General features: G+C 39.9%; 3 protein-coding genes and 1 pseudogene across 4 annotated transcripts; 2 read left to right on the top strand and 2 right to left on the bottom strand.

Moving 5' to 3' along the window:
* Nucleotides 1–659: 659 nt before the first annotated feature.
* LOC135700471 (2',5'-phosphodiesterase 12) lies at nucleotides 660–2,708 on the top strand. The gene is made up of 2 exons (XM_065220989.1): nucleotides 660–1,873; nucleotides 1,944–2,708. The coding sequence occupies exons 1-2, from the start codon at nucleotides 660–662 to the stop codon at nucleotides 2,626–2,628; spliced, it is 1,899 nt and encodes a 632-aa protein (XP_065077061.1). The 3' UTR covers nucleotides 2,629–2,708.
* Nucleotides 2,709–13,813: 11,105 nt separating this feature from the next.
* Prim2 (DNA primase subunit 2) lies at nucleotides 13,814–15,758 on the bottom strand. Its single transcript, XM_065220988.1, has 2 exons — nucleotides 15,254–15,758; nucleotides 13,814–15,191 (listed from the first exon to the last, which is right to left on the bottom strand). The coding sequence occupies exons 1-2, from the start codon at nucleotides 15,637–15,639 to the stop codon at nucleotides 13,883–13,885; spliced, it is 1,695 nt and encodes a 564-aa protein (XP_065077060.1). The 5' UTR covers nucleotides 15,640–15,758; the 3' UTR covers nucleotides 13,814–13,882.
* An 8,230-nt stretch (nucleotides 15,759–23,988) lies between these two features.
* On the top strand, nucleotides 23,989–61,064 carry eff (ubiquitin-conjugating enzyme E2 eff). Of its 2 annotated transcripts, none has more exons than XM_065221053.1 (6): nucleotides 23,989–24,090; nucleotides 27,155–27,440; nucleotides 38,234–38,297; nucleotides 42,485–42,516; nucleotides 52,894–53,077; nucleotides 60,322–61,064. In XM_065221053.1, the coding sequence occupies exons 2-6, from the start codon at nucleotides 27,417–27,419 to the stop codon at nucleotides 60,459–60,461; spliced, it is 444 nt and encodes a 147-aa protein (XP_065077125.1). In that variant the 5' UTR covers nucleotides 23,989–24,090; nucleotides 27,155–27,416; the 3' UTR covers nucleotides 60,462–61,064. The 2 variants fall into 2 exon arrangements, with proteins under 2 accessions (XP_065077125.1, XP_065077126.1); XM_065221054.1 differs by lacking the exon at nucleotides 23,989–24,090 and adding an exon at nucleotides 26,831–26,949.
* Nucleotides 38,482–39,955, bottom strand: LOC135700469 (uncharacterized; annotated as a pseudogene).
* Nucleotides 61,065–61,585: the final 521 nt, after the last annotated feature.

The raw sequence follows: 61,585 nt of genomic DNA, 5'->3' as shown, positions 1-61,585 counted from the left end.
AGGGCCGATGATTTGTTTTGAATTTATTTAACGTTGCGAAAAGCTTTAGCAAAGGACATATCATTTGTGATGACAAGCAAAACGCCGTTCCGGTTGAATATGGCGTAACAAGACAACCCGCTCTGGTTTATCTATATCGAAAATAGAAAATTTCCATTTAATGGTCTATAAATTGCACAGTTGTAAAATCGCGAGTTGCATCCAGAAATTTAACGAAAAGCTTAAAGCAGGGCTTAAAACTACTCACCTTAACTTCTTTGGATTGATTCAGAAGGTCTAAAAGACATTTTCCTATTTCCAATGGTCCAGAACATTTTCTTCCTTGTTTGGAATGCTGATGGTCTCCGGCAGTAAATATTCAGCCAAGCACAGAAAAGATTCCTCTGCTAGTATCAAGGCTAGTATTAACATTTAGAATAAAATGAAAATATACATTAGATTACTTTTTGTACGATGGGTAAAAAGCCTCTAATCGAAATAAATTTTATACATTCTGTGTTTATAATATTTTTGAGTGTAGAATTACGAAGCACGTCAAGCGTCCATTATTTTTTCTGTGGTCAGCACACGCGCACGCACTTTTATTTTGACAGTCCTTATCCCTGACCCGACGCTGTTGTCAAACGTCAACTGAGACGTCAGAAGAAGCAGAAAAAAAAATGCTTCTTCCACTAGTGCCAAGTTTAGGCATCAGGAAAGGTTTGGTTATCAGCTCGTTTTTCCGAAGCAAAAAGGTTCTGCCGATTGCCGAATTAGTCACACGATCCAGTTCCAACTTTGTGTTACGCCATCGGTTCAAGATGAACGTTGCCTATTTCCGTCAGCTGCCCAACGAAGCTCAATGTGCAATCTGCTTCCATTTGGCCAGTGAACGATACAGAATCGATAAGGTGTTCAATTTTTCCAGGAATGTTACGGAGAACATCGATGCCAGCTTGGAAAGGATGCGAACCAACATTGAAAAGGAAGTCAAGAAAAAGTCCAATAAAAAAAAGAAAAACAAACCTGGAACAGGTGAGCAGTTACCGGAAACAGAAAACTCGCAAGCGATGCAAGAACTGCCAGATGTTAAGGTACGATTTTTCGACGTAAGAAAGGAACAAGACCTCCAGGATATTACTATATCGGAACTTTTGAATAAAGTCCGCAATGAGGAGCAGATACTGCTGAAAATATTGGATGATGACTTCCGGATAGATTTTAATTCACCTTCAGTCCAGAGCATCAATCTACCTCAGTCGATCTTGGCCGGATTTTATGTGTACCCATCGAAACTTGAATTAATATTCGCCGAAAGAGAGCAATCCGAATTTCAATGGTACCGAGGAAAAATGCCAAAATCAAACAATGCTCAACAGATCGAATGGACCCCGGTTGGAAGTGGATTTTCGTATAGGGCTAAACCTGATGATGTTGGATGCCATCTCAAGATCGTTTGTGTTCCTAAAAATGCACACAAAGCGGGACCACCTACGGAGGTTGTTTCCTCTTGTGAGATACAGGCTGGTCCTGGTCAATGCCCTTTCGACATTCGTCACCTGTTTACACAGAGCAAGCTGGTGAGCGAATTTCAATTTCGAGTCGTTACTTACAATATTTTGGCTGATTTGTATGCTGATAGCGATTACAGTAGGACCGAACTGTTTAAATATTGTCCAAATTATGCATTACATATCGATTATCGGAAGCAGCTCTTCATCAAGGAAATCCTGGGATATAATTCAGACATAATCTGCCTGCAGGAAGTTGATGCCAAGATTTTTGAACTGGACTTGGTACCAGTGCTACGAATGAAAAACCTCGAAGGACATTTTAAAGCAAAAGGAAAAACTGCTGAAGGATTGGCCACCTTTTACGATGTGAAACGATTCGAGTGAGTTTCATTGATATCAACAAAGCTATCTCCCAAATAGGTATTAATATACAATTTATTTGTTTAACAGGGAACTGGACAGGCAAGGTATCACGTTTGGAGAAAATTTGGAAACGAACGTGGCCTTCCAAGGGCTTTGGAATCAGATTAAATTGAACGAAAAGCTGTCAGCCCGAATCAAAGATCGCTCAACTGCAATACAAGTTACACTACTGCGATCCCGTTCCGCTCCGAAGAAGCACTTGTTGGTAGCCAATACTCACTTTTATTTTCATCCGGACGCTGATCATATTCGGTTACTGCAAGGTGGATTCTCCATGCTCTATGTCCGTGATCTTTACGAAAAGTTCGAACGAGAACTTGGTTTGGATAGAAAAGATTTTGCCATTGTATTCTGCGGAGACTTCAATAGTGTTCCCGAGTGTGGAATGTACCGTTTGATGACGGAAAGGTTCGTCGGTGACGAAATGGCCGATTGGCAGAGCAACGAGGAAGAAGCCGTACGAGGAGTGACTCTGTCGCAGCCATTCTTGTTCAAATCGGCCTGCGGATGTCCGAAATATACCAACTACACCGTTGGCTTCCAGGCTTGCATCGACTTCATCTACTATCAGTGCGAAGCTCTTCGGGTTAACGACGTGGTGCCACTGCCCAGCGAGGAGGAGCTGATGGCGTACGATGCCATTCCATCGCCGGTATTGCCATCTGACCACATTGCTCTCGTGGCCAGTCTTGAGTGGAACTGTAAATCCTGATAAACGATTGTGGTTTTATTATTTGCAATGTCAAATAATTGTTTATATTGTAGTAATAATAAATGTAAGTGGAAAAGCAGATTTACATATGTATATGAAAACCAAAAAAAAAACATAGATTTTTTTTCAAATTGAACCTCGTTGTCTAAGTTTAAATTCTGAAAAAAGTTGAAACATAAAAGTGGACGCATTCTACATTTCTCAATATGGGAACGACAGAATATTGTGTGGCACACTGCATACAAATTAGCCCCATATAAGTTTTGTTTAGACATGTGTTATATGTATGCCTCCCTTAGCTCAGTCGGTAAAGGTGCAGCTACAAAGCAAGACCATGCTGAAGGTGGATGGGTTCGATTTCCGGTCCGGCCTAGGAATTATTCGGGTTGGAAAATTGATGAGTATGATCAATGCCAACATTTCAAAGGGGCGTAATTGCTTTAGTAAACAATGACTTTAGCCGTCAATTTCTCGCGAATGAAATCTTACCTCTCCAAAATTACAATGCTAGCTGCTAGAGGAAACATTCCTCTTCCTGCTGGTGTCATTATTTTTCATGAGTTAGCTTTTATTCGAAAGCCATAGTTTACAAATGCAATTACGCCCCTTTGAAATGTTGGCACTTTATATTAATATTTTATATTAATGCATAAATGGTACAGGCATCAAAAGCTCTCAATTAATAACTGTGGAAGTACATGATAAGCAATAATCTTGAGAAGTGAAGAAGAAGAAGTATATGAATACCACGTTTGTTTGATAAAATCCCCCTCCCCACCATATGCAATGGTGTGTGCTGGAGTTCAGTATCGAAATAGGTCTGTTGATTTCCAATGGTGCATCGTCCTCCGGCTATCCGACAGAAGTTGTCGTCGGAACCGTTGAGAGTCAAAATAGACCCTGGCAGATCCATCAACTCGAGTGGCCATTCCACGAAATTTTCGCTTACAGCTCAACGCGTTGACCTTACCTTTCAGCTACGTGCTTTTATAAAAACCCTAATACTGGCTCAAATGCGGCAGCTTTGCGGAGCCAAAATTAATTATACTTTTCTACAACGTTTCTACACACTTAGATTTTTTCGCCGAGATGGGCACCACCGAGCATGAATTTCCAGCAAAATAAAATGCCGAGCTGCTCGGTGGTGCCCATCTCGGCAAAAAAATCTAAGTGTGTACACACTTAATCTAGCTCGGTAAAATCTCCAACAGCCGATTACCTCGGCATTTACTTTTGCAGATATCTCTGAAAAATATCTGTTTGTTAGCTGATATCTCAGCAAAATGTTATTTGTAAGCTGAGTCTCGGTAATTGTTTTACAACTTCCTCTGTCATTTCGTTCGGGCATATTTGATTTCGACGATTATCTTGCTACGGTTTCTTATGACTTCCATAAAGCTGACCACCGTAGCATCATAGATGTATTGTCTAGCATGGTATGGGAGAACATCCTTGATCCAGATGACGTTGAGGCTGCAGCACAAACTTTTTCACATGTCTTGGCATATGTCATTGACAGACACGTCCCGAAAAGAACTCACCACCCCTGGAAGACGAGAGACCTACGTAGGTTGAAGTCAATCAAGAGAGCAGCATTGAGAAGATTTACGGAGTATCGCACGGTTCCTCTGAAACTACATTATGTGGGGCTGAATCACATGTACCAGCGAGTCAGTCGTGAATGCCTTTCAAGTTTCCAACGAGGCATCCAGCGCAAACTTAAGCTACACCCGAAATCCTTTTGGATCTACGTGAACGAGCAACGCAGGGAATCCGGCCTCCCATCGTCTATGGAATTCAACGGAGAAGTTGCTGCCACCGTTCATATGCCACCGTTTTTCCGACAAGTTTGTCAGTGTATTCCATAATGAGACACTAACTGACGACCATATTAATTTGGCTGCCAGAAACGTTCCAGTAAATGATCAAACGCTGGGTGCAATTGATGTTAATGCTGAGATGATTTCTGAGGCCGCGACTCTGCTCAAGTCATCCTTTAATCCTGGACCTGATGGAGTTCCATCTGTATTTTTGAAGAGACATATTGCTAGCTTGTTAATTCCGCTTTTTCGCCTGTTTTTTTTATTTTTTCCGTAAAAGTATTGTTTATTTCTTTGTTAAAACATTAATTTACACGTATTATTGTTCACAATCGATGTAAAAATTTAGGGCACTAACATCTATTCTATCGTTAACAGAATTAACATAGTCGATGTACAATACAAAGATTTTCAAAATTTCGTTTCGTTTTCTTATCCCTATGTTCAGAAGTTCTGGTCGAAGCAGATCCTCGATGGACAGCCTTTGCCAGCCGCCGAGTATCGTCGTAGTCCTCTGCTGTATGGAAGCCCATGCGTGCGCCACGCGGGGGCAGGCGCTGAACTTGTGCTGCAATGTTTCAACCGTAGCGTTGCAGTGCAAGCAGCTCTCGCCGTCTGCCCGTTGGATGATCTTCATCAACCTTCTATGCTCCGTCTTCTCGTTGATCAGCATATACAAGCTGCTCCGCTGGCTTGATGACAGTTGTTTCGACCCGATATTCGTCCATATATGTCTCCAGTTTGATCCAGGATATTTTCTCTCGACCCGTGGTATATCTGTCCGCTCCAGAAGAACACGATGAATTTGGTCGCTGGAGGGGTGTTCTCGGATAAGTGGGGGGAGAAGTGGAATTTGTTGGGCTAATAGTTTAAGGCAAGGAAGATCTGCGGGAAGAGGAATTGCTTGGTTCAGAAGGGACTGATAGTAGGGAAGGGAGCCACTATCCTGTAAGTGACGGTTCACCAGAAGCGCTTTGCATTTGAGTGCCGGTAGCTGCAACTTTAGTCCGCCAGATGCTTTGTCTCGTGCCAATTGTTCCATAGGAACCCGCGCCGGTTGGCCGCGCCACAAGAAGGAACCCATGGTTGCTGTGATTTTCGCTGTGTGGACATAATATGGTGGAAGGATTGATGCCACGTACCAAATCCTTGCCGTGATATAGGTATTTAGCAAAATAACCTTCTGTTGAAGGTTAAGTCCCCTCATCGAGTGCAGCCACAAATGTTGAGCAAATTTGGTAACTTGAGCATCCCAATTAATCTTAGTCATTGCGCGGATTGAGTTAGTGAAATAAATGCCAAGAATCTTCACCGTTTCTACTGTTTGCAACCATGGCACATTCAGTGGATCTCCATCAATGAGCCCGACGTTGATTGCAACAGTTTTCAATCTATTGAGCTTTGCGCCGGCGGCACGTTCAAAACGTCCGAACAGGTCATTGATGCGCTCAATCACGCGTGTATTGGTAACTATAACAGACACATCATCTGCGTAAGCCACCACGAGATCGGGGCCGACGAGTGGCTCCAGTTGTTGCAGAAACGGATGGAGGTAGATGACGAACAGTATCATAGACAAAGGGTCCCCCTGGCGAACCGAACGTTCGATGGCGAAGCTCTGCGAGAGATGCCCGTTGACCAGCAGGTGAGACGAAGATTGTCCGGCAATACGAGCCAGTAAACCGACGAAGGCTGGGTTTATCCCCAAATGCCACATCGTTCCATAGAGAAATGAGTGGGACACTCGATCGAAAGCGTGATCGAGATCGTAGCTTATTAGTTTCCCTCTCCGCTTCCTCGCTATCAGCTCTGCAATGCGATCCTTCAGAGAAAGAGTTGCTGTTGAGTGCCCTTCGTTAGAGCACTTCTGCGCATCGCTCAAAACCGGGTACGACCTCAACACAATCTCCAAACGAGATTTGAGTATACGGCTGAGGATTTTGTAGTCTGCGTTTAGAAGGCTGATCGGTCGGTATCCTCGTGCCGTGTTTACAGTTCCTCTCTTTCGTACAAGCGCGATTACTCCGTTGACGAACTCAGCGGGGAGCTCCGTGGTCATAGCTTCGTTTAAAACGAGATTTAACTCTCGGTGGATGACATCGAACGTACGTTGGTAAAATTCGACGGGAAGCCCGTCGCTGCCAGCAGCCTTCCTTTTAGCCGATGTGCGAATAGATGACATTATTTCTGCTGTTGTTATTTCAGCCATACACGCCTCGTTTCGCTCGTCGCTTTCTGGAATCACTCGTTCGCAGTGGAAAGAAGATTGTGCCTCCTCGCTCTCGTCAGACGCTGTGTAAAGCTCCCTGAAGTAGTTTAGCAGGTGGTTTTCAATTGTTTCGGAGCTGTTTAGAGTCTCGCCGTTCTCGATACCCAGCTCTGTTATGACGGTTTTTTTTCCTTCGCCTCTCGCCAAGCTGGAACGTGCTGATATTTTCCCCCGCGATGAATGTATCGTTGATACGCATAAAGTGCTGGGAAAACATTCGCTGGTGAGTAAGCATCTGCGCTTTCACACGGTTGATCGTAGCCAACATCGTTGGATTTTGATAATAGTTGTCATATGCTTGCCGAAGCTGCGAATACAAACGTTGGTGTTCAGCATGAAATTCCCTGTACACGTCGCGAGATTTCCACCGAAAAAAAGAAAGAATTTTCGGTTTAGCGCATGATATCCACCACGTTATCCAGTTTGGAAAGTTCCGTCGCTGTTGGGTTACATATTGCCATCTAATCTGGAACTCTTCGATGTTCTCTGCAGTGAGAATATGGGGACGAAGGGACCAGTAACCGCGGCCAGGTTCGCGTCCGAGGTAGGGAGGCATATTCTTGCGGTAAGCGCTTTGTGGTTCGTAAAAGAGCATACATGCGTGGCTGCACTCCGGAGATACGTGCATAGACCATTGCTGACGTATATGCGGTCGAGCCTGGAGACCGAGTTGTGCGTTACGTATGTGGAGGAGGGGGTCGTGGGGTACAACTTAACCCAAACATCGTTGAGTTGTAGCTGCTGTACCGTGGCCTGGAGAGCGGGGCTGCTGTTGAAGCCCGACGAGTCACATGATCGTAGCACACAGTTAAAATCTCCGGCAAGTATTAGATGTTCGGTGTTGTGCCGAAGATAAAAGGCGACGGTATTATTGAAGAAGCGTTCTCGCTCGGCACGCATTGCTGTTCCCGACGGTGCATATACGTTTGCAAATGTGGTGTTTTCAACCCGCAGAGCAACGAGCCTGCCATCCAAGCTCTTTTCTACATGGGAAAACCGAATGTATTCTTTTAGCGCTATTGCAGTCCCCCTTCTCGAATGATCGACATTTGCGACAACGTTATAGCCAGGAATCGAGAGCTGCTCGTTCTCCACTTCTTGCAGAAACACGATGTCAAGCTCCATCGTTCTGATAAAATTTCGGAAGGCATTGAGTTTTGTTTCGTTGGTGATCGTGTTTATATTGATAGTAGTGATGTTGTAGCTGGCGATTGGATTCACGATTGGTTTTCCAGATCCCGCTCGTCATCGATACCATCTCGTCGCTTTCTGGCTCTAGGGCGTCCTCTAGAGTTTGTGCTGTGCGTTGACATTGCCGAGTCGTCTGTCTCGTTGCCATCGACTTTCCACCATGAGGGGGCTGTTGACCGGGCGTGTTGGACAGCGACCTTTTCTCCGGCGGCGGTTTTGGACCCGATACGGGTATGATGGAGAGAGTGAGTGGAGGAAATTGTGTCTCCGACTGCGTGTTAATTGGTTTTTGTGTAACCGACAACAACTGCTGTTTCGGCTTCTTAGAAGGTGGGGGTTTTGTCTGCAACGTTGGCTTTTGGCTCCGTGGCTTCGCATTTGGTTTGGTTGGTGTTGGTGCAGGCTGCTTTGTCGCATCGGCATACGACTTCTGCACTAGCAGCTTTTTGTTCTGCACGCAGATGGCGCCGATGTGGATGAAGTCCCGGCAGTGTCGGCAAGTTTGACGTTGACCAAAATAGGATAGCAACGTCGTTTCCCCATCGATAGTGACCCACGACTCGATGTTGTGTTTCACGATCATCTTGGCAATTCGAACACCAGTGGAAATGCCCGGAAAGTACAAATCACCTCCGCACATGTGTTCGCGAACTGAGATGACGTCACCGTACGCGGACAGGAATTTGATGATGGCTTCGTCTGATACGTCCTCAGACAGATCGTACAGCTTCACCTCCACTGCCCCGTATTCCATGGTTATTCGCAGGGGAACCGTCTTCCCCTCACCCACTTGCACTTCGTGTTTTCCGTCGTGTTCTTCGCACACTTTTTGTGCCAGCTCCAGGTCGACGACCTTCACGAACTTCCCGCACCCGAGACTTCTGCTACACTGTATTCTCAGCACTTCACCGGGCTTTAAACCCAACATGGTTCCAACAAAGCTATGCACTTTTGCATAGTCCGGTTTTTTCGGTAACATCGCATAATCTATGCGGAATGTGTTCGCGCGACGCGCCATCGTGGAGTCGTAGTACGTGGGAAAACGCTACGGCTCGGCGATGGAAAAACGCAGCGCGACAAACGATATATAGCTTGAGATCGACTTCCAGAAATAGCGATAGCGTAAGTACGTCTGCTTGGCTCGGAAGTTGAGCGCGAACTATCTGTTCCGAATGTCTATTTCCAGTGGCATATTTCCATCTTGCTGGAAATTTGCGCACATGTTTCCCGTCCACAAAAAAGGAAGGAAACGAGCTGTGGATAACTATCGAGGAATTACATCGTTAAGTGCCGTTTCGAAGCTATCCGAGCTAGTGATTATGGAACCGTTGCTGTCCCATTGCAAGCAGTATTTGAGTGCTGATCAACATGGGTTTACTGTCGGCCGCTCTACAACCACCAATCTGCTGTATCTCACATCGTATATAACCGAAAGCATGTCGGATCGGGTTCAAACGGACGTTATTTATTCAGTCCTATCCGCAGCATTCGACAAGTTGAACCATGCTATTGCGATTGCTAAACTCGGCAGGCTCGGTGTATGCGGTAATCTTCTGAGTTGGTTTCGATCATATCTTACCAGTCGCCAACTGAAGGTTGCCATAGGAGATTACAGATCAGCTAGCTTCTTCACCACAGGGAAGCCACATGGGACCGTTGATTTTTATACTGTACTTCAACGACGTGCATCTGGTCATCGAAGCTCGTCGGTTATCATATGCAGATGACTTCAAAATCTTCCTACGAATCTGCTCCATTGCTGAGTGTCACTTTCTTCAACGTCAGCTGAATGTATTCGCTAGTTGGTGCATTTTTTTTTTTTTTTTTTTTTTTTCTTTATTATAGAGATTTTTAGCCTGAGGCTAGTTCATCTCTTAAACTAGTTGGTGCAGTTTAAACAGAATGGTATTAAACCCAGCCAAATGCTCCGCTATTACGTTCTCACGAAAACAACAACCGATAATATTTAGCTATGACCTGCTTGGCTCAACAATCGAACGCGTGAATCACATGAAAGACTTGGGTGTGATCTTGGATTGGCAGCTTTCATTCCAGCAACACATTGCATATGTTGTCGATAAGGCGTCAAGAACTTTAGGGTTCATTTTTAGGATAGCTAAAAACTTCACTGATATCTACTGTCTAAAATCTCTCTATTGTTCGCTTGTTCGATCGACGCTTGAGTATTGTTCAGCGGTTTGGAACCCAAACTACAACAACGGTGCCGAGAGAATTGAATCTGTTCAACGTCGTTTTCTTCGTTTTGCGTTGCGTAGATTGCCTTGGAATGACCCGTTTCGATTACCCAGCTACGAATGCCGTTGTCAACTTATCAACCTAGAACTTCTCCGGACTAGAAGAGACACAAGCAGAGCCCTAACCGTGGCCGATATCCTGCAAGGAAGGACAGATTGCGAGGCTATCGTGAGGCAAACTGACTTGAATCTTCAACCCCGACCGCTTCGTAATAACCTTGTGCTAAGGGCCGGCGCACAATGCATACGTTTTCGGGTTTTTTGACAGATAATTATTATTATTATTATTATCTCTATTTAGGAGATTTTCAGCCGCAGGCTGGTTCATCTCCGGGAGCCCCAGAAGGGGGCTTCCCTAATAACATAGTTGAGATTTTGGAGAACCCAGAAGGGGTTCTCCTATAGGTTGGTGGAGCTCCAGAAGGGAGTCCCCTTAGTACAGAGTATTTTTAAACAGAGTTCATTATAGTTCCTGTCTTGGTTCTTAGCGTGGTTGGCGGATCATGGTGTGAATGGCGGTGGTCGTTGTCGAAGGCAGTCAGGTAATCGTCATGTGATATCCAGGCTTACTCCAGTGGTGTCCATGTTCGAAGTGTAGTCATTTTGTATATATTGATTATATTTTATAGAACAGTCCAGCATCTTTTAGGAAAACTATTAGGGCTGCTTCCGTGGACGGGTCGTTAGAGAGGGCGTTACGTATGCTGTTCGGTATTCCATGGAGGAGCCGGATGTTATGGAAGCAGGGACATTTAACAATCAGGTGTTCGACTGTCATAATCGTGTTGCAGGAGTCGCAAAACTTCCGAAAAGAGGCAGCACTACCCATGTTGTGGGTCACTCGGGTGTGTCCGGATCGAAGCCGGGATAAGACCTGTTGTTCCCATCGGCTCGTAATGTCATTCCATTTGGAGGTGTCGCCCTTTATTTTTCTCAGGAACGGTCCCTTGTTTGCGAACCACTCCCGGGCCCAGGCGTCTCGGAGGGATGCTTTCACCCATTTTTTTACGTCCTGACTGGGTACAACTGTGGTGGCCATCCGGCCGGAGCGACCTGTGGCAGCGAGATGATCTGCTTCACAGTTGCCCCGGATACCGCAATGGCCGGGTACCTGGATCCCTTGTATCCAGGGGTGTCTGGATGTTGCTGAATTCAAGGCGTATAAAACGCTGGCGGAGTCTGTTAGGACACATATGGGTTTATTGGCGGGTGTCGTGGTGGCGAAGTGGATGGCCGCAGCCTCCGCCGAGAAGACGGAGCACTGATCGGGTAGTCGAAAGAAGTAGCTATTGGATACATCCGCTACTCCGAATCCGACCTTCCCCACGGCCTTAAAGCCGTCCGTGTAACGGTGTTGAAAATTTGCGTATTTAGTTCTCAGCAGCTCCGCTACGTGGGCCTGCATGGCACGGGAGTTGTTACCTGCCTTGAAGCGCTTGGCAATTGAAAGATCAACGCGTATGGTTAGTTCTGTCCATCCTCTGGCTCCGTTCCAGTATACCCTGGACACGGGTGGGAGCTCCTGATGGACCAAGTTTCCGAGAGCTCTTTCCCCTCCCTGAGGAGAAAGACCTCGTGGTTCCCGGTGGTCTTTTCCAGGTAGCTGGTCGTTCTGCAGCTCAGCGTTTCGGCGACTTGGTATTGAAACGGTAGTACACCGAGTTCGACGCATGCCGATTCAGCCGGTGTTGATGGCCGAAGTCCTGCGACGATTCTGATTGTCTGGTTATACGTTGGGGCTAGTCGTGTGGTAAGAGAGTCGTTGGAAAGGCAGAACAGTTCGATCCCGTAGAATAATCTACTGTTTACAGTGGCTTTGGCCACTTTTAGTAGAATCTCTCTGTTACTGCTCCGGTGTGGTTTGGAAAGTGTCCGGTTTAGCCGCGTGCGGCAGTTGGCTTTGATTTCAAAGCAGTTGGGATTTGACAGATAATCCCCCCTATTCTGCGAGTCACGTGACTCTCTCTCACCGCTGAGGTGACAATAGTCACCTCGTGTGAGGTGACTCTCCATTTGATTTGCAAAGAGTGAGAGAGTCACGTGACTCGCAGAATAAGGGGGAATATATGGGCTAACCTTTAGAAAAAAAACCTGAAAACGTATCTACTGTGCGCCGGCCTGCCTCTACGTTGCACAAATTATGGAGCAAACGGTGCGATTTGCGGACTGCAGAGAACATTCAACAGAGTTGCATCTGTTTTCGACTTTCAGCTCTCCCGTGATGCGCTTCGTCGAAAGTTTTCTTCTGTTTTCGCCGGCAGGAGTAACTGACTATAAGATAGGGGATGTAATGCCGGCCTAAGTGTCCCTAATTTGGGCCTATACATAAATTCAGCAATCGACTAAATTTTCAATAGCGACCAAAAATATCCATTCGTACCGTCCCAATGACGCATTCATCTAGATAAAATTGATAAATAGCAGATTTTTAGAGATGGGCCCAATCTTAGATCCATCGGCCAACATTAGAGCCGTTTCCCCTATATGTTTCTTATGTTATGACCATGCTTGAATGTATTTTTTTAACTATAGTTCATAAGGTTAACATCATTGGGGCTTCATCCAGCCTGTTGATGTAAAACAACAATAAAACAAAACAATGACTTATGCGGTATAAAAACCCTACAACAGCGAATCAAAACGAAATTTTGCCTTAAATTCTATAGAAAATTCTTGATTTTTTCACCATATTGTAAACGTGTGGTTCTGTAAAACCCTATGATTTTTTTTTGCATAATTTACTTCAAAATTTTCCGTAACATAAATTTAGCTCTGACCTATTTTTGTCTAAACGATACGAAACGAAATTTTCAATTTTTGGTAATAACAATAAGAAATAGCAAATATAATATTCAATTGTGAGATATTGCCCGCAAAACCATTTTCCGCATGTTGAAATTCCACAATTCTGCTGTTTTCGTAGCCAAAACCCAAAAGTTCCGTGAGATTGCGTACAATTCTAGATAGAGCTGGAATTAGGGCGTAACAACCTTTGTAAACAATATGTCTTCTATCGATGATTTCTAGGAACTCAAGGCACGCAAACCAACACAACTGTCGGGTAGGGGAAGTCTTCCTCTACCAGATGGTATTGTTGATTTGCGTTGGCGAGCCTTTACTTTCTAGAAATCATCAAAAGAAGTCATTGTTTACAAAAGCTGTTACGCCCTAATTCCAGCTCTATCTAGAGTTCCGCATACCCTTACCTTACTACCCAAGAAGAAAAGCAGTCTTATAATAAACCATAAAAGACGGGAAATCTAATGTTTTTTTTTTCAAATTTACCAACGATAAATAATACCTTAGCTCAGTCGGTAAAGCCGCAGCTACAAAGCAAGACCATGCTGGAGGTGGCTGGGTTCAATTCCCGGTCCGGTCAAGGAATTTTTCGGGTTGGAAAATTTCTCGATTTCCCTGGGCATAGAAGTATGATTGGACTTGCCACACAATTATACCAATGCAAAAATGGTACAGGCATCGAAAGCTCTAAATTAATAACTGTGGAAGTGCATCTAGATCACTAAGTTGAGAGCACGCAATAAGCTAATATGCGATATGCAATAAGCTTGAAATGCGAAGAAGAAGAAGAAGAAATAATACTAATAACAGTGTAAATTGGAGCATTTCTTTCGCAACAAATGTAAACAGTAAATACTTTTCACCCACATGTTCTAGACACGTATTTGTATACGAAGAAAACTTACTCACTAACCTTTATCCTAGTCCATCTCTACTTGGGTGACGTCGAAATCGTCATCATCTCCCCATTCGGACATTGCCTGCGAGCGTGGTTGGGTTTTGGTCTGCGTTTTCACCTGACTAACCATCATCAGACTCTCGGGTTTGCTTCCTTCCTTCGCATCCGTTTCCTTGCCTTCCATCAACTGCCACAGATCATCGTCGTCATCTGCCTGCATTGTAGTCGTATCGTGATTGTTACGAACCACCATAGACGATGAATCTTGACTACCACCGAATGTGCGACGGTTTCCACCTTGGTGCTTGACCTTGGGAGCTCGTGCCCCCATTGTAATTTGACTGTGCTCAAAGTACTGATTGGGATGGCTGATCCCTTCCTCCAATTTACTACTGTGCGAAATTTCAAAATACTTTCCGCAAGCAATTTGATAATGGCCTTTGCTTACGAAGCTAACGATTTCTTCTGCGTGGGCAACACTCAAACCGTACGAGCTCAGTTTAGTTTTCAATACGGACGGTTCCCAAATTTTGAACGGACAACCGTGGGTATCCTGAGGTCCAACACTCGATGTTATAATCTTCATACAGGAATATGGTGTATAACTGATTCGAGAGCCTTCCTTCCCGTAGTTGTGTCTGATATTATAGGCGTAATCCTTTTCAAACTTCTCCAGAGTAACGGTTCCACGGGTAAACTCTTCTCGCCAGAAGCGTAACGAATCCTCCAAAGTTACTCCTATCCCTTTCAAAAACAAACCGTACTGCATACGTCCACCATGCTTCAGATGATGCTTCGATCGGACCGTATCATGGCAGTAACGCATACAAAGAGGATACGATTTTTTAGACAACTGATCCAAACTTTCAACCGGAACATCTCCTGCTTTTGCAATCGTATAATCTTTACCCGTGTACGATGTATGCAGTCCCTTGAGTAAAGCGGCGAACCTTTCATCATTTTCCAACTCCGGAAGAAGGCGTAAATGAGCCTGCAACCCATCTTCCATCAGTTGCTGATGTTTATTGGCGATAATCGAAACGAAATCGCTGGCACACACATAAGCAAAACCTCCCTTCAGGTAACACTTTCGACCACGAACCAAATCCAGAACATCGGTGAAACGTACTTTGTAGAAATCCATTGCTTCAATCTGAACAATACTCTGATAAACGGTACTCTCGTATAGACCATCTTTGATCTCATTTTTCTGATCCGGGTTTAACGGTGTGTAGCCCATTTCATACTTTAGCACAAATTCTTTCACGTCTTGCGGTGATAGTCCACCGAACTTCAGCCGGAACAGTTCCATTTCCCTGGCAATATACCACCTGTGTATAATATTTAAGTTTAACAAAAAAAACCACCAAAAGAATTTAAATTTTAAACGTACCTTCTCAATTCCTCCGAGCGACAGTAAGCAAATCGTAGTATAAAATGCGACAGGTAATCCTTCCTTCTAGCAGAAATATCCTGTTCTTTGGCGTGATTGCCCTGACACAATCGCACGTAGTGTTTCAATCCGGCATGGTTCAACTCGTTGAATATGGTTTCACGCCATTCGTCCGACATGAGTTTCAAGTTCTTGGCAGCTGCCTGTTCAAAGATACGCAGCACTTTCAATCGTTCCAAGGCCAGCGATTCGAACTCCGAGATGGACAAATCCACCATCGGTGGAATCGAATACAGCACTACGTTGTGCGGGATTAACCATTCCAGCACGGAATCTAGGCTAAATTGAGTTTCCGGCCTTAACCGGCTACGACGGGAAAACTCCATTTCCAATACGATCACTACTGTGTAACTTATTTTTTGTTGTTGAGAAAGGTTAATGCATAAAACACACAATAATTTTATCAGTTTTTGGGTGACGACGAACTAATCGCACTCGCGCTGAGTTCGCTTTGTTTATGCGGTTGGCGCCAAAGGTTTGTTTTGCTTCGCGCTGGCACAGCGGTTGAATTGTCGGCAATATCAGTGGCATTGATCAATCATGTAGAAATCATAAATACCGAACAGAATGTATAAAAACCTTTGCAGAGGTGGGAACTTGATGATGATCAATGAATGGATTACCGAGGTGAAGCAATCGATTAAGAGCAACCGTAACGGTACGCTGCTAAACTCATTTTAGCAGCCCTCATCATAGCGCAGCTACCGTATCGGGGGTTGCCATACGAGTAACTAAAATAGCAGTCGGCTTCTCGGTGAGAAGCGCGCTACCAAATTTAGCAGCGCGATAGCAGCGCGGGAGAAAGGTTCCTATTCGTAGAAATGTCAAAATGCTCACTACCGGTACGGACAAAGGCGAGTAAATTGATAACCGCGATAGCAGTGACCGGTGTGGAGAAGAGTGACTAAACTAAAATGAGAGCGCTGTGCGCTGTTAAAATAGTCGCGCAAATGACAACGACCGTTACGGTTGCTCTAAGTTGTGTGATTGAAACCTCTTTAAGATACAAGCAATTAGTGACGTCACTAATTGTGTTTACGTTGGTGTTTTGGTTTACTAATCCAACCATATTTCACGATCTGCTTTACCTCTCTCTGTACATCATTGGATGATGATAACTATACTGCCACTATTCGCATAACAGTCCCATGTCCTATGGATTTCCTATCTACATAGGACTGTTATGCAAATATAGTGGCAGTATACCACAGACAAACTGACATAACACATTGAATATTTCGCACTGTAAAAATTGTCGCTAAAACAATACCGCAAAGAAAAAAAAGTTGTTGAATATTACATCCAAACTGCTGCAACCAGGTCAATCCATCGGTTGTGTAATATAACGTTGTACCACAGACAAACAGACATAACACATTGAATATTTCTCACTGTAAAACATCGTCGCTAAAACATTACCGCCATCTGTTGAGTACACTGTGGTGGGTAGTACGATGAACAGATTGCGGTAGTGTGCAAACGTCAAACGCAAGGGAATTGACTATGCGTGCCACAGGTGGCGGTACTACCAACTATGCTACTTTTAAATTGACCGTTAAATGCTTGTTCGATGAACAACTTGCGAGTGTTATGTCTGTTTGTCTGTGGTTGTACGATGTACATCGATTTTGCGAACAAAATTACATCCATTAATGTAATATTGCTGATTGCATCTGAAACTGGACTGTCCCAAAAATGCAAAAAGTGTGATAGAAGTGCACATTTCCGTCAAATCGTTTTGATGTCTTGGGAGCACTTATTGCTTGCATCATAAGGAATAAGTGCACCGAAGACACCAAGACGATATGATGTAAACTTGCAATGTTATCACACTTTTTAATAAGTGAAAACGCGCTTATTAGTTCAATTTGGTGTGAAATGCGCAATATTGTATCTGCTTTTTACTATCCAGCTTTCCATGCTCGGTAATGGCGGCCTGTTTGTATGAATAAATGTATCCTTCACTGTGCTTTTTGACACTATCTGGATGTTCGAATTTCAACCCCTTCCCTTTCCCTCTCCCAGGAACAGAAGAAAATGGAACAACATACGCCCTCCAGTTAGTGTCAAAAAGCACAGTGAAGGATACATTTATTCATACAAACAGGCCGCCATTACCGAGCATGGAAAGCTTTTTTTTTTTATATATATCTTTATTAAGGAGACTTTCAGCCGTTGGCTGGCTCGTCTCCGAAAGGCATGGAAAGCTGGATTACATCATTATTTCATACATCAGCTTGAATAACATTGATCGATATTACATTTTTTTTTGCTGGGCACCATCTGTTGAGTACATTGTGATGGGTAGTACCATAGAGGTAACTCTAAGACCACTGGGTCCCGAAGAAAATCATTATTATTTTTGGCTCACTCAGTACCAGAACAACGGTCCCAAGCAGTCCCAAGCTATTTCACTCACCCCTGCATGTTCTGCATGAATCCACACACCCCTGATGTTATCTGTCAAACTTTCATAGCGAATCAAAACAAACATAGTGTAGTAATAGAATTTCAACTAGAATAGGGTACGTTAATCGTTTGCTTGGGACCAATAGGCTACTAAAGTGGTGAGCCAATTTAAAATCGTTAGTTTCGTATTGATTGTTGGTACTACCAACAATCAAAACGAAACTAACGATTTTAAATTGGCTCACCACTTTAGTAGCCTATTGGTCCCAAGCAAACGATTACCGTACCCTATTCTAGTCGAAATTCTAGTACTACGCAATGTTTGTTTTGATTCGCTATGAAAGTTTGACAGATAAAATGAGAGGTTATTGGTTTTTCCTATGTTTCGAGGGGTGATTCGACAAGCTTGGGACCGAAGATAGTACCAGAGGTGAGCCAAAAAGTTGAGCACGTTTCTTCGGGACCTACTTGTCTTAGAGTTATCTCTATGGTACTACCATAGATGTAACTCTAAGACTAGAAGGTCCCGAAATAACGTGCTCAACTTTTTGGCTCAGCTCTGGTACTCTCTTCGGTCCCAAGCTAATCGATTCACCCCTCGAAACATAGGAAAAACCAATAACCCCTCATTTTATCTGTCAAACTTTCATAGCAAATCAAAACAAACATTGCGTAGTACTAGAATTTCGACTAGAATGAGGTACGTTAATCGTTTGGACGAGGCTCGGTAGCTCAGTGGTTACCGTTTCTGCTTACTGAGCAGAAGGTCGGGAGTTCAATCCCAGGCCCGTCCCCTTCCTTGCAATTTTTCACTTTGCCTTATTCTATACCCACTAGATTTTAATGAAAACAAATTCTTCTTTAACACCGATCGCATCACTTACCACAGTGTGGGTCCTGATCTAAAAATAGAAATTGGATGAGAACGCGCGCGTGTGTGTGTGTGTGTGTGTTTGTGTATTATAATCGCTCTACCAAAAAACGATCCCTGCGTGTGCGTGCAACCTTTCCCCACATCCAACATCCCAGTGATTTCTCGTGGAAGCGCAGAGGATTTCTCGGTTTCCTTCACAGCGAGTACCACGTCAACACATTCCTTCCCATTCCCTAGTTGACCTGCATTCGGACACGGCCGGCGCTGGTATTGCTACATATTAGATCTCCAGTTCTTACACATTGAGGATGAATGTTAGTCCCAAACATCATCTGTTGGTTCTCTGTGTAATTGCAGCTGATCTGGTAATAACAGAGCAGCAACCGTGGGCGGTCAAGCTGATTTTTGATTTTTGATTTTTTTAGAATGGGGTACGTTAATCGTTTGCTTGGGACCAATAGGCTAGTCAAGTAGTGAGCCAATTTAAAATCGTTTGTTTCGTATTGATTGTTGGTACTACCATAGAGGTAACTCTAAGACAAGAAGGTCCCGAAGAAACGTGCTCAACTTTTTGGCTCAGCTCTGGTACTCTCTTCGGTCCCAAGCTAATTGATTCACCCCTCGAATCATAGGAAAATCAACTAACCCCTCATTTTATCTGTCAAACTTTCATAGCGAATCAAAACAAACATAGTGTAGTGCTAGAATTTTGACTAGAATGGGGTACGTAATCGATTTGCTTGGGACCAATAGGCTAGTCAAGTAGTGAGCCAATTTAAAATCGTTAGTTTCGTATTGATTGTTGGTACTACCAACTATTAAGAAACATTTGAATTAACCGTTAAATGCGTGTATGATGAACAACTTGTGAGTGTTATGTCTGTAGAGATGTCTGTTTATCGTGTTGATACCGTGGAGCCCCGGTAATCTGACCGTTTTTAATCTGCACACTTTTTAATTTGAACTCCGCTAATCTGCACGCCGTGCAAACTAAAAATTTTTCTAACGACATTCAGCACATGGAATGGAGGAAAGTAAAATGAAACATTGTGAAACGAAACGCAGTGTTGACGATATAATAATAGTATATTGAACAATCTTTACTTTTTACTGTCCCTTAAGATAACGGGTTCCGGAAAGAATTAATTAAGATTAAAAAAAAAATGATTCTACTGCAGGTTCAAAGAAGAATACTAAGAAGAAACAGTCGGAAGAAGAAAAAACTGTATATTTTAGTGTTTTCTTTGACCGTCCCTTTCATCTAATGAATACCCTCCGTATGCAAGGTATTTTTGAGGTTATGCTGCCCCCTCGGTACAGTTGAAATTTCGCGTTTTTTTTTTATCAAAACAAACTAACCAAAATCAGAGATGTCCCATTTTTTATTAACAACTAATCGATTATGCTTTGCTTGCTGTGCTGTCATTTTTCCACCAATTAGATTGTAGAACATGTTTGAAACGATGGGGGATGATCCTCTGGAGAAGTTAATGCTTATATCGGCATGATATAACCATAGAGGTAACTCTAAGACCACTGGGTCCCGAAGAAAATCATTATTATTTTTGGCTCACTCAGTACCAGAACAACGGTCCCAAGCAGTCCCAAGCTATTTCACTCACCCCTGCATGTTCTGCATGAATCCACACACCCCTGATGTTATCTGTCAAACTTTCATAGCGAATCAAAACAAACATAGTGTAGTAATAGAATTTCAACTAGAATAGGGTACGTTAATCGTTTGCTTGGGACCAATAGGCTACTAAAGTGGTGAGCCAATTTAAAATCGTTAGTTTCGTATTGATTGTTGATATAACCGATTACAAATATTTTACTTGGATTATTCGTATAAAAATAATCAGACATCACTATACTCATAAAATAAATCTCATAACCAGTGGAAAATATCCATGTGAATTTCACATAACTTTCATGTGATCTAATGATTGGAAATTTCACCACTAAATCACATGAACATTATATGTTTCCAATGAAATCTATATGATTTCTCAAATAGAATTTCTTATGATATTCACGAGGATCACGGAACCGAATTTTGTTCATTTAAATCAAAAATGTAAATGTTCATTCAATAAACATACGAATAATTCAAAATAAATTAAAAACATGTTTGCAACAAAAATATATATGTTCGAATTAAAGTCAAAAGCATGTTTATTTCGAGGTTTATTTCAACAATATAAGATTTGGGTAAACGATTTTTAGCGTGTCCTGTCTTTTTTCCCTCTTGTTTACATTCGGAAAAAAAAAATTGCCCCAGCTTTGCCAATCAACTATGAAAATGGCCCGCAACAAAAACAAAATCATGGATCCGGAAACCCACCTAGGTGTAGTATATCTAGATAACATTAACGAAAGTTAACGAAACAATCATGTATTTCCGGTTAGGTTGATAGAGGTCCTATCAGGCAACACTAATGTAAATTATATAAAAGCAGAACAACCCATTGTATCGGGCTCTTTTTCCTTGACCGCTCTCGAGCAGATAACACCACTGTAAATATAGGTAAGAATAAAGTGCTAGATCGTACGAGTGTGTTTCACTACATAACCTCCGAATGCCCCCGAATAGAACACTAGGTAAGTGTCTGAACAAAGTTCAAGCTCGATAAAACCGGAGGAACCCCACAGTATCGACGTCACTCTGTCGTTTCTGATGCCGATCCCTGTATCATCCTCCTTCACATGACGTCGGAAGAAAAACGAAATTCCGAAATGGATTTTGAATCTATTCCGGATCCTCCAACATCGAACGTAGAAAGAGGCCGGTATGAGGACCAGCGTTAGAAACGACAAAGCGACGCTAATATCACAAAGTTTCACTGGTTTTACTGAATTGGAACCTCCGGACACTCACCCCGACGGGTCCCCGCATCTCGGACCAGGACCCCAACATCCACAGGCCACCCTCAATCACACCCGAAAAAGAGCAGGAGCTTAGATGCCCTGTCTGCAGATCGTTTTTTCATCTCATTGCAATCCATTTTTTGACGTTGGATAACGTGTTTCGGCAACATACGGGGTACATAATTGAAAACAGTCATTTTGGATGCGTTACGAAAAATAACTCAACCGTCTCTCGTTAGATTTACGAGATAATGGCATCAATCGATTGGAAATATTTCTAGCAATTTGCTGAATCTTTCAAAACTATCGATTTCATTCTGTAAACTATTGAAAAATGGTTAAAAGTAAACCATTGTCTAAAGATGGTGAAAATCAATTGATTTTTTTTATATTCTTATACTTTCTCCAACCGAGACATCAGATGCGAGTATCTGACACCTCTGATATTTTCTGTTCTACTATATAAGCGTCCAACAAGGTCGCCCGTTCCATCATTGTCTATCCGTTCGTCGACCCAGCAGCAGAGCAGCAGTACCAGAGCAGCGGAAGCAGAGCAACGGCAGCAAAGCCTGGGGGTGAAAGGGCAACTACGCCGAGTGCGTTGGTGCCAGTGCTCCGGTATACTGGGCCGCCGTCATGGAATGCCCAGCTGCTGCAGTTCTCAGGGCCACAACATTATCAAGAAAGAGTTTAACCACAAACGAAGTGACAGACGACTTACTGGCGAAGAAATCCATTAAAATAATGTGGTTCACTGTAATAGAATTTTCTTGGAAGCTTGTGCCATCATCCACCAGATGGGTTAGTTTTTTTGTTTTTATTTGAACAAAGTTGATTTTGTGTACAATGATTCTTTGACAGTGTGCAAAGAGTGCGTATCATTTTGTAATTTTTTTATGCATTTCAGTTTTGAGTAGAGTGAAAGAGATAGAACCAAAATATTCTAGTACATTTGGTGAAAATGCTAGTTCAATCCAATAGTAGTGTTGCCATTGGTACAATCCAGTAGTAGTGGTGTTGCCATGTGGTACACTGAAAAATTGCAATAGAAGGAGTTGGTTGGAAATGCTAACATGAAGCTTTAGTGTGATGATTTATTAGTTAGAGAATGATCTTTAGAAGAGGGTAGGTGGATAGTTCCGTTAGAGTACGGCAGTATGAAAATTGAATAGAAGTTGAAAATGAGCGAAGGGCCATTAAAGCGACAGTTTTCAAGATAGACGCACATTTTTGCCTAGCCCGTACGATGTACGCGGGGACTTGAAGTATGTCTCCAAGTCCACAGGCAAAAATGTGCATGCGTACATCGTACGGGCTAGGCAAAAATGTGCGTCTATCTTGAAAACTGTCGCTTTAATGGCCCTTCGCTCATTTTCAACTTCTATTCAATTTTCATACTGCCGTACTCTAACGGAACTATCTACCTACCCTCTTCTAAAGATCATTCTCTAACTAATAAATCATCACACTAAAGCTTCATGTTAGCATTTCCAACCAACTCTGAAAATCGTTAACTTCGCGTATGAAGTAACATAAAAAACACTTTGAATGCAATAGAAGGTTAGTCACCAAAGTTTTCGAGCCGCTCCGTCTGTCACTTCGTTTGTGGTTTAACGTACGTATGCGAGTATCTGACACCTCTGATATTTTCTGTTCTACTATATAAGCGTCTAACAAGGTCGTTCGTTCCATCATTGTCAACAACATCAGCCCATCAAAACGGCCCTTTACAGGACCACCAAACTTTCGCAAAAGAGTTATTAAGGAATATTCCTAAAATATAATATACACAATTAAGTACAACACATAACAGACGTTATCCAACGCCAACCCTGCGGTCGTATCTAGTATACAACCCTTCCAACTTTTTTTTTGCTTTATCCTACATTCGAATGCTAATATAATTTAAAATTAAGTATGTTTCTTTCAAACATTTGAAGCATGTTCAAAATAAAAAGGCAATACAAAAAGGGGTCAACTTTTAGAAAGTTATTTTGCATGCAGTTCCACATATGTTATGTAGTCCCAGTCTTATTATCCTCCTGTTTCTGTGCTAATATTGCCCCTGCCCAGCCAGGATTTGGTCAACCGTCCGAGAGTAGTATCTGAAGGGAGCTCCTTCCAATCGAAATTGTTACCCATTAACCTCGAGCCCGTCACGAGTAATTGGTACCCAATAATAACCTAGAACTACTGCTGTTTAAAATGTAAATTCAAACATTCCTGTTTTTTGGCACCGCAAAGTGTCACACACGACTGAGCCTAGTAAATAAACGAACCAATTTTAAAATTATGTTGAGTTTATCCGAGAGTGCTTTTGGTGAGTTGGGGTGGTTTTATATTTTTGGCCCGCTGGAATAAGAAAATACCCCATTGTGCAATGGTGGGAATAAACTACTTGTTATCATTCTCACATGTTTTGTGTTAGCCTTGCTTCATGTTTCCCAGCGTTCATTCGAATCAACCCTAATCCACTGGGCATAGACGTGAGCGCTCAGTCCTTGTTGAGTACGACGTACGAGAAAGAGCTACTCATTCTACATTTCGTAGTCAGAAGGTGTTGTGTGGAAGAAGTTTTCGTGGATCTGCTGGAGATCGTTCTAGTGCGATACAGGCAGATTTTCTGGTGATTACTTATTTCATTGTGTAGTGAAAAGTAGCAGAAATAATTCGAGTGCAAAATTATCAGTCGCAGAACGGAATATATTTGGTTACGGTCTTTCCTCTAAAATTGATAGTATGCGATTTTCCTCTTCAAGGGGCGATAAGGGTTCCATTCCGTCGTGACTCGTGAGTGCATGAAAAGAGCAGTGCCGACCGAATCGGTCGGTGAGCTCGCAGCGCAAGATGGTCGATGACGACTGAGTTAAAGAGAGAGGTGAGTGACTGGAGAAAATATCAGTGTTGCCAGTTACATATGTAGTTATGTTCACATGCGAACTATTTAGGGCATTTGATCAAAATCAATCCTTAATAAATATTATGAATGTTAAGAAATTTAAGCATCGCATGCAGTGCTGAGATTTGTCATTGTCATTGACAGACTTTTGCGCGATATTGACAAAATTGTTTTTCACATAGTCAATGATAGACTTGATCCTCAATAAAATCTTTGTCAAAATCTCATTCATTTTTTCGTCAATGACAAAGATTCACCTGGTAACAGAAAGTGTAATTTCTTGCATTCTGAGACACATTATTGTTATCCAAGCGGTTCAGGACGTAGATGCTTATTCACTTTAATGGCTCCATGTAATTGTTTTGCTCAAGCCATTTAATTTCATTTCAAATTTAGCTAATAAACAAATCAGCACATGTTCGTCACTGACTAAAATGCTACTGACAATTGACATGGTTTGCCTTGACGATGACTGTTAGCTCAAACGAGTGACCAAAGCAGAATTTTGAGTATCACCGTGTATTGTCGAAATTTTGCAGCACTGATCGCATGTCACGTGAAATTTAATAAATAAATTTATTACGTGCATCGAATATATAAAATAATGCCATAAATCAAGTTATCGTCATGTTGTTATGTTACAAAACAAGAAATTAACTATCTAGCAATGCAAACACGAAATTCATTTATATAGCTGTACCTACTTAGAAAGAGTGGGAATGGCTGAAGAATCTCATTGGATTATATCAGGGCATTCAAGATTAAAGCAAACCCCACACGGTAAGAAATATTGTCAATACTTACAAGTATTGACAATAATATTGATGATGTGAATACAAAAATATTGTCAATACCGATGTATTGACGTCAATATAGAATATATTGACAATACGATTATTGTCAATACAAACAGTCGTGTAGGGTCCACTTAACCAATTATGGTTAACCATACACATTTTGCATAAATTTTATGACAGTCATTCTTAAACCGTCATCAAAATGAGGCAATTGATTAGCGAAAAATGTTTAAACAGTTCGTCATTCGAATTGGTTAATCATTTACCATTTATTGCCACTTAGTGTCCTGCTTTATAGTACTTTTTGAAGAATGCATGGCCTCATTGAAGACGAACGAAGTGAATTTCATATGAACTGTTTGTAAGAAAAAACAGCCGGGAGCTGCTTGGGGCCTGTGGGTAGTTTTTTTTTCTCGTCGTCTCCTGGAGTGTAGCTCCTGCACTTGAGACCTGATAAATGTGGCCTCAGCTTAGAATTATTTGAAGCTTTCAAAGTGAAAGACAACATTACGAAAAACTGTTTTTTTTTAGAATCTAACATCAGTTGTGCAATGCCCTGGTCTTTCTTAATCATCTGAAATATGGATAATTAGTAGAATTTTTTATTTGTTCGCTAATCATTCATTGAGCAGTGATTCTTCATATCTCATTAACTTGGAAGTTTATTTCATCGATAACCCCTGTTTCGAATTACGGTAATATAAAACGTTTTGGCATACTTTTGCTTTGTTATGCATCATTAAATTAGGACGTATCTTGTACACTTTGTCCTGACATTATAGTTTTGTTGTTAATTATTTTGTCTACTTAGCGACATAATAAATAATATGTGTGATGATTCCGAACAATGGCTGCCTCCCTGGCGTCGGTAGCATTGGTGCTCAGCACGAAAAACAAGATCGACGGAAAAAATCAAGGAATAAAATAGGGTTATGCATGGCTATAATATATTATCAACTTTGTTGTAAGTGCGTAATAGTCCATTCTATACGCACGAGTATTGATAGTCCGAAAGTTAGGATAAAAATACCAAATCAACATTTTTGGCTGGAGCGAAAATGAGGATAACAAACTTCGCACTTGACAATTGAATTACGCAAGTGTGCGTGTTACAAACGTCAGAAAGTTCAATTTACGATAGTCAATATTGCTTATCTAGTCAAGTTTGTTTTAATTTATTATTTTTTTATATTCAATGAAATTCATGTCAATAGTAAATCTAACTAATGTGAAGTTAAGCTCCTATGATAAGATCAAATTCGGTATGCCCTTTCATGATATTAAAAAAAATATAACGATTTGCTATTAAAGTCAACAAATTCAAGTGTTTTGCTGTTAATGGGCTTGGGGTTTATGTTTTGGTTTTGATAGCAGTTATATAAAACTGGCAACACTGATCTCCATTGCGTTTGGTCCGAGAGAAAAATCATATTTGCTCAGTGAGAGAAGAACTCCCGTTGCCTTGTGCACGGTTTTCAATCAACTTGACTTCCGTAGTCACTCAGGGAACCTCGCTTGTTTTTTCTGCTCTTCGTTTGTGCGCTTTGTGCGCAAAATGATGACAGATCTATCGTTTATCTGTCAATGAATCAGCCAGTGTGGCAAAACTGTCAGTGTGCTACGACGTGAGTGAAAAAAAAAAACTATTTTTTGAAGTATCGGAGGGAGTCGTCATCGAATCGAGCGAGTGGAGCGACAGCGAAACCATCAAGCAAGGCAAGGAAGAGGAAAAACCGTAGCCATCTTGTAATACGTTTTCGTCGGCCTGGTTTGCACCGATTTCGGAAGAGTATTTTTTCGTCCTCATTCAAAAGACAGTTCGCGTTCGCGGAAATATTTCTCGTTGATTTAATTTCCCTAGATTCACGGCTTGAAGTGATTACCTAAACAAACGCGGAATCGAGCCGAAATTGTTCGTTTTCTGCTCTAGAAGAAACTAGGCAGGCAGGAGAACCGAATCCCCATACACGGACACATTCGTTTTCTCGTTTCAGTTTTCTTCGGTTCTTTTTCACTGCTCTCCCCCTTTGTGAATTCTGGGTGCGTGTGTGCGTGAGTATCGCAAGAGCCAATAGGGGAAGAAGAAGTTAGCAAAGAAGCTGAAGCAGACGGACTTTTTCCTATCGAGTGTGAAATAGAAGCAGCGAGCTAGCAGGCAGGAGATTTCCAAATTTGCTGCAGAAAAGCGAATTTTCGTCGGTTTTTACCAAGAAAAACACTCCCACAGAGCGGAGGTTACTCCACACCGCAGTACAGATGGCGTTAAAAAGAATTAACAAGGTAAGTTTTCCTACTAGTAGAGACAACCATTCCTTCGTCACCGTGCGAATGGGGTTAAGGTTGGGTCTCACCAATTGCTACTGGTGTACGGGTTCCGGCTTCGAACGTACCCCTCTTTTTACTCCTGGTGTGGTGTGTTTGGCCAAGCAACGAAATAGCACATTGTTCTCAAAAATCAGGGAAAAATTCTGGATGCTTCCAAAAAAACGCAACCGAGGGGCTGCAAAAATGAAGATTGTGCAATTTTTAATACTCTTTTTCCTACCGTGGTAAAAGAAGAAAAACCTTCAATAACGGGGCTCTCGCTTCGTGACTACATCAGCCAGCAGAAAATGTATGCTGCCTGGTGGTGTGTGTGCGCGAGTAACTGGTCTCTGGGTGTTTGTGGCACACAACCAGAGCTGCCAAACGCTGCAGCAGTGGCTTTCGGGGTGAATAATTTCTGAGACATCAGGCACAGCAGCTAATATATACAATGGTGGGTTGTGATACGCCAGAAGGATAGGCCAACAACGTTCTGTATCTAATTTCGATGACTCAGGCAAAGTTGAGTGAAAAAAAAAATCAAAAATCGATTGTTATAAATCTTTTTCTTATAAATCAAACGTTCCTAATAATTGTAGATTAGACTGCATATCTATGTCTCACATGCAAAAAGCTATAAATATATTGATTTGTCCTGTTTAAACTAGTTGCGGTGAAGCTTGTTTGTTTTGTATTGTTTGTTGCAACTTAAACTGGATTGCTTTAAAAATGCAGAAAGTGTGATAAAAGGGCAAGTTGACGTCAAATCGTTTTGTTATCTTCGGAGTACTTATTGCTTGCCTCATAAGGAATAAGTACACCGAAGACAACTTAACGATTTTATGTAAAAGTGCATTTTTTCACACTTTTTAATAAGTGAAAACGCGCTTGTTTGTCATGTTTGGAGAGAAGTGTGTTATAATATCAGCAAAAAATATGAGAGCTCTGAGGGTTTGAACTTCTGAGTGGGTTCCTTTGCATGATGCGGAAAATTCTTATTTAACGAGCACAAAGTCCTCGATATCAAAGTAGCATTCAATATTGACGAAAACGCTATTGGCAAAGATGTGTGATTTTCTGTCACTATTCCGGGTTGGGTCTCTTTTTTCTCTAAAATCTTGAAACTCACAAATTGTTTTATCATGAATATTTAAATAAAAGGAAAGCAACGAACAAATACAAAAAGCTGTGCAGGTTTCCAATTTAAAATCGTTTCAAATTGATCGTAGGTAAAGATATTTTCTCTTACTCATTAGTCATTGAACTTCGGATCATGAATCACGGACGATTTTTCTGATTCAATTTATTTTACCACTATGCATTTTGTTGGGAACAAAAATTACGATCCACTTTGTGCTGCTCAGTGATTACTGCAGAGAAGCAAGTTCCACTAATGTACTATATTTGACACAGTTAAGGAAATATCAAATTCAACGTTTATTTAAAAAAAAAATCACTAATATCACTAAGGGGCTGTTCATAAACTATGTTGACCGATTTTTAGAGGTTTTATACCACCCCACCCCTCCCCCGCGTAGACAATGGTCCATACATTTTTTTGGAAATTTGTATGGACCGTAGACCGTAGAAATTTTCCCCTATCTGATAGTGGTGTTAGTATGCGTGGGCGAGCTACTAGCTACGCAAAATCGACGATCAGTTGCATTTTTTACAAAAGCCATACGTCCCTTCGAAAAAGTAATTCGCACATTGGTTCTTTATTGAGCTCTTATTGTAGCATGATAATGTGGCTTTTAAACACACATGATTTAGAATTCCTCTGATTCTTAAGGCCGCCGCACAATGGATAAGTTTTCAGGCTTTTTGATAGTTAGCCCATGCATTATCTGTCAAAAAACTCAGAAACTTATGCATTGTGCGCCAGCCTTTAGATTTGGGAGGAGCCATGCTTTTGAAAGTGTCTTTATATTTATTTCCACCAGTGTATTATTGATGTAGAGGAAAGTGGGTTAGCTTCGCCTATAGTCGCTATATTCATATATTGAACCAATTCAATATATTGTAACCATCAATTGAAAAGGTGCTATCAACTTTTATAAACCGAACGTTGATTATTCTTTCCTCGCCAATTGAAGGTAAATTACCAGCATTATCAGATAGGGGAAACTTTCCACAACCTAAAGATGGTGTTAGTTTGTGTAGGCGAGCCTTGAGTCACGAGAAAACGTTTTCCGAAATTTTGTTCGCAATAGCTGGTGCGCTCTTTTCTGTTGTTGGTCGTGATTTGTTCGATTGGTTCCGCTATTTGACAGCTCAATTGGTTCCCGAGATTCTATCCGCCAGACTATGAATATAGCGACTATAGTTTCGCCTCGTTAAGAAAATCACAAATTCAGTGGAAAATTCGAATGAATTCTGCTCTTTAGAATAAATTAAATTTAAGAAGTACCTACTGTCTATTTAAGGCTATTTTTTCAGTCTTGTGAATGACCATAACAGTTGCTTCAAAACGTGATTTCATATGATACAGTCGTATTTATAAAGGGAATAATACAAAATTTAAGAATTTAAGGACCAAATGTTTTAAATATCAGTGGTGCTCATATTGCCTCGAATGGACTTTTTTTTTTATCTAGTTCGTTTATTTGTAAGGCTCAATCGCGTTAGCTTTACGGAGCCGATAATTCATTGTGCTTTTGTAACAAAATTCACTTAATTCTATGTCAAGTAGGAGTTGGGCCGATTACTCGCGGCTTACCCGAGGTTAGAGGGGTACACTGTAGAAGGATAGGAAAAGGAGAGGAGCTTGGGGGTAGGGTTTCGTTGTCTCATCAGAGTGATGTCGCCAGTATGAACGGTAGTGTGGTTCTAGATTCGTCTGGAGCTAAATCCTCGAATGGACTTAAGTAATATTTTGTTAAGACAAACTTTAATATTTATTGAAAACTTGAAAAACATCATTTCATATAAAAAACCAATGACGTTTTTATTAGGACCGGGCCAACAGGCAGCTTGCTGGTGATAGAAGCAAAAATATTGTAAATATTGCTGAGCACTCAAGTGACGACGTCACTCTACCATAACATTCCATACTGCGAACAGTGAAATTCACGTCACTGCTAACAGCTGTTTCGTGTAATAACATGTAATAAACATTGCAATGGAATACGAACATCAATAAACATTTCTAGATAGAGTTGGAATAAGGGCCAATGTCGTAATGGGCTTGAACTAAGGAAAAGAAATCTGAAATTTTGAACAAGAATAATTAAATATAAAATAATCTATAAAGCCATCTCAAAAACTGTACTATTTCTAATTATTATAACCTATTGGTTAACATGGAAAAATGAGCAAATCTCGATAGAGCTGGAATTCGTGCGTAACAGCCTTTGTAAAAAATGCCTTCTCTCGTTGATTTCTAGGAATTCAATGCACGCCTACACAAACCAACATATCCATCGAGTAGCGGAAGTCATCCCCTATACTCGTTGGTGATGTCAATTTGCCAAAGGCTGTTACGCCCTAATTCCAGCTCTATCTAGAAATACACAAACCTTTCTTCTGAGGTTGTAATCTTTGCTATCAAATACGTTTGAAGCATTTACCTTTGCGCGACAGATGACGCGATATGTTTTCTTCGATTATTGTGAGATCAATAAAAATATTATAAGGGGAAATGTTGGCTTCGGCAATACCCTAACCTATTATCGTCAGGGGGTAAACAAAGTCCTAGAGCACTCAAATTTGGCCAATAGCTGCTCTGAAACACAATGTATCCACCATGCCAAAATTGAACTCTCAAGGACGTTGTTTACCCCCTGACGATAATAGGTTAAGGTATTGCCGAAGCCAACTTTTCCCCTATTTGTATTTACAGCTTGAAAAAAAAAATGAAAATGTTGCATGCGCCCTTTCGATTTATAGTATCTTGTATCGCCCCGAGGTAATTCGCCCGGCTGCGTTCACAGAAGCCATTTCGCCCCCATGTTTCACCTGCTAGCTTTTGACATTGTCGGTTTCGCCTCAATGTTTACGTTCTTTTTCCTGATGGTTTGTTACCATCAACCTTTTGCAGAGTTTTTTGGATTCCAATTAATCATTTTGTTCGACCATTTTCCACAGAGATGGCGCTGTTCCGCTGGTAGGAAGTGATAAAAATCCCCATATAGAAATTGAGAGAAGTGGGAATAATTCGCTTCCGGTGCACATTCAGGTGAAAAAAAAAGCGAACGACAACCTAAAGAAATTAATCAGGGACTTTCGTCGTTAATTTTTTTCCCGGAAATTATTGTTAAACAAGCTACAATTAAATAAAAATAATTTTTCCCCATACAACTTTACCTGCTTTACTACCAGTCCCAGAGAGCCAAAAAAATATTCAAATTTAAGAGAGAAATTCTCTCTCACAAGCTCAATCTCTCAACATGCCATGTATTTTGTTGACACTCGATTTGTGATTTCCCTTTCACAGATTACAAAATAGAGTACCTGACACTACAAAACATGTCTGGTACCTCTATATATGCATTTGCTTTAACATTTGAAGTCCCTCCTTTTTTACATATTCTGCGCAAAAGATACTTTATGCCCCGCCCCATACATAAAATTCGGCGGGAAATTCTGTGAGAGGTGAGCTATTTTGTGTGCAGAATGTGTAAAAAAGGAGGGACTTCGAATAATAATCTAAATGCATATATAGAGGTACCAGACAGGTTTTGCACTGCAGTGTCCTCTGTGAACAATTATAGGAAAACAGATTGTGTCTAGTTTCCGATAGATGTCACCGCAAACAGCAGCTGTGACATCTGATGGAACGTGAATGCAGAAGCTTGACAAAATGATTAATTCAAGTGTTGTGGTGTTTTCACTTATTCTTTATGTATTTATATCAGGTTAACAATGTTTGCTTGCCATTACCAATGCATATGTATATGTAAATAAGAGTAAGCGCTATCTAGATTTGCACATTTCACTAACGCCAATAAGCCTGTTGGCCCGGACATTATATAAAAAACATTGCATTTATATAGCTGCTGAAGGAATATTAATGATAAGTTATAAGATACTACATAGATGTTATTTTATGATTTAGACATCTTATGGCATTTTTGACATTTTGAGCTAGTCTAACATTTTTCGAATATTCGTACGAGAGAAAAGTAATTTTTTAGTCTAAAATAGAATAGAGGCTAGATGGACCAAATTGGTCTTAGCCGCCGCTAAGAAAAGAAAAACAAATGGATAGTTCAAGTAGGTATTGAGGCATTAAGCCGGCAACAGATTTTTTTGTAAAATATGTTCAATAAGTTTATTTTTAAGCGCAAAGGCCACATTGCTCCGTTGGCACTTTCCCCTACAGAGCAGTAATGACAACAAACCAGTTTAAACTGGATTCTTCCAGTTTTGTGGACGTATCCAGTCAACAGTTAAAGTTTGAAATCCATTATTACACACTAAGATTTTTTTACAGTACACTGTAATTTTTTACCGAATACGGAACAGCAGAACATTCGGTAATCGGTTCGGTAATTTTTTGTTGTTTTACAGTATATTCAGTAAATTTATCTTCGCTTTTTACCTGTCAAAATATACTGAACCACGTTGTAAACTTTGCTGAATGATTGGTAAAGTGTACAATAGCGTGCTATTGCGTTCCGTAAATTTTTTACCGACCGCTTTGTTATCCTCGAACATGGATAAAGTTATCGGTGCCAAACTGCGATATGAAGGAGGATCATTAAAAACTGCGCAGTTCGGTTGCTTATCGTCCATGATGACTGTTGACTAGAAGTGATTGGCCTAGGATTGAATGCAAAATAAAGTTACGTTCACTATAGATTACATAGATTATAGCAAAAAAAACATAAGTACTTACTTTTCTCACCGGAGAAACAAAGACCACTCAAACTCTAAATGGTTGTTGACAGTACGAATTTTTCATATCTGTTCGGTAATTTTTACAAGAATCTGGCACTTCACTACCGTTTATTTTGGTAAAAGGCTATATTTACAGTACGTTCGTCACATTTTTTTTACAGTATTGTAAAATTTAAGCCATTTACAGTTTCGATCAGCAATATTTGTTTACAGTTTTCGGTAATTTTCTGTAAATTACAGAAATTCAGTATTTTTCATTGCGGAAAAATGGTAAAACAATACATTTCACAAAACTATCGGTAAAAATTATATTTTACAGGACGGATTCAGCAAAAAAAAATTACCGATACAATTTACGAAATTTGGTGTGTAATATCAATATATTTTGAAGTATGATTACCACTACAGAATGGTTAAGATATCTACACTTTAAACTTTTATATTAGAATCGAAATCTGGAAATGAAGTCCCTAATAAACAAATACCATAAACGAACTGTATCTCGGATGGGTAATTATCCCACAAATGGTTTGGATGATATCCCGAACACGTCGTTAAGCTCTCTTTTATGGTTATTTTTATTAGGGGTACCCTCCCCATGGCTAGTTTTTGCACCTTGACGTTGGTGGGAGGGCCTAATTTCATGTCATAATGGAGCGTTGGAGACGTTGTGTTTATAGTCGGCATCTCTAGCTCATGTCGTGGCAGTGTGCCGTCATGGGCGGGCGTTGTGCAGGGTGTCCATCCAACCGGGAAAAAACCGGGAATTCGGATTTGCCTGGAAAAAAATGCGTTAAACCCCCATATCGCACCGGGAAAGATCATACACACTTAGTTTTTTCTACCGGGGTCGGCTGTGGCAAAAAAAGTTTTACTGAGATCTCAGCAAACATTTCATTTGTTTGCTGAGATTCAGCTAAGGATTATCCGAGACTCAGCAATCAAATGTCACTTTTGCTGAGATCTCAGTGAAACTTATTTTGCCGAGATTTGGACAGCCGGGTCGGTAGAAAAAACTAAGTGTATATACAGGGATTACTCAAAATTTATTCCGGGTTTCTGGAGGGCTTGTCTAACTTGCTAAATTTTTGGTGAAATTTTATGATGCTGGTTAAACATATATATTTTTAGAAAATATAACGAAAGAAGAACCATTTCTAAAGCTAATCATAAGCCAAGAACTAAAATTGGCCTATAATAAACCGAGATATGGCCATTTCCCTGGAATCGGTTCTGGTGGAGGGTTCTGAATGCGGGCATCATTTAATCACTCAAAACATGCCGTGCGACAACTCTTTCTTCATGGTTTCTCGTCAATAGACTTTCGATAAACTTTAAATGCATCATTGACCACATTGGCCACTCTCGGAACATCCAGTATGCCCCCGGGGGAACCTGGAGCAGGGGACAATTGAATTTTCACACCAAAGCATGCCGTGCGACAGCTTATTCTTCATGGTTTTTCATGAATAGGCTTTCCATAAACTTCAAATGAATCATTGACCACAGCGTTGCGTTGATCCGGCAAATTTTCTGATATATATATATTCAAAATTCTCTGACGTTTTCGAATCAATCATATAATTCTTGGAATACCCCATAATTCCACGGAATTCCTTGTAAGTTGCTGAAAATTTTGAAATATTTCTGAAGTTTTCATAAATTCTCTGATGCAGGGTGGCAAGTGAATTCCTGGTTTTTTCCCGGTTTTCCTGGTTTCTTCTATAAAAATTCCAGGTTTTTTAACAAAGCTTTAAATCTATCAGTTTCGCAGATTTCCTTTAATTCTTCTACATGAGAGAAATATCTTAAGTATATATAGGTACAGGGGTTACTCAAAATAAATAACTAGGATAGGCAAATTTTTGGTCAACTTTGGAGTGTTGTAACTTCGTCAAATATGATCCTATTTTAAATCTTCCAAGAGCATTTGACTGGAAAACTAGTATTGTTCTACGGTGTAGCCACGAAATAAATCCTGGTCACCGTATATCGGAGATATTCCGGATTTCCGGAGGGCTTGTCTAACTTGCTAAATTTTTGGTGAAATTTTATATATGATGCTGGTTAAATATATATATTTTTAGTAAATACAACGAAAGAAGAACCATTTCTAAAGCGAATCATATGTCAAAAATTAAAATCGGTCTATAATCAACCGAGATATGGCTATTTCCCTGGAATCGGTTCTGGTGGAGGGTTCTGAATGCGGGCAGATCATTTAATCACTCAAAACATGCCGTGCGACAGCTCTTTCTTCATGGTAGACTTTCGATAAACTTTAAATGCATCATTGACCACATTGGCCACTCTCGGAACATCCAGTATGCCCCCGGGGGAACCTGGAGCAGGGGACAATTGCATTTTTACAACAAAACATGCCATGCGACAGCTCATTCTTCTTGTTTTTTCATGCATAGGCATTCAGGAAACTTCAAATGGATCAGTGACCACATTGGCCGCTCTCGGAATCACGGGAACCCCCGGGGGAACCTGTAGCAAGGGACAATTGCTTCATGGATTTTCATGAATATGCTATCTATAGACTTAAAGTGAATCATTGACCACATTGGCCGCTCTCGGAACCACTGGAATGGCTCGGAGATGAACCAGCGTCTGGCTGAAAATCTCCTTAATAAAGACAACCACCACCACCACCACCACTGGAATGCCCCCGAGAGAACCTGTAGTAGGGGGCAATTGCGTTTTTACTCAAAAACATGCCGTGCGACAGCTCTTTCTTCATGGATTTTCATGAATATGCTTTCTATAGACTTAAAGTTGACCAAATTGGCCGCTCTCGGAACCACTGGATACCCCCGAGGGTACCTGTAGCAGAGGACAATTGCGTGTTTACTCAAAAACATGCCGTGCGACTGCTCTTTCTTCATGGATTTTCATGAATATGCTTTCTATAGAATTGAAGTGGATCAGTGACCACATTGACCTTTCCGGAGTCACTGGAACACCCTGGGGGGAACCTGTAGTAGGCTGCAATCACATTTTTACACAAAACAATGCCATTGGGGAGCTCCCATTTCCTGTTTTTGAAATAAACAATAGTGACAGTGCGAATTAATCATTCTTATTTGAAAAGTTGCACTTTTAATCTGGGTTCCAAAGCGCTCGAGTCTAAGGAAAAAAAGTTTTCCTAATTTCCCGATATCTCGCTTAATGTGAGTCATAGAGTTTCGATGTCTTCGACAACATTTCTCAACACTTCAAATTACACAACTTTGCTGGGAAAACTTTTCGGCTAGGATGCTCCGTTCAAAAGATAGACTCGAGCGCCACTTATGTGGCGTAAAAATGAACTAATATGAAACTTTCAAAAGAGCAACTTTGTAGAACATTGTATCGCTGTAGAAAGCAAACCAACGGCGCTAGAGGTTTTGCCCACACGAATAGCTTCGCTGTGTGGGGTAGTATAAGCGCCCTTGTAAGCAACCGGTAAGAATATTATGTTTTCTTCAGGCTTTATGAAGGGTCAACAATGAACAGTTTTAGCATAAAAAGATTTAAAAGAAACATTTTTTTTCCGAAGAATAAATTAAATCGAAGATGTACTGCCTATTTCAGGCTATATTTGTTTCAGTCGTGAGAATGACTCATTTTTTACCAAAGCAGCTGCTTCCAAACGTGATTTCATATGATACAGTCATATTTATAAAAAGGAATAATGCAAAATTGAAGAATTTAAGTAGAAAATGTATTTAATATCAGTGGTGCTCATATTGTCCCGAATTGATTTAAGTAATATTTTGTTGAGAAAATCTTTAATGTCTAATGAAAACTAACATCGTTTCATATAAGAAAACAATTATCATTTATATACCTAGCTGCTGAAGGAATATTAATTTTTTATTGTAAGAAACTACTGATAGAACTTATTTTCTGATTCAGAAATATTATAACATTTTTGACAAGCTAGTCTAACATTTCAAGCGTAACTATTGAAATCGACGTATCTGCTTCTGTACACAATCACTTCAATAAACGATGTGTCTTAACTGCTAACTTACCCACGCAAAGACAAACACCATCATCAGGTAGGGGAATCTTTTCCCTACTAGCTGGTGTTGTTAGTTTCTGTGAGTGAGCTAGCAGTTGCCACAAATCGTCGATTGAAGGGATTGTTTACCAAATCAGATACGTCGATTTGAATAGTTACGCTTGATTTATCGAATATTCGCAGTAGAGAAAAGTAATTTTATAGACTAAAATTAAATGAATAGTTCAAGTAGGCTTCAAGAAATAAGAATGCAACAGATTGTTTATAAAATATGTTCAACAAGTTGATTTTTAAGCGGATTGGCCACATTGGTGAAATTACCCCCCTTGCTGCTCCTATTCGAAGATGCGATGATTTTATTCCGAGCTCATATAATAACTCAGAACAATAATATTTCATTCACAAAAACGTAAAATAATCATCCATGTGCCATCAATTTTAGCTATAAACAAAAAATTGTCTTGCAGCTGCAGAGTTTCACTAACTCTGAGAATGCATAGGTAACGGTAACATACTTTTGGTTCGCTCTTAGCTTGAGCATGCGTTGGAGCGTGAAACTAGCAGAGTGTGCGATTATTTTTAGCGAGTTTTTGTATGAAGAGATAGGTACCAACATGGTTTTTGGTATTCCGCAACGAGCGGAACGCAAGCTTACTTTTTGCTTCTTTTTTATGTTTGCTGCAGATTACAAATTATTTCATGTCAATTGTTGGGTGATAACAACAGATGATAGTGATGGCTTGTTATCAGCATTGTTACGTCTCCGAGCCCGCTTCAAGTACATACCTACCTACTTATACATGTTATGATAATTTAGAACCAGTTAATGTTGTTAGGTTAGGATGATACTCGATCGTTTGAATTCAATCAGTTCCCCAACAAGCTTATTAAATTATTGTTTTCTTTTTTCTCGTAGGAACTACAAGACCTGGGGAGAGATCCACCTGCACAATGCAGTGCCGGACCAGTTGGAGATGATTGTAAGTATCGATATATCAATAAACAAAGTGATTCTAGCGAGTACATAGTAGTGCTGTGACGAAGTCGTTATTATCGATAATATCGATATCGGTCATTGAAAAATCGATATCGGATTTTGAGATTATCGATATCGGGTCCTATATCTGATAATAATTCAAAAAGTACTCTGTTGCTTTCCGGCGTTTATTTTGCATTTTTGAAACCAGAAGCATCAATAGTATGGAGAAAAAAATTTCGATTAACTCTTTCCGGATCGAGATTCACCCAAAATTCGCTGCTCCCAGTACCGAAAATGTCACACGTCATTGATTCGATTCCACTCCTCATATACAAGTCAATTTCCTTGCGAATGGAATCTGGCATTCGCATTGTTACCCTTCGGTTGTTGTAACTTTGAACCATGCCTTCGTGGTAACTCCATACCCCATCCATTATCGGTAGGGATCTTCCTCGGTGGCTCCTCGCCAACAAAATCTTCTTCATCAGATCCTTCAACCTGAGGTAGGACCATGTGGATCATTATTTCCGTAGCAGCTTTGCGTTCATCAACACTCTTGAAATGAACATCTTTAAATCGAGGATCCCGAAACAGGCGAGGCTCGGTAGCTTTCAAATCGGGATTGGTTGGAGGTTTCTTCCAACCGATGATACTGGCTTCATAGCAGTGATGCAATTGTTCAGGCAGTTTATGACAGGCAGCACCCGACTTACTGTAGCATAATCTTGACCACTCAAATCATTAGTTACTTCATTAAGGGGCTGTAGTAGCTTGACGACTACCTCCAGATTTCTTTTCCCCTCCAATTTAACCATTTCTGAGGAGCGATCTTGGTCCGACATAATGATCTGTATGAAGTTGTACAGGTCTAGAAACCGTTTAACCATGGTAAACTCCGAGTTCCATGTGGTAGGCACAAATGAAGTAATTTTCATAGGTGTTCTTTTAGCATCATCTTCAATCTGTAGCATGTGCAGATTATCTGTTGCGATTGTTGATCTCCGAAAAAAAGGCAACTATCTTCTTTACTTTATCTTTAGCTATCAGTTCTGATAGAGCGTTTGTAGTTTCAATGGATTTTTTTCGCAACGAGATTTATTGCATGGGCTACAACACAGCCAATATGTTTATCTTCAGAGAATGTATCCGCAACAGATTTCAACATATTAGACGCATGGGCTGTAACAATCATGCCCACATGTTCTTTGGCAATTGCCCAATGCTTAAGAACTTCCTTAAAGCAAGTTGAAATATATGCACTATTGTGTCGTTCATTCTTGATATAAACGCCTAAGTCAATTGTTTGGAGATTTGTAGAAATTTGAGGACTCAAAAAGTGACAAGCTACTCCCAAATTGCTCCTAGTAGTATGGCTATCGGTTCAGATATCGGCAGTAATGGTCAAGTCTTTATCTTGAATTTTTGTTTTGTCACACTCGACCACTTTCGAATACTTGTCGTCAACTAGCTTAGTCATGAGCTTGCGGTTGGGAATTTTGTATTTAGGTGCCAGAATATTCAATAAACTAACAAAGCCCTCGTCTTCCACAATCGAGAACGGTTTGATAATCTTTCACAATCATGAATGCGATCGCTTCGTTTATTTCTCTGGTTTTCGGTCCATCATCTCTAGAATGTTAGAATTGATTTCCCATTATTAATAAAATAACACGAGCTTAATAATCGTGCTATAATATAGGTATTATATTATTATTACTGATAACTGATTCTGCGTCATATATATATATAAGCAACATACTACCATTTCGAGCACGAAAAAGCGATCATAGACTTATTAGACAATAATATTTGTAAGACGAGCTTACAGGACCAAGTCTCCCCTGGGTGGTGCCAAAAGATGAGCGCAATAGAATCATCAAGTTGCCATAAGGCACGGAATGAGACTATTGCATGGCTGGGTAGTCAAAGTCTTTCATTCGTTAGTCATTTCAGGTGGATTAGAACAGGTTTAGGTGGGACTTGGCCAGATTTGGATTTTTCAGATGTAATCCTGGATAGGACCCTGTCATTGAACGTCGCGTGAAAGTGGAACTTAATGAAGGCCTAAGTACTTTTTCGTAGTTTTTAGTTTTCGGATTTGAAAGATCGTCGGTTACAGTGGCCTGCTTACTGAGCAGAAAAACGCTGTCCCAGGTCCTTACATATCAAAGAGATTTATGGTAAAATCGCTTGTGTATCGTGTATTTTGCGAAACTCGTTGTTGTCGTTGGTTCCGGGTTTGAATGGATACACAAATTTGAGCAACGGTATTATGTGATATGAGGGGCTCGGTGGCCTTAGAGCAACCGTTTTTGCTTACTGAGCAGAACATCATGAGTCTAATCTCAGGCCCATCCACATTCAAGATTCGTCAATCGTTTTATTTGTTAATATGACTACATGGTAATAACAGCAACTCGGTGATTAAAAAGGTGCTCGTCTGCCTAGTGGCAAACGTTTTTGCTTACTGAGCAGAAGACCGTGGGTTTAGTCCCAAGCTCCTTCGCGTTATATGATCGTTAGGACATCAATTCAGCTTATCGATTACCAAAACGAACCCTGCTGCAAACCCAACCCTCTTATCCAAAATCCCAGTGATTCCTCGTGGAAGTGCAGAGGTGTTCTCGGCTTCCATCAAAGCGAGTGTCATGTCAACACAATCCTTCCCATTTCTTTATTTACCTGTGTTCGGGCGCGGCCGGCGCTGGTATTGCCTAATTTAAGATCACCAGTTTTTACACATTGAGGATGATTGCTAGTCCCAAGCATCGTCTATTGGTTCTCTGTGTAATTACAGCTGATCTGGCAATAACAGAGTAGCAACCGTGGGCGGTCAATCAAGCTCAAGCTCAAGCTCAATAATATTTGTAAGACGAGCTTCAACGTGGAGTCGTGTTCTTCCTCTGTAGTACCATGAGCAAGCAAATCACCCTGAACAACGGCGTATAAGCGGCGCCGGTGGTGCAGTGGTAAGCGTGATTACCTCTCACCCCAGCAGGCTTGTGTTCAATCCCAGTCGGCGCCGCCGGGATGTTCTGAGGCATAACATCTCTGATCACGCCTTCCTTCGGAAGGGTACAGCCGTTGGTCCCCGGCTCATGAGTTGATGGGTCGATAGGTGTGGGAGCTGCCTCCCTGGCGTTGGTAGCATTGGTGCTCAGAACGGAAAACAAGATCGACGGAAAACAAATCAAGGCAACAAAAAACCTTCTTCTGAGGATGTAATCTTTGCTGTCAAATTCGTTCGAAGCATTGACCTTTGAGCGGCAGATGACGCGATTGTACCTGTCTCATACCGGTGTACGAGAAAATGGAAAAGTTGCCAGTCTTCTTGATATGTTGTCTTCGCTATAATCCCATATGAGACCATTATATAGAGATATTTAGAAGATGGCAGTTGAAGTTACGAAGTGCAATTCCCATGTAAATATTTAAAAAAAATCATATTTTTTTCAAGTTAAAATCAGTTGCAATGAAGCCTGCATAATGTGTTATATCAGCGAAAAATATGGTGATTCAAAAAGTAGAACTGTTACTTGACTTCTGGACGATTTAATTTCACGATAAGACTGATATGCGATTACTTTGCTTGATGGGACAAACTGACTTGATGTTGTTTTCACATTTTCCATGATCAAAGTTCGTAGTTTTATCACGTGATATGAAAGTAGATGCCAATTGATAATGGATAGCGTTATTATCTTAACATTGACGAATATCTATGTGGGACTGATATGCGATTATATGCAGTATACTACCCATAATCGCATATCAGTCCCATAAGGATAGGAAATCAAGCAAAGATGGGAATGATATGCGATTATGGGTAGTATAGGAGCGTTTACCCTAGTACCCCAACGACGAGACTCATTGCAATACGGTCATTGCAATGGTATGGTTACAATTACAACACAAAGCACCGTGCTTTAATCCATAATTTCAGTTCACACCAGTCATCGAGAGAAGCTCGTCAGTGAATACAATCTAGAACGCGAATCTTTTGTTTCATCTTTTGACCTATTTTCCATAACAGTGCATCACTGTTGATTTGCATTTTGCTTCTCACTTTCTTATTACTAACGAATGAAAATCGAAGTAATAACGTGCAAGCGCGGAGCCACACTTGCGTAAAGCATGAATCAGAACACAACATTTATCTAATCGTTCATTTTTCTCTTCCTCTTTCAGTATTTCACTGGCAGGCAACAATTATGGGACCGGTAAGTTGACTTTGGGTTTGCACCTTCCACGAGCATTTCCTACAGAAGGGGGTGACATGATGACTCGCAAGTAATAGCCGCCAACACTTCCGATTTGGTTTCATTCGCTTTCTCTTGGTGTTAAAATAAGTCCCCCATATCACTTCGCACACACAATCGATCCGCGTTCGAACTTGACTTTAAGATGTCTATCTAATCTACTCGTTTGTTGCAGCCGGAATTAGCATAGGACGATGTGTGGAGGGGGGGATGATAATCAACAATAGCCCACGTAGTATTGCGGTGAGCATTTCACATAAGTTTAATTCAATTTCCGATTTGGCAAATGGCCATGCGGCTTAAAGGCTTGGGGCAACGGCTGACGACAGAATCGCGCTGCGCTGATGACAACGACCTACACCACACTCTGTAGATAGCATAGCAGCAGCAGCTGGGGAAAGAGGAACGGTTGTTTTTAACTGCATAGCTGTTGTTGGTATTCGGTATCATTGACATCTAAATTCAAAAGCCGGTTACAGTTTGTTTGCTTCTTATTCGTTCTTACCTCAGTGTGTCCACCTTTCGAGAACCCTCACTTTTCATTTCTAGCCCTGAAAGTATATCAGTTTCAAAACTCAGGTAAACGGGTTATTCGCATGTTTGACTGTTTTCTTCTCTTGAACGATTACGTCAGTTTTGAAAACTTATTATGCATTTCATTGATGTCGCTGGTGATTCTTATTTGCTTTGCTACCTCTGAGACATTTACTTTCTTGTAAAGTAAATTCTGAAGATGAATAAAACTTTCAAGTTATGTTCTCGAAGTTTATTATTATAGAAATGTATTTGAAATTAAATCACTAAGGGGCTATCCACACATCTAGCGGACACTAGTTTTTGTGAGATTCATCGAATTCCCTTAACATTCCACATCGTGTTATATGGACAGCGGCTAAAAAGGATTTTCCCGGAGCAGGCAAAAAACATGTGCCATAATCAATAGTTACATACATCATTACCGTTTAGAACATGAATAATTAAATATCACGCATATGTATTATGGTTATCCTACTCGCTTGCTTGTATTATCTTCGATTGTTGCACTTGATGGGGCTACCCCATTTGGCATAAGTGCATTTGGTATATCAGTCCAATGTCATAAATGCTCATAATCACTTCTTGCTCATTTTCATCTTTAATGCAAATTATAAAAATAATAATTCTAATTTTTTTTAAAATTATTCCAATGAAAATCCTAGGGGAAATGACGGCTTCGGCATGACAGACTATTTTCGGCAACACAAATTGAAACTCTATTTTCACTGGATTTTCTTACGAAAACACTTCGCTGAATGCATGCAAACGATTCTTTATGCTTTCAGCTTCAATTTGACTATATTTTTACCACTTAGAAAAAGCAATCTAGCAAGGTTTTCTTGAAATGCAACACCCGCACTACAAATTGTAGCTGATTTCGAGTTGCCGATAATAGAACAGCAGATTTACACGCAGTTCAAATGGAATGGTTGCCGACAATACTCGCTCTCACTAGAGAAGATTGGAGCTTTGTAAAAGCGTTTCAAAACAGTTTTTGACAATTCTTTCGACTGAAATTGTTAGAGCAGCTGGCAGCAAAAGATTGTAAACAAACCAATACTGCATATGTGTGCGTTCCTTAGAGAAAAAAGCTATAGAAAGATGGTCGCTGCTTAGGTTGCCGAGAATACGTAAATTCCCCTAAACAATTCCTAGCTACGTTATTTTTTTTTGCGATCTTATCAATTGTCGATGTCTAATGCCCGACATTTTGAATATTTTCTCTGCCATAATCTCACATATCTTGAAAATTCACCCATGTCTGGGATATTCCCTGGACATTGGCATAATCTTGAGGATTGCTTAACTGCAATCAGGTCTCCCAGGGCTTGTCTGTATCTTTACATTTGGAAAGATGCACACTAGTGATGCCAGTTGTGATGTAGCGGATCAAAAGTTTGTTAGAATTTAACAACTAGGGGAAACAGCCCTATTGTGTTGCGGTACGTTAGCAGCGTTAGAAGGCTATTGTTGTGTATAAAGGTCCCCAATAGGCTTCTAACGTTTGTTACGTTTAGTTTTAGGTAGTATCAATTTATGTGAGCGTGCATAAGCAAAATATGCCACATGGGCCGCATCGCTTGAAAAGCAAAGAAAAGCGAAAATTATCTTGCCCATCATTCCGCATCGACGTTGCTGACAACGCTTCCGCACGCACACTCACACGTACCAGCACAGTAAACATCAGCCACAGCATAAAGGGAGCCAGAAGAAAAGTAGCACGCAAAACGGCGTGGTCCATCATCGCGATTGTCCGTGAATGAAAGTTGGCAATGTGTGAAAACTGTGGTGTCGGGCGCGATCAACTGTGCGCGATCGAAGGAAGAACGCACCCGGATGGTGGAACGATCAAACGTCGTTGAAGCTTGCCGACGACAGGTTAACCGTGCGCTCAGGCCAAGGCAACAACGCCAAAATACGATCTCCCGGACAGACGCTACCGGTGAAGAACCACTGCGTGTGGCCAAAAAGGCCTTCGAAGAGAAGTAAGCCGCCACATGAAAACTAAGGGAGAATGCGCCCTGCTAACGTACCGCAACAATATGGCTGTTTCCTCTATCCAAAATTAAATAATTGTTTAGTTTTGAATTATGATTTTACCTATGAATTGAAGACGATGAAGTTTTGAAGAAGACGACGATATTAACTATCTGCACGCTAGATCAACGATTCTGTGACACTACCCCGAATGTCACTACCCCGAACGCCGTTACCCCGAAAGCTACTACCCCGAATGTCCTACTACCCCGAATGGCCATTACCCCGAATACCCTACTACCCCGAATGACCATAACCCCGAAATTAAGACAAACGGAAGAACAGCATGCGATTAAAAGGATAAGGATTGTGCTACATTTCCCCGAATGCCATATCCACCGAAAAAAAAAAGTTAGGAATTTTTCAACCTTGGCAATTTTCTTACTATATATTGAGCATAGTGAGCAGATTGCAACCCACCTTAAATTTCAAACCATGCAAATGGAAGATTTAATATGAGATTAACCCAACTACCAATTAATTTGCTTCGAGTAGCTAGAAACCCATTCCCAAAGCACAGGATGCTCACTATTGCCCCTCTTTTCCGTATATTAATGTATTGAGTCGTTTAAAGCATTTTCATTTTTATATATAGAATAATAATCCAAAACCAGTATGCTTGTTTTCAGTTCATTTATTATTCATCATTATTTGATTTGTTTCTTGGAACACCGTTGAGAAATTCTTCCTTTTTTAGACATGAGCAGTTCTTTGGAGTTTTGAGGTTTTCATACTTTTAAACACTGGAATGTAATTGTAGAAGGAGAAAAAGTAATTTAATAAACAGTAATTGGAATTTTTTCCTTCTTTTGATCATGAGCTATTCTTTCAAACTTAATTGGACCAGAACATGATTAAAAATAATAATAAGTAATTTTAGAAAATAAATGGATATTTTTTCTTCTTTTCATGAACTATGGTTCAATTTAATACGAAAGAACAGCTCATGAAGAAATTAAGGGAAAAGAAATCTTTATTGGATATTTCTCCTTCTTTTGAATATGAGCAGTTCTTTCAGAAGGAAAATGGGAATATTCTCATCTTAGAATATTCGATTATGAAGGAATATTATTATATTTTCAATCCATTTGTTGAAGTGTCACTAAAGAGGGAAACTTCAATGCAGAACATGTGAATCTCATACACCCAGATCGCTGCGTGAAGGATTATAATGCCTTTGGATAAAAAATCTGCTTGTTTTTACTGCTAATAATACCAGTTACACCGATTCTATAACATTCCCCAGAATGTACCATTCCCCAGAAAAGATGATGAAATTAGTAATTTATCACTTTTGTCATTTTATATTGTTATATATTCAAAGAAGGGAATATTTCCTTCTTTATCGTATATCCAAAGAATTAATTATTTCCTTTTGTTATATTTTCAAAGAAGGGAATATTCCCTTCTTTATCATATATTTAACGAATTAATGATGTTCTCTTTTATACATATGCAAAGAAGGAAATATTCCCTTCTTTATCGTATATCCAAAGAATTAATTATTTCCTTTTCTTATATTTTCAAACAAGGGAAAACCCTTTGATCCATTAAGGTCTCCTAAAACCCCTTGACCCATTAAGAAGTTTTTCTCTTCTTTTTATATATGCGAAGGAAGATTCCAGGAGTGACTATAATAAACAAAAATACAGCTTACAGCTTTTGGAAATGGATTCGGGGTAATGGTCATTCGGGGTAATGGGCATTCGGGGTTGTGTACTATTCGGGGTAACGGCGTTCTGGGTAGTGTACCGTTCGGGGTAACGGCGTTCGGGGTAGTGACATTCGGGGTAGTGACATTCGGGGTAGTGTCACAGAACCAGATCAACATATAGCCATGATAGAGGGATAGAACATCATTTTTTTTTTCATAAAAACAAAACCATCAACAGATTATCAGGAAAGCCCTTAAGTATGGAAACCCTGAGAAGAAGAAAATTGGAAGACCATGCTTGACATGGAAAACCAGCGCAAGGCAACGATGTAGAAGGAAGCGGTCAATCGCCGGATTATTGACAAGAGGTGGCTAATAACTGAAGCGAGCTTAAAACAGTCACGACTAGATTGTTCATAGTCTAGTCATTAAAAGCACGGTATTACCAAGCCGGAGGAGGCGGGTCGAGGGAATCTTTCTGGTTGGAAATTTTCTCGACTTCCCTGGGCATAGAGTATCATTATTGTGCTTGCCACACAATATACAAATTTACGCATCGGTATTGGCATCGAAATCTCTCTATTAATAACTGTGGAAGTGCATTAAGAACACTAAGTTGAGAAAACGCAATAAGCTAATGTGCACTTCGCAAAAGCTTGAAATGCGAATAAGAAGAAGAATAAGAAGCGTTAATGGGTTATGTTGAACTTGAATTTCTGTGTACGGGATCTTGAAAAACTAGAAAATTAAGTGTATTTTTCAACCGATTCGAGTATGAATATGGCATTATATCTGATTTTGAAAGTTGGTGCACAGGTAAAAAGTGAGGATACGGGACGCCACTGATAATTCTCGCAACAATTTGCTTTAATTTCTCTTAATATTCCCTTGAAATCCCGTAGTATGCCGTTTAGAAGTTTGAAAGTATTCTTCCAAAATTTCCTTGGATTTCACCTCAGAATTGCATGGGAGTTTTCCTCAGCATTCCCTTGAAATTCTTCCCAAAATGGAATAGAATCCGAAATTTCTTTAGGGTTGTTAGGTTACAGCTGGCCCGAATTTTGCGTTTCGTTTCGGAATTTCCCCGTTTGGATTTTGCGAAAAGCTTATCAAAGAAAATGAAACCATTGTTATCATGGTATTTTTCAACTACCAATTCACTTTTTATTTAAGTGGTCATAAGAACTATTAAAAATTTGTTTTTCATCAAGTTTCTGATGATATTGCAAAGAATTAATATTCAAAAGTAAATCTTAACAAATGTTTAGAATGATTTTAGCTGATTTCAATTTCTAGATTGTTCTTTTTTGGCTTTACTACGTCCCCACTGGGACTTTACGACGAGTCTCAACTTGTTCTAAGAGCACTTTCATAGTTGTTAATTGAGCGCTTTCTGTGCCTGTACCATGTTTGCATTAGTATTATTGTGTGGTAAGCAGGGCGTTACAATATCAGCTTCTATCGAAAAAATCGATGCGACGAAGAGACTGCTAGCACATAATGGATGCTTCGAATCCAAAAGTGGCTCCATATTATGTTTGTGAACACTAGCGCACCTAGCGGTAGAAGGCAAGCTTTGCCTGCAGTTTATATTGGCACCACTTATATTCTGTGCTGCTCGCTTTCTTTTGCTGTTGAAGTCGAGCATCTGCGCAGCATTCTAGCAGCTCCGTCGGCGTCTACAAACAAATTTTATTTCATGGCAATCATAGGACTTCAAGTTCTATCAATAGTGAATGGTAAAATATCTTGATTTTTAAAAACTCCTAAAACTTTAAAGTTGTAAGGATATTGTGAGTGAACAGAAAAAATATTAATTGTTGGTGGCAAAACTTACAAAGGGTTCAACAAATAATTGGACTTAGTCAGTGGCGTCCCGTAACCTCATTTTTTACCTGTGCACCAACTTTCAAAACCAGATTTAATGCCATAATCAGTGTTGGGAAAATATCAAAAAATCAAATCTCAACCAACGCCCAAGATCACGTTTGATTTTCGTGGACAAAAATCAACAAGCAAACAACTGCGGTTGATTTTGCAAGCTGTGATATCGCAGCTCGGAATATCAAGCTAAAAAACTCACCAGCTGCAAATCTCAGCAAACTGTGGTGAGATTGAGTTTCATAATTTTCGCTTCACACCCGAATGCAACCGAAACTTCCATAACGGCTGACAGCAGTCACTTCGTGCCTGCCATCGGTGAAGAGTAAAAAGAGATAGCATACTATACTTTCTCTTTCTAAGAAAACGATGTGCAACGGAATCATTTTTGTGTCGAGTCAACTTTCAGCTTGATTTTTGCACGTTGTGAATAGTCTCACAATATCAAAGGAGCTGGTAAAATCAATATCAAGCATGATATTTTGTTCCAATACCACGCGTGATATTGCGAGCACATCAGAGCGGAAAATGTCAATTGATTTCTGATTTTGCCAACACTGGCCATAATCATCATACTCGAATCGGTTCAAAATACACTTAATCTTCTACTTTACTCGATATCTATCCATTGCAAGCCATATTTTGATTATTGTTTACGTTTTGAGAGTTGGTGCACAGGTAGATTGATGTTACTAAAGGTGATATTATAAGAAGCGAATCGGTTGCTACGGCTACCATGACAAACTCGCTCTGTAACATAGCTCGATCGGAGTGGTAGAAGGATAATGATATATTGCTTGTCTGCTTTGTTGCAATATACACGGATGAGGACATAGCTTTATCTGAGTCGAGAATAGACATAACAAAAAATTCCCATTAACACACGTCTATCATCTTCGGCTTTACTTCGTGAAGCAATACCAACAATTTGCTCGTTTCCTTCTCGCACGGGTTGCTTGTCATGAAACAAAAGGATGAAGATTATATCATTATATTGCTTCTCACTTCTGACATAGCGTTATCATTCGGTTCGTTGATCGCTTGTCATTTTGTCATTTGGAGGTATTTTTGATTTCTTGATTATAAGTCATTTATCAAAGTCCATGAGTAGAGTTGCATCGAATCACTTCGCTATAAACATAGTGTTTTTTATTATGGAATCATTGGATGATATTTTTATTTGTAGTAAGTTACATGAAGAGGTTGAAAAATATGTGTTTGACTCATAAAACCTGTCAGCGTTTTTATGATACGTCAGCGTTCACTCAGAGTGGGCGCTCACAAATCATAACATCGCTAAGTTTGTCATTCTGGAAACAAAATGGTTTTACGTATCCAAACACATAGCGTCTAGTGAGGGAAGAGTGTCACCCCAATCATTTGGAAAATAAATACATGTTTAACATTCAGTGCAGCAAAGAGTTACTTTTCGACATTCTTTTGTATATCAACGGTCTACTTTTTTTTAGCTAAAATAAGAATGTCGAAAAGTATTATCACACTTAGTTTTTTTTTCTACCGAGCAAATCTCGGCAAATAAAGTTTTACTGAGATCTCAGCAAACATTTCATTTGTTTGCTGAGATTCAGTTAAGCAATATCCGAGACTCAGCAATCAAATGTCACTTTTGCTGAGATCTCAGTGAAACTTATTTTCGCCGAGATTTGCACAGCCAAGCTCAGTAGAAAAAACTAAGTGTGTACTTTTCGTAAAATAACAGTATCAAAGGGTATTACTTTTCAGTACCCAGTGTCGAAAAGTTAGTTTTTTTTTTTTTTTTTTTTTTTATTATAGTCATTTTAACGCTCTTGGGTCATTCGTGACTTGTCCGGGGGTGAGATTTGAACTCGTGACTTTGGCGTGAGAGGTATATATGCTAACCACTACGCCGGGGTCGCCCCCTTATAGGAAAAGTTAGTTATTTACGCAATAAGTTGCAAAACAGAAGATTTTTTTCAGCACGGGTCGTTGTTTACCCAACGACGTTTGCCGAGTTGAGCAATTACGACCAGAGCTTCCATCCCGGGATGAAGAATGAAATAAATTGTCAAATCTCGGGATCCCGTGCATCCCGGAATTTTTATTTTGAGTTACTTTTAGCATAAAAGGATCTACCTAGCTTACCCTAGTTTAGCTTATCTGGAAGTGGGGTTTGATCCCCATGGCTGTTATCGGTAATAGGATAGAGCACTACTTTGTCGTAATCGGCCATTTCCGTTCTATCGAGCAGAAATAATAATGTTCCGATGCTTTACTTCATAAGGGGCTACTAATTATCTACGTAGACATTTTCAATCACAAACGGCCTTGACTCCTATAATCAACTTGGAAATGACAACTCTCATAATTATCTAGAAAAGCAAAAAAGGCCCAAAGAAGTCCTAATGGCCTAGACTTTCCAAACTGCTAGAATTGAAACGCCAACAATGGCATTGAAATTGCAATTGAAAACAACCTTAAAATATCCAAATAACCCATTATTCTCAACAATTTGGATCATCTCAACATAATTTTAAATTCAGATAAATTTTGCATGAAATTTGAAAAACATATGATAAAGTTGTTTGAATTTCTGTGACCCACCTGAGGGTAGCGACCCATAGATTAAGAAACGCTGCTCTATAGGCAAACGAGTTTATGCCAACCGACCTATGCCAAATGTGTTTCCCCCGCAGTTGAACAGGATATTGTCAGAGCTCTGCGCTGAATCGATTTTTCATTTTCCCACCATGGTGTTCCATACCTATTTGTGTCTTGTTTGCTACACGGTAACTGCAAACTCTAAATAATGACTATGTAGTACGCATTTTTTGAGGGAAAATGGTGCTACCCATTAAATGACTAATATTTCACCCATTAATCAGTAACTGTTACTCACAAGTGAATAACTGTTACTCATTTGTGTAGTAACAATTACTCCTTAATGGATAACATTTTTACTCTTTTAATGAGTACTCTAATTTTCGCTCAAAAATATGTACTGTATAGTCATTATTGAGTGTTTTGCGGTTACGGTGTAACGCAACGCATCACGCGGTGTTGATCGTCACTCTTTTGCCGTCAGCCAAGGCCAGTCACTTGGTTTGTGAGAGATGACAAAAAACCTCTGCTTTTGTGTTTCTAATCTCGTTGCTTCCTAGATTATCCTCATTTCTATATCGTTCGCTACAACGAAATTATCGATTATGGAATCAACATTGCATCGTTTCGCGTAGAACTGTTAATTTTTGTCTCTTTCGTAATTTAAATCCTATCGGGAAACAAACCATCGAAGGTCTGTCGGTCAATTTTTCTTTGTGGTTTTTCCTGCTAGGTACCATGCGCGTAGCCCTATGTTTGTTCCCTATATTTGCGAGATTGTCTAAAGTAGGACAAAGTAGGCACAAAAAAAAATTTCGTCACTCGAACAAGTATGTTTTGCTTCGATTAAACAAAACCGCACGCAAAAGCATAGCTGTAAAACCAGAAACAGATAAGACCGTTCACCGCTCGCATGAATGGTGAAAAATGTGACACAAAAATAGAAACGCGTTCTGAACTAGCCAGCCGCGAGCGTCGACGAGCGAATATCGACTTGGAAATAACTTTAAGAAGGTGCATCTAAAAGACCTGAAATTGATCAAGTGATCGATGTTGTAGAACTACGGATATGTTTTAAAATGTTGATCATAGATGAAGTATTTTCCAACCTACATCTAGCCGCTTGGCGTAGTGTGAAATGGTGGTTTTCCCCGTAATCTTCGTTGTTTTATTTCTCACTTGGGGACAGGTTTGTTCGACATTCAAAGTTCCTCATTCTTGTAGGTAGCATCCAAAAATAATTTTTAGTATGAATCTCTTTCCCTTGCTCAACTCCAGCTGGTTTTCACTCACTTCCTAGTTGCTCTAGCCAACACACAGGTGTAATAACCTCCATAATTTCGTTCGTCATTAGTAATTGCATTCACCAACCATGCACCACGTGTTGTCATGCCGAAACACGACAGTGAAAAGATAGAAGCGCATAAAATGTGCGTCACTATCTCACATTTAGCAAACGGGTCGTATTTTGTTGGCGTAGTTGCTGGTCACCCTCGGCTCTGATCTAATCAATGTATTTGAAAAACAAAAATGACGTTTCTTTTTTTCTGTTTTCTCTTTCATGCACACTTCATCTCTGACGGCGACGCGCCTCTCCACTGACGTCAATTATGGTTCGATTGCGATCCCCGATGGATTAAACCCTGCAGCCAGACAGCCCGTACCAAGGAGGTGTATTTTTCTTAACCATACATTTCCCTACAGATTATCCATTCAAACCACCTAAAGTGGCTTTTACAACACGCATATATCACCCCAACATAAACAGTAATGGTTCGATTTGCCTCGACATTTTACGATCTCAATGGTCACCTGCATTAACTATATCGAAAGGTAAGTTTGTGATTTTATTTTGTTTGTTTTAGTTAAGGCCGGGTATCTTGATTGAAATGCTGCCTGTCATTTGAGGGGGAAATCGTGTGGATTTTTTCTTTCAGTAAATGTGACATTACAATGACACACAATGTGAAAATGACGGTCAGGTGTCCCGTTTAAAAACCTAAGATTTTGATTTTTCACATGCTAAAATATTTTAATATTTTTTTTATTTTGATGCCATTCGCAATTATAGCATGCTATGTCAAAATATACATATTTAAAAAAATATGTATACATAAAAATGTGTTTTTTTAAGTATTCCATTCGGGAAACGCTTCTATAGACAACTATAGGAACCTAACGCTTCTAATGTACCGCTATAAGAGCGTTTACCCTACCTATGACTTGAAACGGAAAATGTGATTTAATTCAAGTCGATAGGTTGTATCGTTATCGAGAAATCGTTTAAATACCGTGTAAATTGCGACTCAGCTGCGGCACCGTGTAAACAAAAAACGCGTCATAAAACCGTGTAAAAAAGACTTGAGTGTCTGATATGATAACCACCAAGGCCGAATTGCATACAAACTAGTAAACTCTGACTATAGGGCTTAGATCTAATTTTGGGCGCACTAGGCACAACCCACCCTTTGCCTCTACTTTATAAGTGGATTTTTTTTTTTCACAAAATGGAATTTTTTCACTGCAAATGACTTCTACATTTATTTACCTTTCCGTACGTAAGATTTGCTAAAGAGAAACGAATTGTTAACAATCTAACACTGCTTCTTGGACCTAAAGCTCGGCCTCTATGGGCCTATTCTGCGTGTGAGGTGAGGTGACAGTGAAGTGACAATTGTCACCTCGGCTGAGGTAACTCTCCATTTGATTTGCACGGAGAGTCATCTCACCCGAGCTGACAATTGTCACTTCACAAGTGACAGCGTGTCACCTCACCTCACATGCCACGCAGAATACGCCAACTAAATTCGGCCTAACGCGTTGAATCGCCATTCAAACGCCATTGAATTCACTTCGGCCTATCGGATGGAAGATAACAATGGATTCGGTCGGAGCGCTTCTTTTGTTTTTGAAAAAAATGGGTGTAAACGTTCATATCACGCGTTCTCATTGACTTGTTCGGTAGCTTTTGAACTAAAGTATCGTACCAAACGCATAATTGATTTGTTAACTCTGAAACAATGGATTTATTTGAAGTTTTCTGCTCGATAGGCCCAGAATCGGCGATTAGGTCGAAGTAGTGCTATACCCTATTATTAATATTATTATTCATAGTCTGGCCGATACAAAATCCGGCAATCTGACAATAAAGTTTATTTCGAAAGTCTGAATGCTGTTTATGTCAAAATTCAAATCCATGCAGATAGTTGGTTTATCTTTTAAAGTTGCCTTGATTAATAAGAGCCCGCAATGTGAAAATGTTGCAAATGTTAGTGTCAGTGTTAGTGGCAACCACATTTTTTTTTTGCGTTAACGAAATTATCTGACCTGACTGATTCAGAAGTCAACAATGTTTATGTGGATGACGAAACTTCTGGTAGAAAAATCACCGATAAGACCTAAAACAATCTCAACAAAATGCTTGCTTTAACCATAGACATAATGTACTAAATGAAGCGAAAAAATGTATTTTATTGAAATTTATTGAAATATTGTAATGCAATATTTGCAGTCCATCGGCTCTGTTGATTTACTTTGCTCGTTTGGTACGCTGTTTGACAGTTCGATTGGTACTTCTGGCTTCACTCTTTGTGGAACTTTTATTAAAAGAAATAAATTTGAAATTATTTTCATTTCCCACCGAAATTAAAACTTCAAAGCGTTCTTTTTTAGCGAAAGCGTTAAACCTTTCTAAACTCGCGAGTTTTAATGATGTGTGAATAACAATAACAAACTTAACACTGTTTAAATTCAAATTGATCAGTGGCGTTTCCTTAACCTCAATCTACCTGTGCACCAACTCTCAAAACATAAACAAATTATCAAAATATTACTTGCAATGGATAGATATCGAGTAAACTAGAACGAAGTGTATTTTTCAACCGATTCGAGTAGGGTTTTTGATCTAATTTCCGTCTTACTAAGAACAACCCGTGCTTTACCTCTCTTTTCTGAACGAATTTTAACCGAAAATGGAATATTTCTGTCAAAGATGACTTCTAAATTTATCCACCTTTCCATACGTACCGTTGGATTTGATAAAGAGTCACAAATTGTTGAGATATTGTTCAAAATCTAATACTGCTTCTTGATTCTAAATTCGTTCTACGAGTTTCAATTCCGTCCTAACGCATTGAAGCGCCATTCGATTTTCTTCGTCCTACGGATAAACGTAGAAAAAGAGAATTCGCTAGGAGCGCTTCTTTTGTTTTGAGAACAATGAGCGTAAATATTCATATAATGCGCTCTAACAGGGTTTAAGTTGTAGCTAATGAACTAACGCTTTGGAACAAACCTATTATTGATTTGTGCACGGTGAAATCATTGATATTATTGATCTTTTCTGATCGATAGAACGGAAATGAGCGATTACGACGAAGTAGCGCTCTACCCTATGAATATGGTATTAAAACTGGGTTTTAAAGTTGGTGCACAGGTAAAAAGTGAGTTTACGGGACGCCACTGACATTGATCAAACAATCCATTGAAGTTCAGGGTGGCCAGCATACCGGGAAAACCGTGAAAACCAGGAAATAACCGGGAATTTGAAAAGAAGTTGTTAAAACCGGGAAAAAGCCGGGAATTTGACGAGAGAACCGGGAAAATCAATAAACCTTAGCATATTCCAACAAAAATTGAAACTTGAATAAGAGCTTGAGCTTCTTCATCAAGGAAACATATGTTTCTGCAGCTCAAAAATGGTTTATCCAGCTCTTAATTATCTTAAACCTTTGAAATTATTTGACCTTTCGCAAAAATCTCCTAAGCAATCCTTTGGGGTTCTCCTCAGAATACCTTGGAATTCTGTGCTGAATTTACGTGAAACTTTCTTAAGAATTTAATTTAAATTCTTCAACAATTTTTATTATTTTCCTTAGAACACGATTTGTTCGACATTTTGCTCGAATCTTGTTTAAAGTTCTCTTGTGAATTTTCCTCACTATTCATTTGGAATTATTATCAGAAAACCATGTAAGTTCTGTTTATATTTCTTTTTAAATTCTCCTTCAAATTCACCTGCTATTCTCCTCACAATCCGCATACACTTCAGAATTACCTAGGAATTCTCCTTGAAGTTCTCCCCACAGGCTTCCTTGTCATTATTCTAAGAGTTCGTCAGGAATTAATTTAAGATTCTTGTCAGAGCTCAGTTGAATTTTTCTTCGAGTTCTTCTCAGAGTTTTGAATTTTAAAAATTCTACGAAAATCTACTTATTAGAACCCTGAACACTTTTCCAAGACCACACAATTTTCCAGGGACTGTATTTTTCCAAATCTGGAATCTTATGTTTTTTTTCTTAATCTTGTATCTAGAAAAAAAAATTAATATCCCACATTTTGACTTTTTTTTTGGCTTAGTTTTGTATTGAAAAAAAAAAATCCATACCTGTTTTTTCTTCTAAATCTAGGATAGATTTTTATCAAGTCACAAATCTCTAGCAATCTCAAAGCCTCAGAATCATAGAAATTAAAATTGTTTTTAAGATTTATATTAGTACAGATCACGATGCTTTAAAAAAATTCTTGCTCTGTATCAAGTTCAAGATTTGTAAAACAATTTCGTAATTTTATGGCTCTCTCTAAAGTTCGGTATAATTACCCATTCAGCTCGATAGCGCTCGGCACCGTAAACAAATCTTTGACTCTGGTACTTTGTCTATTCTGGCGCTTTACAATCATAAGAGGACTTGAGTCTAAAAAAAGTTATTCAAATTGATTCACCTCGGAAATAAAGTGATACCTATTGCAATCATTATTTTTACTAAATATTAAAACCGGGAATAGGGTTAACTACCCCATTTCCGGCCTATTAAGCACAACCCGCACTTAGTATTTCTTAATCTAGCGCAGTTTAGCACCAAACGAAATGTTATTATTACTTATGGCTTCCAAATTTATTTACCTTTCCGTACGTACCGTAAGATTTGATAAAGATAAACCAATCGTTGAGATATTGTCAAAAGTCTTGACGCCAAACTCGGCCTACGGATTCTAAACTCGGCCTAACGCATTGCAACATCAATGAATTCACTTCGGGCCTATCGGATGAAGATAAAAATTGAATCGGTCGGAGGGCTTCTTTTGTTTTTGGGAATAATGGGTGCAAACCTTCATATCATGCGTTATCATTGACTTCGTTTGGTAGCTTATTAACTAAAGTATCGTACCAAACGCATAATAGACTTGTTAACTCTGAAATCATGGATTTATATGAAGTTTTCTGCTCGATCGGCCCAAAATGGGCGATTAGGCCGAAGTAGTTCTCTACCCTATTTTGAGATTTGCTCCGGGGAAAAACCGGGAATTTTAAAAGGAAAATTCATTGACCACCCTGGAAATTCCCCTCAGTGTTTTTTGACGTTTCACAAGTCAGCCCAGCTAGAGAGTGGAATTTGTTGCTGGGCTGCGCTTTTAGGCCAGTTAACGAACAAGCACTGTAGTACCACCTAAAATTATTTATTTCTTATTCGATTTAATTATCGTCATAATCTCCATCACAATGATCCACTATGAAACAGTTATGTTTGATTAGCTCCCGGCATGTGACAGGCTCAAATTGGCTCCCGTAATTATCTCCGCCCGACTATGAATATAGTGGCTATAACCAGGGTTGCTTCCAGTCACTTGCTATAAAAAATGTTTTTCGGAATTATGAAATTATTAGATGCTTTAATGATATTTTGTGACGAGATGAACCAGCCCACTATCTAAAAATCTCTTTTAAAAATATATATATGAGGGGGTTAGAATGAAAGGGGTTTGACTTTGATCGATTCTCTTCATCGACTTTCTTTTTTGATAGCCACAGCTTTATAAACAGATTTTGCGCTATCTCTGCCACATAGTTTGATAAAGGAGGTTCTTATCTAGCATCCAGAATAGCACACAAATCAAGGAATGTGTTTGCAGCTGAATTATTAACGAAAGAGAAAGTCGATGAAGAGAATCGATCAAAGTCACTTACACCCCCTTTCCTTCTAACCACCTCACATATATTTTACTTGTAAGTTACAAGAAGAGGTTGTAAAGTATGTGTTCGACTCCTAAAACCTGTCAATTTCGCTTTCAGATCGTCAAAATCAGCGATTTAATGATTCGTGAGCGTTCACTGAGAGTGAGCGCTCACGAATCATAAAATCGCTGATTGTGACGCTCTGGAAGCAATATTGACAGGTTTTATGTGTCAAACACATACTTTGCTTATAACTTACAACACTGATTATCATTATAACATCTAAAGATTCCATAATTCCGAAAAACATTTTTTATAGCAAGTGTGTGGAAGCAAGTCTGGCGGTAGTTTTGAAATCCAGGGTCTCAAAACACAGAGAGCAAGCAACAATAGGACCAGTCCCATGTCCTATTGATTTCCTATCTACATGGGACTGTTATGCGAATAGCGGCAGTATAGGAGCGTGTACACCGAATTGCAAGTTTATATCATTGTCTTCATAAATCAGCAATGTAATGCAAATTAAAAATCACATCAAAAGATGTTTTTGATTTTTTCTAAATGCCATATCCAATTTTTCTTTGAAAATGCTGTGGGGCAAAACGGCAATTTGTCTTAAATCAATGAACCGATTATGCTTACTTATAAATAATTTCAATATTCTTGGATTAGACTAGATTTTCAGGTAGAAGTATTAATTTCATTGAATGATTCACAGTGAGTTTTGGGAAGAACTCTTCGAGGGAAGTCCAAGTCAATCAAACATTGAAAATTTCGAACGCAAAACCAAATTCAAGATCAAGGAAAAATGTTCCTGTCTTAGTAATGACCCATTTTTTAACCTAGTGATTACTTTAATCGCATTTGGCTTTATGCTTAACGTTATAGCGCACAACCAGTAAAATTTAAAAATTTGCGGGAAAAACGGGAATCTGCTAATCGAGATTTGCTGTCACCATGAATAACAGAGCAACGGACGCAAGCGGAACGTCGGCGACAAGTTTTACACTTGACACAAATGACTATGTTTGACTGCCATTGATCTTGTTTTCGCATTCTAATGTTATTTTGAGGTCTAGCGGATTTGACATGTTTCAAGTCGCTTCTAGTTTTAACTAATTCCCATCCAGGGGGCGACCCCGGCGTAGTGGTTAACATCCATACTTCTCACGCCAAAGTCACGAGTTCAAATCTCACCCCCGGACAAGTCACGAATGACCCAAGAGTGTTAAAGTGACTATAATAAAAAAAAAAAAAAAAAAAAAAAAAAAAAAAATTCCCATCTATGATTACTTTGGAGCACTTTCTGAAATTACTACCGGAAGAAAATCCAGGCCAATATCTCAAGACACTCCAGATATACTGGTTTTTTAAATTGATTATGCCAACCGGTCTGAGAGGGAAACCGTTAAGGCCCGTATTCAGCGAAACATGTTCTGGTCATATCTCCGGAACTGGTTGACTGATTCCAAAAATATTCAAAAGCGTTCAATGGGACCACCATACATTCCATTTGGTGGTGTTGCGTCCAACTCGGTGTGCACCGGCGACCGAAAAACATCTTACTTTATTCGTCACACACACAGACATTTTTCCGATCTCGTCGAGCTGAGTCGAGATTGGTAAATAGCACGGTAAAAATACTCCGCGAAATTTTGAGCAATGACTGTGTTGCGCGTATCGACTGATGCCCCGTATCTACATGTTCCGCATAATGAATCGCAATAAGAACAGAAAAGCCTACAGTGACCTAGTGAGCACCAGTATTGTGTATAACATGGAGAGGTCAACATGTATTACATGAAGATAACAGCCTATTAAGACTACAGTTGGTAAACTCTCGGAAAACAAAACTGAAAATATCGAGATACAGAACATCGAGCAAGGGAGACTTGACTGTATCAGGTAGGAAAATATCTCCTCCATCAGTTGGTGTTGTTTGTTTTTGGGTGAAACATTGTTTGCTAAGGCAAGTTTTTCAACTGAACAATCAGTTACCCGACTTTAGGCTCTTAATAAGTACGCTAGTTTATTTTAGATATTATACTTAGGAAGTATTCATAACATTCCACTAGCGCACTAGGCACGACGTATAATTAATTATTTCCTTAATTTCTCATTTCAGTGTTGTTATCAATTTGCTCTCTGCTATGTGATCCCAATCCAGACGACCCACTCGTACCAGAGATCGCTAGAATATATAAAACCGATCGAGAAAAATATAATGAACTTGCGCGGGAGTGGACAAGAAAGTATGCTATGTGATGCGTTCCAGAAAATAACCTAGAAATCAACAAAAACAACCACAACCAGAGAACCAACAATAACCACAACAAAAACAACAGAAAACAACAGCAACCAATTGTATCTGAATTGCTACTCGTACTACTCCTTCTACTGTTGCTCCAACCTACGCCACTCATCACTCGTAGGATGATTACTGATGATGATGTCGATAATGCCGGAAAAGGAGGTGGCCATGGCGATATTTTCGGTTGCAGCGACAGCATTGTGACTCCCCAACTTTCTTCTACCAACACCTTGCAGAGTTTCCGCCACCGATTCCTTTTCTCCGTTCGTCGTCCTTGTCGTACTCGTCTTCGTCGCCGTAATTATCGCCAGCAGTGGCTAGATGGACGACCGCACCGAAGAGATGAGCTACAGCAAATACAACAATATGCAAACAATACGTTTAACATTATTTATTAATGCATACCAACAGAAAAAAAAACAATGTCACGATAATCAGCTGGATAACAAGGAAGCTAGAAAAAAGATCATGATCTTAAATCACTACTGCAGAAGGAAGCTGAAAACAACAACACAAGAACAGTAAATAAATCTATTGATTACTCTTAAAAAACCATACCCCCATGGGAGAAGATCGTTTCGACGGCGATTGCGTGCGCGTTGGTTTTTGAACAATTCCTCTGAAACCCCTTCTCTATCTGTGTTAGTATTTGAACAGTAAATGCAATTGGCTGGACCTTCTTTCACTTGTTTCTTCTCCATTTTCATTCAAAGTTGTCAACCTCTTTTTTTTTTAGTTATTTACGGAAAATTTATGAAATTATTTAGTAAAAATGAATTGCTTTGTTCTAGCTAGTTTGTTTTTCTACTTTCGAAAAAGTTTGAAAGAATCGAAAAGCAGAGAAGATTTTTAGACGTTTCTCAAAGAATTGCTAATTTTTTGTTCGGAAAATTCCTTTTCCATTTGTGTATAAATTATGTTTTTAACATAAGAAAAGTTCTTATTCAAATTGCATTATTTTTTCTGTAAACAGAAAAGTAAATGAAGAAAATCACACGCTATATAATTGAAGAATCATGAGTTCATGATAATAAAAGAAACATAGTAAATGAAACAGAAATATACCTACTGGTGAATA

The sequence above is a fragment of the Ochlerotatus camptorhynchus genome, unplaced genomic scaffold, assembly GCF_037179485.1.
Source record: "Ochlerotatus camptorhynchus isolate MF236.1 unplaced genomic scaffold, CSIRO-AGI_Acam_v1.1 ptg000137l, whole genome shotgun sequence".
NCBI classification, from domain to species: Eukaryota; Metazoa; Arthropoda; class Insecta; order Diptera; family Culicidae; genus Ochlerotatus; species Ochlerotatus camptorhynchus.
This window is presented reverse-complemented; position numbering and strand designations above follow the sequence as displayed.

Bases quoted from the DNA above. Each gene is read 5' to 3' on its own strand.
- LOC135700471 (XM_065220989.1), top strand. From the start codon at position 660: ATGCTTCTTCCACTAGTGCCAAGTTTAGGCATCAGGAAAGGTTTGGTT. The intron at 1,874-1,943 runs GTGAGTTTCATT...TTTGTTTAACAG, and splicing joins TACGATGTGAAACGATTCGA to GGAACTGGACAGGCAAGGTA.
- Prim2 (XM_065220988.1), bottom strand. From the start codon at position 15,639: ATGGAGTTTTCCCGTCGTAGCCGGTTAAGGCCGGAAACTCAATTTAGC. The intron at 15,192-15,253 runs GTACGTTTAAAA...TATTATACACAG, and splicing joins CGCTCGGAGGAATTGAGAAG to GTGGTATATTGCCAGGGAAA.
- eff (XM_065221053.1), top strand. From the start codon at position 27,417: ATGGCGTTAAAAAGAATTAACAAG. The intron at 27,441-38,233 runs GTAAGTTTTCCT...TTTTTCTCGTAG, and splicing joins CGTTAAAAAGAATTAACAAG to GAACTACAAGACCTGGGGAG. The intron at 42,517-52,893 runs GTAAGTTGACTT...TAAACCCTGCAG, and splicing joins AGGCAACAATTATGGGACCG to CCAGACAGCCCGTACCAAGG.